The 72,089-nt window shown below is 37.7% G+C and overlaps 2 protein-coding genes and 2 non-coding genes across 12 annotated transcripts in view; 2 read left to right on the forward strand and 2 right to left on the reverse strand.

Annotated features, from left to right (window-relative positions):
- Nucleotides 1–9,485: 9,485 nt before the first annotated feature.
- Nucleotides 9,486–49,771, reverse strand: SEC23A (SEC23 homolog A, COPII component). The gene is made up of 20 exons (XM_026664474.2): nt 49,617–49,771; nt 42,146–42,382; nt 39,293–39,350; nt 37,417–37,503; nt 35,739–35,975; nt 34,348–34,427; nt 33,005–33,149; nt 32,528–32,686; nt 31,939–32,054; nt 24,999–25,122; nt 23,775–23,855; nt 20,746–20,835; nt 19,504–19,610; nt 18,124–18,277; nt 16,008–16,085; nt 15,088–15,249; nt 14,098–14,184; nt 12,430–12,585; nt 11,722–11,787; nt 9,486–10,460 (listed from the first exon to the last, which is right to left on the reverse strand). Exons 2-20 carry the CDS (start codon nt 42,364–42,366, stop codon nt 10,371–10,373), a joined length of 2,298 nt encoding a protein of 765 aa, XP_026520259.1. The 5' UTR covers nt 42,367–42,382; nt 49,617–49,771; the 3' UTR covers nt 9,486–10,370.
- A 3,772-nt stretch (nt 49,772–53,543) lies between these two features.
- LOC148133427 (U1 spliceosomal RNA) lies at nt 53,544–53,707 on the forward strand. The gene has a single exon (XR_015747012.1). It is a non-coding gene; the product is annotated as a U1 spliceosomal RNA (small nuclear RNA).
- A 3,787-nt stretch (nt 53,708–57,494) lies between these two features.
- LOC148133428 (U1 spliceosomal RNA) lies at nt 57,495–57,658 on the reverse strand. Its single transcript, XR_015746999.1, has one exon. It is a non-coding gene; the product is annotated as a U1 spliceosomal RNA (small nuclear RNA).
- A 2,102-nt stretch (nt 57,659–59,760) lies between these two features.
- Nucleotides 59,761–72,089, forward strand: part of PROSER1 (proline and serine rich 1) — an 18,956-nt gene continuing 6,627 nt past the window's right edge. Inside the window, exons 1-13 of one of the 9 annotated variants that reach the window (XM_087951855.1) lie at nt 59,827–59,899; nt 60,689–60,796; nt 62,070–62,135; nt 62,228–62,285; nt 63,452–63,520; nt 63,855–63,949; nt 64,652–64,745; nt 65,432–65,507; nt 65,980–66,090; nt 66,623–66,706; nt 67,527–67,605; nt 68,272–68,376; nt 70,107–70,151. In XM_087951855.1, the coding sequence (XP_087807981.1) occupies nt 64,663–64,745; nt 65,432–65,507; nt 65,980–66,090; nt 66,623–66,706; nt 67,527–67,605; nt 68,272–68,376; nt 70,107–70,151 (583 nt within the window). In that variant the 5' untranslated portion in view covers nt 59,827–59,899; nt 60,689–60,796; nt 62,070–62,135; ... (2 more) ...; nt 63,855–63,949; nt 64,652–64,662. Of the gene's footprint in view, nt 59,900–60,685; nt 60,797–62,069; nt 62,136–62,227; nt 62,286–63,451; nt 63,521–63,854; nt 63,950–64,651; nt 64,746–65,431; nt 65,508–65,979; nt 66,091–66,622; nt 66,707–67,526; nt 67,606–68,271; nt 68,377–70,106; nt 70,152–72,089 lie in introns of all 9 variants that reach the window. The other 8 variants (XM_087951856.1, XM_087951853.1, XM_087951854.1 and 5 more) reach the window with 8 other exon arrangements.

Here is a 72,089-nt window from a genome sequence, read left to right on the forward strand (position 1 = left end):
ATAAAATATCGAAGGAAAGGAGGATACAATGTATTTAAACATTTTTGGTGGATAGAATGTACCAAGCAGAACCAAATTGGGTATTTGTTATGCTGAATGTTAATTTTACTAACTTAGGGGAGGATAGAAAGGCATCATACTCTGATTAGTGATTTCAGGAGAAATTTTTTTATTATAAGAAGAGATAGAGGATAATTGAATGGGCAAAAGATACAAATTTAATGATTTAATTAAGATGGATTAAATAAGATAGAAATGTGAAGAGTGATATGTGCTATTATTTTAGCCCATGCAAAGAGAGGTAACTGGGGCCAAGGTACTTTACTAAAAGATTTTTTTATGTTTGTTTGTGTTTGTTTGTGTTTTATGAGAATATTGGGGAAATTATTGTAGAAAGACAGGGAAAGATTCAATATGTAATGATTTGTTTGTTGTTGAAACTTTTAATAAAACTTGTTTTAAAAAAAAAAAAAAAAATTTTTGTTCTTTATTCTGACATTTTTTCTCACAGGTTTTAAATTAAATTCCAAGAGGCTCAGGATGTTATGATAATTTAATTCAGAGGGCGGTAATGATAGTTGAAATAGGCTACTGAAGTAAAATAAAATGGGAATGAAATAAATAAAATAGAATAAAATTATCCTGTCAACTCCTCACCACCATTTTCCCTTCCTTTCTATTTCAGGCTATGTAAGATTCTTGTTATTAAACAAAAAAGACTCTTTTAAATTTCAATTATTACAAATCTGAAATTTTAAGCATTTATTATAGTCTATAAAGATTATGCTACCTCATAGAATATGAAAAATGCATCTAAGAATTTCCAGTGCCACATCTGGACCTAATAGAAGGCTTCAAAATTGATATAATATAGACGGGTGTTTTTCAAACTTGGCAAGTTTAAAATTTGTGCACGTCAAGTTCCAGAATTCCCTAGTCACTTGTTCTTTTTGAAATCAAAGGAAATACTAAGTTCTTTGCAACATGTATGTAAAAAGCTCTATTGGTAATGCCTAATAGAAGCAATCATTACCCTTGAAAGTGTAAGGCTATGGCTATGGCTATGACTATAGTTCATGACATTTCCAGAGAAGCTTCGAGGAAGAGTTGACAGTTTTATGATAAATATTATTTAAAAAGCTTAATTGGAACAACTCACTGCCTTATATTCTGATGAAGAGATGTTTTTGGAGGAGCTTTTCAAATGAAAGAACAAAAAGGCATCAATACTGATATTAGTAATGGCATGAGTACCAAAAATGATAATTGCTCAACCTTTATTGAAAAGGTAGACACAGCGATTAACTCCTTGGGTGTTCCCTGATTTTTCCTTCTACTGCTTAGGTTTGCAGCCTTCCAACTTCCACTTATAAAATCATTTGTTCCACCTCTTATCTCTGTAGCCTAGGCTCACTATCTAACAATCCACCTGGCCTTGAAGATTCAAGCCATCTTACTGAGCTCCTAGTGCCAGTGAGATTGGCAAACGTTGCTCTAGAAAGCTTACATAAGGTTTCTGCAGCTTTCCTATAGGAATGCCCATAGGTATATAACAAATTGCAACAGTCCTGCTTCATGCAAGGCCATCAGCATAGCAGGCCCTATAACAACACAAGAGCACACAATAGATACAAACTCAAGGTTAACCGCACCAAACTTGATTGCAGGAAATACAACTTCAGCAACAGAGTGGTCAATGTCTGGAATACTCTAACTGACTCTGTGGTTTATTCCCCAAACCCCAAAAACTTTAACCTTAGACTGTCTACTATTGACCTCACCCCTTTCCTAAGAGGTCTGTAGGGGGCATGCATAAGCGCACCAACGTGCCTACCATCCCTGTCCTATTGTTTCTTTTATTTTTCTTATATGTTCCCATTTCATGTATTCATAACTATGTATATACTTATACCTATTATCTTGTAAGCGATTGACAAATCAAATAAATAAATAAATAAACAAACAAACAAACAAATAAATAAATAAATAAATAAAGTGACTTTCATTTACATAGAGACAACACAAAGACTGGCCATCTGAGGAGCAAACTTGTTTTCTCAACTACAACAATTGCTAAAAGGAGTCTCTGAAGACATAAAGCAAAGTATTTGGGAGAACAATGAGGATGGGGGGGAACAACATTATGGTACCGTAGTTCAGAAGTGCTTGTGAAATCCCTAGCTTTTCATGTACTTTGTGGCAATAAAGCAGAGCTCTTAGAAGCTGTGGAACTAAATTATTGCACAAACACAGAATCTGATTACAGCAGCTGCAATGAGGGTATGAATGCTACAGAAGACATATTTTTTGAATTACTTTACTGATGCCATGTACTCAGTCATTCTTCCTTCAACTTTTTTGGCAGTGTAAATAAGCTTCCAGTCTGGTTCTAATTACCTTACCTCCAAGCAGACTTCTGTGTTGATTTCCTTGTGCTGTTGTGCTGAGGGTCTCATTTTCTTCAGCTTGTGATTTTATATCTTAATTTGTGGCCTTATTATCTGCATGTATGGTGCAGCTCTAATTAGTGGATACTTTGTGAATAATCTGCCTGGGAAATGAGATGTAAATTAAGGTTTAATGTAATTAGTTTTGCCTTAATCAGCTTTAACTTTTTTCAATTCATTGCAATATGTTTTGTTTATTCTAAATCATTACTTCAAACTACTACTACCATTATTAGAGTAGAACAAACATGGTACTGAATATACTCACACAATTATAGTTTTCATTCCCATAATGCATATTTTAACATGCAGGTTAGCTATAAAAAAATAAAAGCACAGCAAATTAACATGCAACATTTATTGTTGAAAATGAACAATATGGAAACAGAATAATAAAATAAAACAAAATCCAATTCACACATTATATTTTTTAATTCAAGCAACAGTTTACAAAATGGTTACTAAGTATTCAAGATTCCAAAAACTCTTCATCAGACAAGATGATTAAAAGTCCAGAAAAAAAGATCTACAATATCCATTTTGTGGTCCAAGAGGCTACCAGGAATGAAATGCAATTCAAAAGAATTTTTTTTCTTTTTATTGAATATTGCTAGAATGTATATATATTTCTAAAATGCATATCAGAGATTTGTAGAAAGACAGTAAGACATTAAAGTTGAGCTTTATTTCAACTTCATTCCTAGTAATCTACAGAATGATTACATAAAGTTTATATTTTATTTTTGTTTTATTAAATAAAATTTGATAATTTTCTCTTTAATAAGCTTTCCATCAACTTACCTAGAATGAATAAACAAAGTAACCCGATATTTCCTGAATCTCTCCTGAATATTAAGTTTGTGGTATATAAGCTACCAATGGTCTAATGAAAAAAAACCTAATCACAGTTATGTTGCATATTTTGCTACAAAATAAGTAATGAATAAATTCCATTCAAATGAATAGTGTTTGAGCATTATTTTTGTTTTATATTTTTTATTTTTGTTTTCTATTTTTTATTATGAATTACATTTGCAAACTTTTATTTCTTTATTTCTTCTTTATTTTGTTTCTATGAAGTCCCTTCCTGAAAATATCAACTTCCTTCTTGATTGTGTGTTTCTTTGTTTGGGTATCTCTATATACCCACTCAAATGGCTGCAGAATATTTCATCTAAAATATCAACATTAAACACAGGTCCTATCTACTACCACTTAACCTCCCAGGAAAATTAACCCAGCCAATTGCAGTATAAAAAGTGCAGCAAAACAAACTGAAATAACTGTCTGGTCTGGTCACCACTGGATTTTGTGTCAAATGCCCACTTAAAAAGATGCCTTCAGTTTTCAAAATGTCAGGAGCCAAAAACCATCCACAGTTCATTGGGCAGTGCATTTTACAGTAATGGGGCAACTGGTGAGAAGGCCCAATGCCTGATCTTCCCACCTGTCATGAGGAAGATCCTTAAGCAGACCTTTCCTACATGATCTTACTGAATGTACAGAATTATTTTGAATCAAGCAGTTTCTAATGCAACATCCCATAGGGGACTTTATAGGCAATGATGAGCACTTTGAATTTGACCTGAAAGTATCTTGAGTAGTGTATCGGTAGCAAGATCAATGCTATAATCTATCATTTACTGCCAAATCTGGCTGCTGAACTCTGCATCTGAGTTATCTTCAAAGCAGTTGAGATCTACAAAGAATATATTACATTTTAGAGATAGGAATCTGCATGACCAAAAAGAAGAGATAGGAATTTTGCAGACCAAAAAGAAACATTCCATCTCTTTGTGGTTTCTTTACTCTTCTTTAATTGTCCTTGAAATCATTTTTAAATCTACAGTCCAAATATCTTCCTGTTTCCTGTATCTGTTATCTTACCGTTAATATTAACTTCCGCAAAAATAATTTGCACCTGCTTTAAAAAAAATAATTTGCACCTGCTTTTTTTACTTGATCCATGTAAGTAGCCAAGTAGAATCAGAAGTATATTTACGCATTACAACACAGGGTGTGGCTGCTGTTGTGCATGAATTTCTGATGGTCACTAGGGGCCCTGCCCCAGACATCACCAAATATGAGATCCGCAACACATTAATGATAACCAGCTGTACATCTGTGCCCCTTGCTGGGCAAGTGATGTTGCTGTAGTGCTGGTGAAGTACCTTACCTGGAGTTGGTAAGGATCTGATGAGAACTCAGTTCCAGCTCAACCTGACAAAATGGAGTCTTCTGGATCTCTGATCTCTCCCCAGCCCACATGACATGTCATCTTTGATTCTGGATGGGATGGCACTCCCCCTGCCTGAGGGGGTCCTTGTAGACTCACAGGTCTGACTTGTGTAGCAATTGATCACTGTGGCTAGAGAAACTTTTGCACTAATTGTAACTTCATCCACAGATTATACTAAGCTACAATTGATGTATTGCAGGGGTGTCAAACTCGGCGTGGGGGCCGGATCCAGCAGGCAGGGTGCTTAGATCTGGCCCCTGGGGATTCCCTGGAAACAGTGCCCGCAGTGCCTCTGATAGCGAAAACAGAGCACGAGCAGCCCACCCGAGCTCGGTTTTCGTGTACTGAGGGCTGCAGGAGACTGTTGCAGCTGAAAACGGAGATTGGGAGCCTGTTTTCGCTGGCAGAGCACTCGGACCGCCACAGACGGCCCCAACATGAGAGACATCAAGCTGGCCATGCCCACCCTGGCCACCGAGGTCAAACACAACCCTGATGCGACCCTCGATGATATTGAGTTTGACACCCCTGATGTATTGGGTTAAGTATGTGGAATGTAAATAATGGTATACATTGTTATGTGAACCTAGTGTTTGTGGATTATTCAGTAAGCATGGTAAATAAACTGAGTTGTCAAATGATATAAGGTATACCAAAAAATTGGCTGTTGCTCGCTAATTCTTCCTGAATTAATGGGACAAAAAACTTAAATTTAAAAAACCCTTCTAAAAAACTGTCCTAGAATAGGAAGCAAAGAATCAGAATAAATGCATAGTGCAGTTGTGTAAAACATCCAAAAGAAATCCCTTGAAAAAACATGTTAATGTGGGGAAAGTATTCCTCCTCAAAATATAAAAAAAGCAGGGGCATGTTTTAGAAATCCTGGGAAGTTTTCAGAAGTCCCCAGTACTTTGTACTCTCTAGGTCTGTTACCCAATAAAACTTCTGGTAGGGCCACAAAATAAAGCACCTTTCAAATGTTTTGCACAACCCTAATAAACAGAAGGGATGTAAGCACTAGAACAACAACCCACAATTATGCACTTCATTTTGATTGGTCTTAATTTATTAGGACTCAAGGGAAGGAGTTTATCAAACTTTATTTAAATAATTTATTCACTGCCTCAATCACTGAAGAAACTCTAGGCAGCATAAAGCAATACAACTGTATTAAAATCCACACGCACAAAAATCCAGTTGGAAGGAGATAATGAACATCTGAAGTGGGAGAAACCAAAAAATGATATAGCACACAATTATCAACATTTAAATCACAAAATCCTGCTTCAGAACTAGGGTAAAAAGCCTGATTTTCAAGGGACCAAAGGACAACTGAGTTTGAACCATGCAGACTTCAGGAGACAGGAGCAACCATGTCTCTGGGGAATCGTAAAATGGCACTGCTTTGGCCATGGGACCTGGGAGTATGCTGACCCTGTGGGATCTTACCAGATGAGCAGAAACAAATAGAAAAAGATAGTCTCTTAGGTACGTACAGCCCAAGCTATGAAGGGCTTTATAAATAACAATCAACATCTTGAATTACCTCTAAAAGCCTATTAGTAACCAGTGCAGCTTGTAAAATAGAGATGTAGCAAAATGACACATTCCCGTTATTCATTGTACTGTTTCATTTTAGACCAGCTGTAGCTCCCAGATGATCATCAAGAATACATTAGTTCAAACAAAAGATGATTAAGGCATAAACGGACTTCCCAATCCAGAAGCTATAGTTGGAGCATCAAACATCACTGAGCAAAGGTCAGCTGCCATTTGATTACTAAGCAAGAGCAGAAAGTCCAGAACACCAAAATTATATACAAATTCTGCCCGAGATAGTAGAATCCCATCAATAATTATCTTTAGAAAATCCCTGGAAACAGAAGCTTATTAAATCCACAGACACTCAGTCTGAGTCCAAGTCTGTTCCTCCCCATCCAACGTCTACAAACCTCCAGGCACCAGGACAGAACATAGTTTCGTCAATCATGGATATACAGTTGCACATCCTTTGCTTATGGATAATACCTGACCCAGAATGCTAAATATTTCCAAGATGGGCTCTAAAGCAGTGGTCCCCAACCTTTTTTGTACCAGGGACCAGTTTCAAGCAGAAACACTTTTTCAAGGACCGGGGGGGGGGGGAGATTCTATTTTCCATTCCCAAAACTTTATGTTTACCCTACAACTAGCATTAAAGACACCTGACTGCAGTCTCTCTAGTTCTAGGTCTTGCCCAGCTGTGTAGCTACAAAATTTCATGCAAATATTTCTCTTATCTCTGTTTGGTGAAAACAGGAATTGAATGAGCATTTAGTCAGTGTGTTTTCCCTAAGAAGCTCCTGTAGTCCTTGTTTAGGGATCATTCAGAGCTACGATGGACCTCTAACATCCAGCCCAGGAAGAAACTGCTTCAAAGAAGCCGGGGGGTGGCTTTTCTTGTCGCCGCACCTCCTCCGAGCGCCGTTCACCCCCCCGCCCGCCCGCGTTCAATCCAGTGCTCCGTTTTGCCTGCCTGCCTGCCTGCCTTGGTTTCTGGTTGTTTGGGAGCAGCTTCGGCTGAGAATAACTATTCGCCTCTTTTATCAGCCGAAGCTTCTCCGAATCAACCAGAAACGAAGGCAGGCAGGCAGGCAGAACGGAACACTGGATTGAACCGCGCGTGGGCGGGCAGGGTGGGGGTGAACGGGCGCTTCGGAGGAGCTGCGGCGACAGGAAAAGCCACACCCCTCCGGCTTCTTTGAAGCAGTTTCTTCCTGGGCTGGTGGAGGAGCAAGAGAGCGACTGAGAGAGGAACGAGGCGGGAGGAAACCGAAGCCGCTGAGCCAGAGAGCAGGACAGGCTTTGGTTGCTTCCTCCCTCCCCTTCTTTCATTTGTGTCCTTGATCCCTGATCCCAGCAGCATTCACCGAAGGCGAAGAAAGCCGCCATTTTTTTTCTTTTTCTTTGCGGCCCGGTACAGAGTGCTCCACGGACCGGTACCGGTCCGCGGCCCGGTGGTTGGGAACCCCTGCTCTAAAGGACTCTGCACAGCATTAGGGTCGCTGCCGGTCGTGCACAGGAATTCAACTTGCTACCACCCAAGATCAGCACACCACAGCCTCTTCTGTAAACACTCTCAGTCCAGCTGTGAAGATTCACCATATCAATTAACAGAAGCCTTGCTAGTTAGGAGGTGGCTCCAAATTATTTAGAGTGGCTAAAATTGAAAGGGATAGTAAAGTACTGGAAAAGCGTGTGTGTAACATGAGAAGCGAGCACTGAAATAGCAGATACTGTACATTAAAAGGGAAACAAAATTAACACATTGGCTATATATGCAAATAACTTGGCACCAAAAGTTATTTCAAATATGCATTATTCAACAAACCAGAATTACCCTTCAATATCAGCAAAATGATTCTGATTTTAGCAAGCTTGCTATCAAACACTGTTACCACTAATGGCATCTCAAAGATCCTAACCTATGAAACACAAATTTGCATGCATGTTCAAAGTATTTTCTGTTCATCTAATAGATTTTTGCCTAAGTTTGGTGGATGAACTGTTTACTATACATGTCTATCAATTAGCAAGAGGTGTGTTGGGGATAGAAAACCAAAAATAGGAGCATTCTGGATTCAGACACAAGCCATAGTTAAAATGTGCCAATGTTCATAACCCAACTGCAAAAGTGTAGACTGTTTCCATAAAATAGATGGAATTTGTTCAAGCAAACTATCTAAAAAACAAAACTTACTTTAAGCTATGTGAAAACCAAACTAAAAAAAAGTAATATCACATCCTAGACTGGCATAAAGTGGTCAAGAAATCATCGTAGACAAATCAGTAAAAACATGTCTCCTTTTTTTGATATGGATTCACAGAAGTTGTTACTAAGATCCATGCATCAGAGGTGGTATTCAGCAGGTTCTGACCAGTTCTGGAGAACCGGTAGTGGAAATTTTGAGTAGTTCAGAGAACCAGCAGTAACCTTCCCCCAGGAGTGGGGTGGGAATGGAGATTTTACAGTATCCTTTCCCTGTCACGCCCACCAAGCCACACCCACCAAGCCGTGCCTACAGAACCGGTAGTAAAAAAAAATTGAATCCCACCACTGCCATGCATTCATGCTCAAGTTCTTACGGGCTTCACATAGATGGCATTTTAGGAAAAAGGAATGCTCAACCAGACAGATCTTTTTGGCTGACTTACCAAGACTCTTTCTACCCTCATTGAAGACTTGGCAATACATTAATTTGGGTATTGATATTCACTTACTAACTTCAATTTATAAAAATGAAGCACAGCTTACTTCATCCATTTGAAATATTTTAATCTGCTTTTCAACAGGGTAAAAAGCACAGCTTGGATCTGCACCTTTACATTGGGGGAGGGGGATTCATAGGTACTCGTCTCAAATAACAGTAAAGCATAGCTTGGACCTGCACCTTTACATTGGGGGAGGAGGGAGACCTCATAGGTACTCGTCTCAAATAAGAGTTCTGATAAGGACCAGCTAAAATGAGAAACCATCAAGCAAAGTTATTCTTTCCCAGTCAAGCTACAAATGCCCTCTTTCTTTCTGCTAGAGTCAAAATGAAGGATGCTTAAATCAAGGTTGCAAAGGATATTGTTTCTTGAAATGTACTGTCAAACTCCTCCTTAGACTCAATTTATATTCTTTTTGGGACCAAGGAGCTCATACATTATAATATATATAAAACGCAAGGCCACAGGATATGTCTTGATATCTATATTTAAGAATACTTTTGTACCTTTATCAAATATTGAGTATAGAAATAGCTTCAAGAAGACAATTTGTATTCAAACAGAAAAACTTTATTAAAGATATGTACATGTGTGTAAATATAGATTTTCTCAAAAAACAAAGCTAAATATTATCTGATTTGTAATCATCATGGCATGTAGTGTATAATACTGTTTTGAAAAGAATTGCTACCTGTATAATTTAATAGCAAAACAGAAAGAGAACATAGCACAAGACCACACAATTTTATACTATTATATAACAAAAAAAGTATATTTGGGAAACAGAGAACGTTTTTTTTATTTCTAGTATAATTTTTGTATTCTCCTGCAAAGACATTTGCAACAGGCACAGGATATTAATTTGCCTTTCTCGAACTCATTCAATTTTATAGAATTTGAATAATTGTAGCAAGATTGACACTAGAAGACTATCAAAATATAAGCTTTGGATAACAACTGGATAACAATTCTTTTTCAATCTCTGTATGCTTGTTCATATAGAAACAATTTATGTATCAAACAATGAAAAACAAAACTATTAAAACATCCATGTATAGCTAAACAGAGAAAATAAATATTTTCAGATATCACCAAGTTGGATTTGTAGTACTTTATCAATTTCTTCTGCTAGTGAAAAGGAATAAGCATGATTATGCCATATTTTTGCAGTGCAAACCAGAATGGTGCTTTCCACCATTAGAATGTTTTTTTAAAAGCTAGTTATCAATGGACTTTTCTCAATATTCCTATTTCATTTACTTCTCAAAATTATGTTTGTTCTTAGGCCTTTGATAATAAACATTCTCTCTTGAAAATTACATTGTTGTAAGATGTAGTTAGGCAGCTTGGGCATTCCATTTTATAATTACATACAAAGAATAATAAAGTGAAAATGTTTCAACTTGTCAGCATGTCTGAAATTCCACATTTTTTCAAGCAGCACTTGATACAGCTAGTTTCTTCAAATGATCCATGAAGACTTGCAGACTGACATCATCCGTAAGAATTGGTGCTCCAGATTCCTATTACAGAATGGAAGATTTTAGCAGCCTTATCTGTCAGGGTGCCTGCCTTGTGATACAGCCTCTCCCCAGAGATACAGACAATCCTGGCCTTGTTGGCCTTCAGAAAAGCAGTGCATTTCTGGCTTTGCCCCAGGCAGTGAAGCTAGGATGTTGACAGAGCTGGCATGGGATGGATGGATGTAAGTTTTACTGGGACCTTGACTGGTTCATTGTTTTAAACTGTGGTTTTTAATGTAATGTGTTATTTTGTTCACCACTCATTTTTCTTTTGATAGATGGGCAGCTATATACATTTTCTAATAAATAATAAAGACTTATAAATTTATAATAAAGACACATAAATTTATTACAAGGAAGCAAAAGAAGCTGTGAAAAATCAGTCTCTCCAGTTGGGTTGCCTATGTGCAACTACTCTTCCTTCAGACACGTGGCACTGTCAGGAATGCTGCCCCTTCTGGTCATTTTTTTTATAGATTTAAAACTATTGTGAGGTGAACATAGTGCATAAACAAACACTGATTTACAGCAACATCCTTCTTTCTAAGAATGCATCCTAGCCTCAGGGTTCTGTTCCTTTAAACTTAAAGCAGTTGAATGAATGGAATCTTTTGTGTTCTGTGATACAGACATCTGCTGTTGGAATGTCTGGTCTCATGCTTTACACCTTATATTTAGTTTCCCCATTAAAATAACTGTCTCAAAATGTAATAATTTTGCCTTTTCCAAAATATGTGTAAGAATAGAAAACTATTTAAAAACAGATGCTGTGTATCTTGGATTCAGACCTCACATTTGCTTTGCGGTTTAGTTCATGAGCACATTTTTCTTTCATTTAATGAATTTGCCTTCTAAAAAGAGTCATTTTTGACTGTCTGTATCTACTAGAATAGTTATCTATAATGCAATAAAACTATTAATGTATTTTTAGTACATATACACAGTATAAATATAATCCATATAGTTTTATCAAAGTCTTTAAATGATAGAATCAAAATCAGATTTTAAAAAAATTACACTTTTAAGAACTTTGAAGATTTGCCTTACTTAAAAAGTCTCAAAGAAAATTTTCTATCAAAAATGTTTGTCTAATTCTAGAAAAAACTAATACAATTATTTTCTTAATTTAATAAGTAGTTAATTTACCACTCCATCTTAGTACCTACCTTTAGTCCTTAATTTGAAGATGCTCAAAAATGTTAATACAGAAAATAATATTTTAATTACTCTATACAGGTTGCTTAATCATGCTAAAGCTTACCTGTCCCCAAGCATACATATTATTATGTGTTTGAGATGGATTTACTTTAGAAAGTAGAAAACGGGCCTTGAAAGAAACAAAGAAAAAGATTATTTTATTAAATAACAGTTAAAATGGTTTCAATCACAGCATGTACACCATTCCTATAACAAGGGCAATTCTCATAGCATTTGCATGAGACTTTGTGATAATCTGTGAGTCTTTATGATACATTGTGCCCTCATCTATGTTTCCTTATGCATCACAAGAACAAGATCAATGCATACTAGTTTTAATAGTTTTCTCTCTATTATGTATATAAATATACTACTCTTAAGTACTTAATGTATATCAAAAGAACCACACACCCTCAAATACTGATGTTCTTCTTTAACAACCAAAAAAAAAAAACCATCCTTAAGCAACAATGTGCTAGTTCAATACATTAGAGGTTTCACATCATTCCAATACTGCACTGGAGAAAGCATGACAGAAATTAAAGTATTTACAGGGTATTCTATAAGTGGTTCTCAACTGGGAATAAAGCCACTGTTCGTATGTTTTGATTATATGAAAGACTGCCTCTCCCAAGCCCAACACACAGGATAATACATATTCAATCATGCTCCCTTTAATTATATGAAATAAAGCTTACCAAAGAACTCTACCAAAACAATCTGCTTTTTATTTAACAGACAATTCCCCCAGGTAGAAATCAAAGTAACTTACTTGACTACCTCCATGTTCAGTATCAATATACCGTGGCATTGGAAATCTTGAATGAAGAATTTCCTGTGCATCATCAGTTGGGGCTTGAAGCAAATGACGAAAGTTTTCATATTCTGGCATATCCTGATAGCCTGATTTGCGCCACTGAGCTATAGTCTAGACAGCAATTCAACATTTATTGTTTAGTGAAAATTTAATATAAATCAGTTTTAATAGTAAGATTGCTAGATCAAGGTAAATCAATTAATATTATTACTTTTGCCATTATTATTATTCAATTATTCATATGCTGCCTCAATTACTAGGCAATTCTAAGGAGACTTGGATTAAATAGGATTAAACAAGTAAATGACAACAGGTCAAATACAAACACTGAAAGAGTACCTGAAGGATAATACTACAATGGACTATTGATTAATTTTAATACTGCAATCGTTTTTTATTAAGAGCAATTCAACAATTATGTCATTTCATTAAATCCTTAAAAACAAAAAAAAAACAATACATTCATATTTTCAAGAAATGTGGTTATGAGTATTTAATATTCATGTATCTAAAATATACTTATATCATAAATTGCCTACCTAGTTCCATGTATGCCATGTGATAATTCAAATTGATCAAAACTTTTAAAAAATGTATAACTTATTGGTAGTAGTAGATTTTTATTGACTATACTAGATAACACTTTTTTATCAGTTGTCAAAATCTCTTTTTAATATTTTATTAAATTTAAAAATGAATAAAAATTTATATTAACAGTAAACAAGTTAAAAAAAGAATCATAAATGTGCAAAGAAAGGAAAAAGTAATTGTTAGAAATATAAGTCACCTAACAGCTATTTGGGTTGAAAATATATAAACCAGAATAGACATTTTAATACTGTATCTTTAAGAGAATCCTAAAAGTGTAATTGGGTGTGGTTTCTCAAACGGCCATAAGATGGAGCCAGAAACCTGGGTTGTTTAGTCTTAGTCTCAGAAGAAGTCTCAGTGAGTCTTTTTTCCTTCTGTTGGAGAGCATTGCCATTTTTCCTAATTGACTGCTATTCTTGGATTTGATGTAAGTCTGATACTGAACTGTTTTTGACACTGGACTTTGTTATTGGATTATCCCTGGACTAAAAACTGACTGATTTTACCTGTGAATGACTTTGGACTGTGTTTGAACTTTGCTTAAACCTTTCTGGAAGTAAAAACCTACATTTTCTGTACAGTGTATCTGTGTGCTGTGTGTGTATTATTCAAACACTACTTTCAATACGTCTCCCTGTATGTGCTCATTCTCCTAGCAGGGAATTACCTCAACAGTAATGAAAAAAAAAAAGAATCTCGTATGTAACCATTTATAGGACATGTAACGATACTATATTGTACAGTATATGTATCAACCTGTCCCATCCATACTGGGCAAAGAAAAAGATAACAGAAGTTAATATATAGCAGGGAAAAGAAAGGAAAAAAACAATGATGATGAGAAAGAAGGTGTTCGTGCCCACTTCTGGCTCTGAATCTGCCCAATGCTGATTTCAGAGCTCCTTTCCCCCCCAGATTAAATGGTAAGTTTCCTCAGAGACTGAGTACCATTTCAAAAATAGCAAAATTAGTGTTGGCTGTAGTTTCTACTCAAAGACTTTTCTGAAGAAAACAAAAATTATTTCCTCTTACCTCTCCATGATAAATAAGAATTTGGAAAAAGGTGTCCATGAGAAGTATGCGATCGGGCAGAATACTGCTGCTGTCTAAAAGAACAGGCTAATATAAAGAGGAAACATGTTTCATTAAATATACTCGAAACCATCAAAAAAAGTTTAAAGACAGTTTTGTGCCAATTAGTTAGGAAATAAAGTAATATTTAAAATGTATTCTTATTTTGTTTAATTATAGCTTAAGCAAGCATCTTATAAGCATGTTTCAATAACAATAACAACAAAGTATATGATTCCATGTTTTGGGATCCCGATATCTTGATTCAGTAGGCAATACTTTTTACAGTAACATTAACCCTCACACATTCTGTTTAGCATTAAATAATTATACAGGTTTCTATACCTCTCATGTATATAAACACACATATAAAAGACCTTTATTTAAAAAATAATAATAACTGTGATTTAAATGTGTATGGAAAAAACAGTGAACTCTCATCCTGTAGCTTATTTATTTATTGTATTACATTTAAATGCCATTCCACTACAAAGAAACTACAACCAAGTTTTTGCCAATCAATACTACCTGGTGGAAAAAACAGAGCAGTATGCTCCTCTATGCATTTTGGGAACAGCATCCAAAAGCAATTCCAGGCCAGAGCAAGTATTAATAGCCACCTGATGGCATTTAGCACATGATTAAAAATCAATGTTCAATAAAGAATTTTTCCACTTTTGTGTTGCACAAAATTAAATTTTGGAAGAGGAAAATAGGAATTTACAAATCTCTATTCCAAACAAAAAGAATTCCATTTTCAATTGTTGTCAATCAATGTTGAATCTACCATTTTGTGACAAATTAAGACACATTCAATTGTTTTGATGCTAAACTTATTTTATCTGCTTAACGTATATTTCAATCTGAGCCCTTGTAGCAAAATAGTATACGCATAAAAAAATAGGATGAAGCAAAAACTATTCTCTTGGTTTTTCCCCCTATGTGCTATACCTCTGGTGGTCCATTAAAAGAGTAGGCATAAAGAATTGGTTGAATCATTATAAGTGACTGAGTCAGATCTTGACGCATGAAGTGATGGCGATAATAAGAACTTTCATCAGGACTGTTATTGAAAACTTGCAAGAAAGGAGATCTTCTTAAATGGAACATAAACTGCAAAAGAAAACAAGTCCAACATAAGTCTATTATAGCAAACGTTTAAACTCACTGTGCCTCAACTTCAGATCAGTACACTAACGTTATCTGAATGAGAAAAGTTTTTGATTCCCCTCTTGAAACAGCTAAGTATAGATTAATGCATATAATAGTGTCTTAGTATATAGATCTTATAATCAAACTTTTAAATATGATGAATCTTTTAGTTCATGATGAAATCAAGCAGTATTCACAAATAACACACAATCAATTTAATCTTGAAAAGTAGCAAGTAATATCCTTTAGGAGGAAAAAAAAACAGCTTTGCTTTTCTAGTCTGATTGGTAAGTCTCTGATTTCTATTATAACTGCAACCTCTCTGCAGAGGTTTAGATCCCATTACCCCCACTCCAAAAACAGTCCAATGGAGCTCACACACAAAACAAGCAGCATTCAGTTTTACTGAAATGTCTCAGAGTTCTAATCTACTGTTTTGCACCTTTTCAAGCAGCCTTTTCTAGAACTGCTCATGGTTGCCTCTATCAATTTTTTTCTAAATCCTTGTCTTTCTCATCTCTAACATTTTTACAAAGGACTGGAGACAGGCACTCCCACTTCCATTAACTGAGTTGCTTGCCTCAAAATCTCCCAGATGCAGATCACAATAATTTTCCACTGTATCTATTGTATTTCATTCCTAATTTGTCATAAGATGCACTACTTGGCACTAACAACATGTTTTTGTCAGACTTTAATCATGCTTTATTCTTACTTACCTGTGGGTAAAGGGAGAAAGTTTCTGAAAATCTGAAGGAATTTGGGTCATCCTTATGATATTCTCCAAATTTCTGGCACTGCGAGATTAAAAACAAAATCAATGAGTTCAGTATGGGATTTGAATATTGTTATATTATAAAATAATATGTACTATATCTTTTTCTAAAAGTCTGCAAACTAGATTTCAGAAAAGTATTAAGGCTTGAGTCATTCTGTATCTATAAATATTACATCAACTTTAAAAGTCAAGAATCTCTCTATATAATAGTTTCTCTATTTTGTATACTACTTTTTTGGTCTCAATTCACAACTATGATTTCCAGACAATAAAGTGTTACTCGAATAATACAGCAAATGATAAAAACCATGACAACTTAGAGAGAAACTCTGTTAATATAAAAAACTATACAAGTAGCAATCACCTTCAAATAAATATTTTATTTCTTATATTAACACTTTATTATACAAAATATATCAGATTAAAAACTAACTGTCAATTTTCCTAATATTTTTCATCACCCAGTGAGCAGGATTTTCAGGTTTTTATTGTTCCCAACTATGGTTTTAGTATTTTTAAAACATTGGGTTTGCATCAGACCTAGCAGTTCTAAAAGAAATTAGAACTGTTCAGTTCTAAAACAAATTAAAAAGCACAGCTTTAGGAAAGAGTGTCGCAGATGGCAATCAGCAGGGGTGGGATTCTACTGGTTCTGTCGGGCTCTGTAGAACCGGTAACTCTGAAGAGCAGCAGACATAGAACCGGTTCTATGTCTGCTGATGTTTTGGCCCACCCGCCTACCCGGGTTCTTACCTGACCTTTATTTCCTGCTTTTTCAACTTCAGATGCTGTGCAAGGCACAGCTGAGATTGAAAAAGCAGGAAAAGGGTGCTTTTTCAAACGCTGCTTCTCTGCACTCAGCGCTGCTCAGCTGTCCAGGCAGCAAGCTGATGATGATTTACAGGCGCACACGCAGCATGCAGGGAAGCACATCGTAAATCACCAAACCTCGTAAATCACTGAACCGGTAGTTAACCCTGTCGGATCCCACTCTTGGCAATCAGCATATTCCTTATAAATAAGTAACAGAGGTTAACAGAAGATCCAGTTCAGAACCTACTTCATAGTGAAAGAAAACTTGCACTGAAATGTGTGGGAACTTCCCTGCTGGCAAATAAGAAAAATAAGAGCCTCAGGTTGGCATGAACCAGATTAAAAATACCTACTTCTTTACTGGGATCATAATCCAGTGGACTCACAACAGCTATTTAAAGTCATTGTTAATGCAACTGCTATTTTATAAATAGCATACTAAGTTGGATTGCAGGTATGTGCAGAACCTACTTGTTCTTAACAAGATATTTTACTACTTAAGAACTATTTCATGCATGGATACAAATGAGGAAAGGATTAACAATAACAAAATACTGTTCTTTATACATCATTAAATGTTATTAGCATTATTACCATGCCTAATCTCAGTAGACTGGATTCAAAGAAACCATTTGGTTCATAGCCCAAGAAAAGTTCTAGGCAGAAATCTCTGATTCAACAGTCACAGCAAAGGAGGGAGGTGATTTTTGTTAATTCTCCATTAGTGTGCCAGAGTGTTCTAAAGAGGCTTTATGCCCTAAAATATATTATGGGTAAGAAAGGAATAATTAAAAAATTATCAATTTATTCAGGAGCAGGAATGCTGTTTGCAGCCAGCCTCTGCTTACCAATGATCTGGATCCAGCTCAAGATTTGCCTCTGAAAACCCCTATTATAGGAATTGTTTAATCAACTAAAAATGGGATAAAAATTTTATTATCCAGAAATATTCAAATAGGTTTTCCAAATTGTTACTCTGCCAAAAAAAAGTTCTATCAATTCTTCAATTTCTACAAAGATTTTTGAAGTAGTTAGCAATAATTAATCATACAAGATCACTGCCATGGTGCCTATATTTAAACACAGGATCTCAATTGTTCTTTTGTCTACAATAATGGAAACAAACGGTTGAGGAACAAATATAGAACAATAACTCCTCCTAAGTGTAACCTCTGCATAAACATCTCTGAAGAGATGTTCACCCTTGAAAGGAAACAGTTTCTAAAACATTTCGAATGCCTTACCAATCTGATAAGCTGTCTGTCCAACCACCTAAGCACATCAGGTCCTTCTTCGGTCTCAGCTCTATAGACTGCTAATCTTGCCATAAGAATGGCAGCTGCTTCCTGGTCAAAAGAAGCTGCGATGTTTTGAATCTGTGTTTGAGCATCTGCCCAGCTGCAAAATTAAAAAAAGCAACTATTTTATCACAAATTTAGCCAAATAGCAGCACAAACAGCCATTTATAATTTTGTCACTTGAACAAATCTGAACTTTTCTTCATATTCATTTTCAACACTATAGCAAAGCATTTTTGCAGAACAACCAGAAATTAATATTTTCCAGAAGAAAGTGGTATCAGATATGGATTATTGCATACTATACTAGCAACAAAATTCTTCCAGTCCCTGCAAAACTTGTGACTTTTATCCTAGTTTAAAGTTTATTTTTTGCACAAAACAAGTCATCAAATAGTTTGGTGATACAATCACATGTACATTCTAATTTGTATATCTCTATACAGAGAGTTATATGCCCCAATCTGTTTTGACCCAAGCCTCATTCCAAGAAAACAAAAACCAAACAGAGATAAAAGCAAAACCTTTTTAATGCTTCTCTGTGAATTCCGTTCATTCACAGTAAAAATGCTATTAAAACTAATTGTCCCAGATAAGAACAAGCCTTGCCAATGTTGTGCAAGGCTGCCAAGAACACTAGATTAAATTGCAAGGAAAAAACCAAAAGTCTCCAAACACAAACCAGGATAGTCCGAACTTCCATATGACTTGAAGTACAAGAACTTCTTTGCTTCCTGCAAAGAATCCCACCTTTGAGGGCTAGCTTTTATCCCTTAAGGGAGGGGCCATCACCTTGCAGCCTTACTCCCAAGTCGCCCGTGCTACTGTAAATGCTCTTTTCTTCAAGCAGCCCTGCACGCACACGGACTGAGCACAGGCTCCTCGGTGTCCACTGCATCACTGCTGCCAGCCTCCATAAGCTCCAAAGGCAGCACTTCACTCTCTGACAGTCCTGGCCCCATCCCTGCATCACACGCAAGCCCCTCATCCGAGTCCTCGCTGTCCGAGACCTGCTGCTGGCGAACCACAACACAATCTTGTAAATTTGACTTTTGCCACCCAATTTGTACTTCAACAGAATTGTGTACATGTCTCTGATTCAAAATGAATTCTGAACAATTGTTTTACAATGTGTTTTACAATTCTGTCTCTTTCTCCCCCTTCCCCCAACAAACTCTGTTCTACATAAAAAACTAACTTCTCAAGCATATAAATCTGGTTTAATATTGCAACCTAAGATGCAAGTCTATCAAAGCATGTCTATCAAAGCATCACTTCCCTATTGAATACTCTTAACTCATGTACATATCATTCAGATATGCTTACTTTCTGGCAATAGTGGTTACTCTGATACGTTTTTGTCCACTTGAATGCTGATATTGAGTCACAAACTGAATTGCACCCCGTCCACCTTGAGGAATTGGAGCATTGTGCTGTTTTGACAAGAAAAAAGGTAGATAGAATCACAAAGACATTGAGAAAGCAATTTAAGGAGGTAATTGTATTACCCAATCCATTCTAAAAATTACCTGCCAAAAGTGAGCTAAATTACCAAATCAGTAAATTTGTTCTTCATCTTTAGCTATATCTAAATATATCTAAAACTGGATCTTTGAAATACACATAGATTTCTCAAAACAAAAATGGTTCTTCATCAATATTGATAATACATCCTGTTCTGTATTAAATTGGACATGTTAACAATTCTTAACACAGAAAAATGTCCGCTCTATGTAGCATTGTAACTGTAACAGATTAAGATAAATAACAATTTTCCTCATGACTATTGTTGATTTATCTGCACACATTTATTGAGTTTATGGCACAGATAAGATAAAGCGGGACCTTCCTGTTTTCTATTCTTTATCAGAGGATTGTTTACAATGCTTATGTCTCATCAAATTGACACAATTCAAATGAAGCTCATAGAATTTGTTTTTCCTTATCTTTGATGATCAAACAAAACTATTTCATCCATGTTTTTTCCACACTCTTAATTTTATACTGTGATTCTGCTCTGATTAAAATAACTTTAATTTATTATTTCTAAAACATATTTTACAAACAGGAAAACTATAATTGATGGAAGCAGCAGAGAAGGATGAAGGTAGAGAACAGAAAAATAATTGTTGCTCTCCTTCTCTGGAAATAGTTATATAGTAATTGTCAGTTTGACCTGCCTTATTTGAATATACAAATATTAGGGAACTAAGTTTAGTTAGACATAAACCAGTCAGCATAATTACTCAGTTTTTCTATTGATGTGTTGATTCTTCTTTTAAAAACAATTTATCAATAAAGTAGGAATTTTTAAAAAGAAACACTGAAAGATGTTCTATAGAAAACTCAGCTTTTAGATTACTATATGCTTTCTTCTCTAAAATTTTGCTAGATTTCATTTCTATTAATATCCATATTTAAATAATATTCCCCAAAGCCAATTAAGGCAAGCCATTAGTCTATTTTCATAAAAGACAGTATCTTCGTTGGAACACTTAATATTACAGTAACTCCCTTTTTACAACCCTGTAATTCTCAATCAAGCATGTTCAGCTGTTTTTATCTTACCTGATTCACCACCTCAAAATACAAAGCTAAAGTTGTAGTAGGATTAAGTCCACAAATCTTCCATTGACAAGTACCTCCTGTTCCTATTTCCTATAAGGAGATTGCAAATGAATTTGTAGTAATAATACAATCTGCTACATACTAGTAAAACTTACTGGCTTTAAATGTATTCCATTAGAACACCTCTTCTTGGTTTATTTAGATGCAGCAACCTTATGAGACCTTTTTTCATGATACCTGAGATAACACAAATCAGCAACAACTACTAATAATTTAGCAAGAATAAAGTAAAAAGCAAATACAGACTAATTCTTTTAGAGTTTCTTCCCTACAGATTCTATATCTAGGGCTATGTTTCCTTTGAAGTAAAGTCCACATAATTTCTAGAACTCTAATAATGCCCTCTCCAAAAAGAATGAAAGTTTTCAAAGGCTTCTGAGAAGCTAAAGCCTACTTCAGATGCATGATGGAGTATCTAAAAATGGAAGCAACAAAATGCCACCTTATGGCCAAAAAGAAAACAACAGAGTATCTATGCTGATACTTAGCAAGGCGTTCCTTGCACAAATCCCAAAAAAATAATAAACAGGCATGATATTCCCCTCTGAAAAAAAATTGTGGCCGGCCAAAAGAGACCCCGCACCGCGCGCCAAGAAATCGCACGCACAACACCAACGCTACACACCCTTCCTTTCCAGCCGGTCAGATGTGGATCAGCCCGAGCTGGGCAGCCGCTTCCCTGGTGGCGGGGCCAAGGCTACTGCCCGGGAGCGCCCGCTGCTTTCCTCGCCAGGGCCGGGCGGTGGCGTGTTGCCCTGCGCCGCGTGGCCCCCACCTGGCAGCGCTCTCGGCACGAGGCAGCCGGGTTGCCCAAGGAGCCCGGCCGGCCAGGCAAGGGGAAGGCAGCGAGGGCCCTGCCGGGCTGGGGCGGAAAACCCGCTTGGCAAGGGGCCGGGAAGCCTGCGGGCGGAGGACCAAGCACGCTGGGAGGCAGAGATTTGGCCGAGGCCGTCAGACGGAGAGACGGCTGGTCTGTGGCTGCCCAGCTCCCTTTTCCTGCCGCTCAGCGGCCTCCGCCGCACCGCCCGGGCTCCACTCAGGTGTCCGGTTGGCTGTCAGGAGCAAGCAGCCGGGCGCAGCTCTTGCTGCCCCAGTCGCGCTGCCTCGGGAAGGGAAAGGCAAAATCAGGAGCCGCTGTGCCTGAGCCTCCGGTGCCGCTGCTGCCGTTGCAAAGCGGCGCCGCGGCTCTTCCTTTTTGCCTTTCCCTTCCCGAGGCAACGCAGGACTGGAGCCACGCAGAGCCGCGCCGGCGGTAGCAACTCCTGACTCAAGGGGCCTCCGAGGGGAGGGGAAGGAGGAGAAGAAGGGGGGGAAGGGTGAGGGGGGCTGATTCCCAAAAAAATCGGAATTCCGATTTTAATCGGAAGAATATCATGTCTGATAAACAAAATCCAAAGTTACATGGGCAGACCATTTGCTTTCTTCTTAACCATAGTTCCCTGGGTACCTCAGAATTTTCTCTAGAACATGGTTGTCAAACTCATGGCCCATGGGTGGGATGCATCACATGCTGGCCACGCCCCCGCTTAGTTTAGTGAAGGGGGGGAGTCCCAATATGTCAGGTGACACCACCATGATAACATTTAGACACCCCTGCTCTGGAAGATTGGAGTTTCCCACCATTTATGAACAGATTTTTGAGAATACAGAAGCTCTCACATGAAAAAGGAAAGCAAAAGGAAAATCAGTAGTATTTTATACAGACAATTAAGAGGCTATTCCAGAACATCTCATTGTACTCATTCAAAAATCCTAGATTAGGAAGTCACAGAACTTGGTGAAACAGATGGCAAAAGAGTGAAACAAGACTATGCACTTTATTATTGTTGTTATATTTTTATTCTGCAATTTTAATGTATACTGTATATGACAATGAACGTACCTAATATTCCTTCCTCCTATTTTCCCGCAACAGCAACCCTGTGAGGTGAATTGGGCTGAGAGAATGACTGGCCTAAAAGACACCGACTTGGCTTTCAGGACTAAGGGAGGCCTAAAATTCAGTGTTTCCTGATTTCTGGGCCAGCACCTTAACTACTTCCCTAAACTGTCATATTCTTCCTACATGTGGAATGTGTATTGGGGGAAGCTTGTTTAGAAGAAGATATTTGTGTTTTTAAAATTAAAAGAGGAAAATCAGTAGCCTGTGCTCTTCTAATGATACTACTCTGATAGTTGAAAGTGCAAATGATCTGGAAGCACTAGTAATGAAAGCACAGTGAAAAAAATGGGAGTAAGATTAAAGACCAAATTAATGGCAAAAGGTACAGCAACCAGCCTTAGAATTGACAGTGTAGAGATTGAAATGCTGAATAACTTCTACCTTTTAAGATCAATTAGCAACAATCAGCAATCAAGAAATATGTCACAAACCAGCACTTGCTAAAGTAGCAATGAAAGAAAGATATTCAGATACCATATTCTGTGACATTATAGAAGTGAACGCTGGGCTTTGAAGCAGCAGCATAGAAAGAATATTGATATTTTGAAACTTTGGTGTTGAAGATAACTTCTTTAGAATATCATGAATAGCCAAGAAAATGAAAAAAATGAATCATTAAACAAATAAACCCAGCATTTTTGCTCAAGATACAAATGCCAGTTCAAATTATCCTACTTCAGACACATTATGTGAAGACCAAGGTATCTCTGGAGAAATCTTTAATTTTGGGGAGGTGTAAAGAAAAGAGGACCAGTTGCAAGGTGCAGGGACTCAATTATTGTGACAATGAGTGCATCACTGGAAGAGATGAAGGACCAGATTGGGAACAGATCCTCCAGGAGAAAATCTATGTGGTCACTAAGAGTTGACACTGACTTGATGGCATATATTAATCAAACACGTAACTAAGTCACAAAAGAATTATTTAGGTTATTTTACAAAGAATAAAATGTCTATTGTATTTCATATGTTAAAAACAGCAATGATATAGATTGATGGTACCCGATTTTCATTTTATATAACTTACATTTTCTGATACACAAGGGCTCTTAGAATTGAGAGATATACAGGGTCCAATTGCTCCAGATATCTTTATTTCTCTTGAAGTCTACATAGATTTCAAAGTAAAAGACAATAATATACAAAAGGTGGTTAAAATTCACTTTAGTAATTTTACTGTAGCCTGTAAATGTGAAACTAAGTAGTTGTTCTATCTAGAATAAATTTGGAGCAGAATCAGTCAATCTTTGAAAAATAGTATCTATGATTTTGCTAAACAAATGGTTGTTTCTTCCTCAAGCCTATATATTTTGCATTAAAAGTTTTTGCACTACTTTCTCATATTATTAGACCAAATTACTCAGTTTTCTTTAAATTTAAAATATTTATCTTCCTTTAGAGGAGTAATAGGTTACAGATGTTGGGTGATCTCTAGGAGTAGGAATCTGTATTAGAATATTTCTATGGTCCTTTGAAGCCTTATTCAATTCAGCATTATATCAAATCATATTATGGATGTATAGAGACCATGATTATAGAATTCTCACAGGTACTGGCTTGCCAGGATGAGATGCTTTTAAACTGAGAATCCAGAACTTAGACTAAGCCCTCAGCATGAAAAATCTGCATTTACTATTAAAGCTATTGCATTTTCAATATTATTTTATTTCTCGAGCAGCATTTCATTACTCGAGCAAAGTATGGATAAACCATATATATATAAACCATTGTTTTCATATGCTGTTGCTCAAATGTTGAAATGGCAGACAGGGAAAAATGCTCACATTGACAAAGGTTTCTATTAAATATTCAGTACATCATGTGAACAGAATCTAAATATTCTACTTATGATTATACTCCCATGCACTAGAGAGTTTGCTGTAACTGCACAGGAACATAAAATGCATTCAGCCATTTATTTTGTGGGCTTGTAATATAATTTAGCCAAACAATGAGTGCAGAATCACAGCTGCAGAGTTAAAAATTTACTTTGCATCTTTAACCCAAGAACATCAGTCAGTGAAGGACATCAGTCAGTGTTTTATTTCATTGTGAAAAGAACCTGTTCAATTTAAAGTTTATTTTCACAGTGAAATAAAGTACTTTAATCCAAGGTTTAAAAATTTAAGCAGAATGTTGCTGCTAGCAATATCTTTTCCACAAAAGCTGTTTACCTCTGAGTGCACAGTAAGATTTTATGGGTTAAAAACACCAGAACCTTATTTTTTTTATAGTAAATGTCATTTCTTACCTTGATTTCTAAGGTCCCTCCAAATCCCATCTTGAATTGCCCTTGTGCATCTTTTGTAAACACCCGCTGAAATGTTTGTTTGAACAAAGATGTATTGAAAGAGTCTCCCATTACCATGTATCCTCTAAATGAAGACAAATAAAAATAAGACACAGATATGGACAGTCCTAAAGAACAGTTACATTGTCATTTATTGCTTTTGAAACTTGGTCTCCTACTACAAATGCACATATCTGCATCTGGAAAAACCTCTGTCCTTTTATACTTATTTACAAATTTTTCATATTTGTGAATGTAATGTTTAAAAGTGGCCATCAGAAGTAAACGTTGTGGCACTTGTCATTTTACTTTACATATACTGACTTTTTAATATATAATTTACTAAAAACATACATAATCTATATGCTATAAAAACTCTGATTCCCATAACCTTTGAAATGATGCATCATAGAGTAATTAATTTTGAGCAAGGTGTTTCAAATTACAGAATAGCTAAATTACAAAATGCATTCAAAATCCATGGCTCATGACTTCCATGAAATTGAAATTTGACAAATTTCATAAAACTGTTCATTATATAGAATTATCATAAAGCATTATGACATAATACAAAATGTCATAAAACATTTCCTATGGTGAACTCCTGATGTTTCTATACCAGGAGTGTAAAATTGGATTTCTTCGAGGGCCAGATCAACATTGTAGTTCTACGTGGGTGTTAGGTATAACATTGATACCAAATATGGTTTGGGTGAATAAATATATAAAACTTAGATATCATGGTTTAAGTGCTTATCACTTTAAGCACAATGCAGCAGGCAATTAGCCGAAGGGTGCGGCTAGAAGTTACAATATAAGGAAGCATTAGAAGCTGGAAAGCTTACTGTCTGTAACTGAGTGCTGCTGCGACTAACTGTGTCTTGCTGTGACTAACTGTGATTACTGACTGTGAGTGCCTGTGATTGAACTGTTATTGTTTGCTACTGTTTGCTGATTTACTGCGTAAGTCTACTGAATATCCAGCGTTTGTTTCTCTGGAGAGTGAAACCGAGGAGGAGAAGATATCTTTATTGGCTGATAAAGATATTGCAAGGACTCTTAACTTGGACTATACTAGTGAGTCTTACTGGATGGAAATACTGTGAATGATTTAATGGACTGAATGACAATGCTTAAACTCTAACTGATTAAAAACTATTTAAACTACAAACAGTGTTTGTGTTCAGTGTGTGTATACTCTGGGGCCCTTCCGCTCTCCTTTGGTTGCCTGGCTTGACTACTGCTGCAATACTCTTCTAGGGTTAATCCTCAAACCCTAACATTGGTTATGGGCCCAGCAGCATAGTCTAACTAACCAGGATATAGCAGAGAGAGTTGGTGTGAGTTGCACATTACTGTAAAAACAAACTGTTTTAATTAGTTTAAAATAGTCAAAATATCTGAAGAGTAATGGCACAAGTAAATTTGTCACAACTGTCCATGATATCCAGGCTGGATGGAACAAACTATGTTTCATGGTCAATGAAATGTAGTTTACTTCTACGCAGAGAAGGATTGTGGGACATTATAGCAAACCCACCAGATGTGAGTAGATGGGATCCTGCTGATGATGATGATAACGAAAAGTTACAAGACTTTAAACTGAAGAATGAGCAGGCTTTATGCATCATAGGACTGACTTCTCTGTGATCAGCAGCTTGTCCATATTCGTGGAGAAGAAAATGCTGCAAACTGCTGGGAGAACCTCAGGAAGATTTATGTTCGGGACAGTGTAGGAGCACATATAAATCTTACACGGAAGCTTTTTCGAACGCATCTTCAGAGGAATGGAGATATGTTAGTTCATTTAAACTGTATGAAGAGCATTTTTCAAGAATTGCAAGAAAAAGAGCTTATATTTAATGAACTGCAACAAGTCTACATAATATTATCTTCATTAGATCAAAGCTATGATGACTATGTGACTTCGTTGGAAGTATTGCCAAAAGAAAGTCTCTCATTAACCGAGATTACAGGCAGGCTACTAGAAGAAGCCAGAAGAAGGCGTGAGCGTGACGAGCTGAGAGAAGATAAGAAAGAAGAGAAATTATCTTCAAAGCTTGAAAGAAACCAGCAAAGCAAAGTAAAGCACCTGGAAGAAGAGAATTTATCTTCAACAGCATACACAATTAAAAAGTGTTTTAATTGTGGAGGCAGAGGACATTTGGCAAGATTCTGCAAAAAGAGAAAAAGCCAGAATGTAAAAAAGCCAAAGAAAGCATTTGAACTAGCCACGTTTAGCAACTCTGATGTGAAGAATAATTTATGGGTGGTTGACAGTGGTGCATCCCACTGCATCACAAGAGATAAGACAAAATTTATAAAAATGTCTACAAGTTCTCAACATATATCTCTTGCCAATGGCTGGAACCTGAAAGCGAAAGGTCAAGGTTTTGCACGTTGTCCGTACATAAACCAGGATATAAAAATGTTGTATGTACCGCAACTAAAGTTTAATTTGCTTTCAGTAAGGGTATTAGATAAATTAGGTTATGTAATTACTTTTAAGGATAATAATTGCATAATTGAAAAGATAACAAAAGGGTAACTGCAGCTTTAAATGGAACATTATATGTCTTAGATAATAGTAAGAAAGGGGAGGCTCAAACTGTATTTAATAATATAAAGCCTCATGATGAATGTATCCATTTATTGCATAGGCGTTTGGGGCATGTAAATTTTAAAATGCTAAAACGTACAGTTGAGTTATCTGAAGGAATAAGGTTAAAACCTTGTGATAAATATTTTTTGTAATGTTTGCTGTGAAGATAAGAGCAAAGTATTGCCTGCAAATAGGCTAAATGGTTTCAAAACAAAAGAACCTTTAGAAGTAGTATTTGCAGACATAATAGGTCCAAAGAAACCCAGTATGGGGGTGCTAGATATATACTCAGCATTATGGACCATTATTCTAGATATGGGTTTTGCTATTTAATGAAAAGCAAAACTGAAACATATCAACATTTTTTCAATTGGCTTAGGTTTGCTGAAAGAAAGTCTAAACGACAACTGATAACCCTGGTGACAGATAATGGCACGGAATTTATTAATAACAAATTCCAGAACAGACTTAAGGTAGCTGGAATAGAGCATAAGAAGTCTGCTCCATACAGGCCAGAACATAATGCTTTTATTGAAAGAAGAGGCCAAACACTACAGGCAATGGTTAGAACAATGTTAAATGATTCTGGGTTACCTGATTCTTTGTGGGGGAGGCTACAATGTGTGCTAATAACATATTGAACAACGTTGTTAATACAACAACAGGTGAAATACCATTTACCAGATGGCATGGCAGGAAACCTGACCTAAGTTACCTGCACACATTTGGTGCACCAGCATGGGTGCATATTCCTGCACAAATCAGAAAAAAGGGCAACATAGAGCTAAAAGATTTTTCTTCGTTGGTTATCAGTCAAACCATAGGGCATTTAGATTTTGGGAGAAAGGCACATCTAAAGTGTTATGTAGTGCTAGTGCCCAATTTCTAGAACATGAAGGATGGGAGAAATTAGAACAGGATGCCAATAAAGATGTAATTATTGAATCCTATAGAAATCCCATTAGTTATCCCTGTAACTTTAAAAATAAAGTAAAGAGACAAATACAGGATGAAATAGTGCCCATAAAGGAAGAAACAGATTCAATAGCTGAACAGGATGAGGAAGATGAACAGGTAGTAGTTCAACAAAGTCCTCCTGTAAGCCCTGTAATTCCCAGAAGAACTACACGTAGTATCTAGACCGCCTGATAGGTACCAGGCTAACACAGTGTGCCAGATTAATCAAGTTCCTAATTCTGTTGAAGAAATTAAAAAGTATCCTAATAAGGAAAAAGAAAATGGTATGCAGCAATGAATAAGGAACTGAATTCATTAAGAGATATGAAGGTGTATGAGAATGCCAAATTACCTGTAGGAAAGAAATCCATTAGCTGCAAATGGATATTTAAGGTAAAAATAGATAAAGATGGTAATTTAATCCATAAGGCAAGGTTAGTAGCCCAAGGTTTTAGGCAGAATGCTAATGACTATGATGAGGTGTTTGCACCTAGTCTTAAGGCAGCAACCTTGAGGGCAGCTTTAGTGTGGGCAGCTAGTAAAACTATATAGTTAACCATTTAGATGTGGAAACTGCTTACTTGCACGCCCATTAAAACATATTATTTATATGAAAAACCTGTTGGTATTAAAAGTGAAAATAAGGATAATAATGATTGTTGGTTGTTGAAGAAAAGTCTCTATGGTCTTAAACAATCAGGCTATGAATGGAACCAGTATATTGTAAAGGAACTAGACAATATAGGATTTAAAGCTGGTTTAGCCGATCCATGTCTGTTTAAAGGGAGACAAATGGGAAAGTATCATTATTATTACTATTCACAGATGATATTGCATTGATAACTGAAACTAATGATGAAGCAAATAAAATAATAACATCATTAGGAAAGAGAATAAAGATCAAGCAATTAGGGGAGATAAAGAAGTATCTCGGTTTGAATATAAAGAAAACACGAAAAGGTTTTAAGATATCTCAGGAAGATAAGATAAGCAAATTACTAAAAGATTACAAGATGGAGCTTTGTAAGCCGGCTAAGACTCCAATGAGTCAGGAGTTTAGCAACACTGATGTACAAAGCCCTGAGTTTGATAAGGTGATTTATCAATCTTTAATTGGTAGTTTGAGTTATATTAGTAATTGGTCTAGACCAGATATTTCGTATTGTGTGAATCAGTTGGCTAGATTCAATTCTGCACCATGTGAAAGACACTGGATTGCAGCTAAGAGGATATTAAGATATCTTAAAAAGACAATGAATTATTCATTGTATTTAGAACCAAAGGGTGATTTAATTCTAAGTGCATATGCAGATGCTAGCTTTGCATCAGAAAGAGACACTAGAAAGTCGACTTCAGGAACAGCCATAATGCTGGGTAAGACATTAATAGGCTGGAAGTCAATAAGACAACAGCATATAAGTTTGTCTACTATGGAGTCAGAATTCTCCTGTTTATCATTGTTATGTACAGAGTTAATAATGTATAAACAAATGTTAATTGATATAGGTATAACTGTAGATTATCCTATAATTATACATGAAGATAATCAGGCAGCAATACAAATGGCCACAAATATTGGAGTAAAAACAAGGAGCAAGCATACAGATCTAAGATATCTAAACGTGAGACAATCTGTAAGAAGTAAGATGATTCAGCTAGAGTACTGTATGTCGGAGGACAATTTAGCTGATAATTTTACTAAAGCCCAAGGTGCCAGTAAGCACCAGGAGAGTTGTGAAAAATATGGGATAAGATTGTAAAGGTATTATATATTTATTTCACCCAAAAGGGGAGTATGTTAGGTATAACATTGATACCAAATATGGTTTGGGTGAATAAATATATAAAACTTAGATATCATGGTTTAAGTGCTTATCACTTTAAGCACAATGCAGCAGGCAATTAGCCGATTAAGGGTGCGGCTAGAAGTTACAATATAAGGAAGCATTAGAAGCTGGAAAGCTTACTGTCTGTAACTGAGTGCTGCTGCGACTAACTGTGTCTTGCTGTGACTAACTGTGATTACTGACTGTGAGTGCCTGTGATTGAACTGTTATTGTTTGCTACTGTTTGCTGATTTACTGCGTAAGTCTACTGAATATCCAGCGTTTGTTTCTCTGGAGAGTGAAACCGGAGGAGGAGAAGATATCTTTATTGGCTGATAAAGATATTGCAAGGACTCTTAACTTGGACTATACTAGTGAGTCTTACTGGATGGAAATACTGTGAATGATTTAATGGACTGAATGACAATGCTTAAACTCTAACTGGATTAAAAACTATTTAAACTACAAACAGTGTTTGTGTTCAGTGTGTGTATACTCTGGGGCCCTTCCGCTCTCCTTTGGTTGCCTGGCTTGACTACTGCTGCAATACTCTTCTAGGGGTTAATCCTCAAACCCTAACAGTGGGCCAGCTGGGGGAGGGGGAGATGAGACGGACGCCTCCTGCAGCACCCTGCCGACCAAAACGGGGCTTGGGGGGACGGGCCTCCATGCCCCGTTTTGGCCGGCAGAGTGCTGCAAGTTGTCCAGGCTGAAAATGGGGCATGGGGGGAGGCGCATTTGGTCCCCCCATGCCCCATTTTGGCTGCCAGAGGCACCGCGGCTGGTCCTTTGCCACTTTCAGGCCGGCCCCATGGGCCGGTCTTGAGTTTGACACCCTATTTTATACTGTTCAACATGGTCTTTCAAGACAAATACACCTCTTAATACTGTACCTCCCTGAATTTTTAAGGATTTTTCAGAAATATTAGAAGTTCTGCTGTTGTTAAAGGCATTCTAATAGGGAAACATCTCTGAAACAATGGCCCAAGGGATCATGGGTTGTCTAGTGAAGAAATAAAATTCAGCAAGCAGGACTATTTGAAGAGCAGTGCAGATAGCACTGAATTTACAACCATTCATTCAGTGATCATTCAAAGCTACGAAGGAGCTGAACAAATGGATTTACAAACCATGCCTGAAGTTACTGTTGTTGCAGAGACTTTGTGGCCATGTGATCGACATGTAATGTCTGCCTGATACGTAGATTTAGGAGGAGAGAAGAATGGACAGTCCCAAATGAGATTGCATGACCCAAAGATCCTATTTAGCAATTTGAACACATTTTAACCTAATAGGGCTCCAGAATTAAATGATAGAACTTAACTTTGAGTAAATGGGGGGGGGGGATCATATTTATGAGGTCTATTCACAAACATCAAAAGTTTTGACTTGCATACTAACTACTTATGCTCATACATATACAAGTCCAGTTAGCACATACAGTGAATGGTTTTCTTTAACAGTTTATTGAAATAATATTTCGTCCGTAAATTATATACTGTCATATATTACATACCCTGTGTAATTAGGACAACATTTCATCTCCAAAAGTCCAGTCTGATCTAATGCGCAGGCATAGATGTCAATAACATGACCTGTTGTAGCAGCACGATTTGCAAGCGCCTCAAAATGCTATTCAAAAAATATAATTTTTCCCAATTACTTGAGTTTCTATAGCTATTCCTTAACACAAAGTATTCATCTCTCTGACAAAAGATGAAGATTCAATGCTTTACACCCTTTTAATCCTTCTCAGTATATTTTGATAGTAATGACTTGCTGCATTTCTTTTCATGATTACATAAGATAAACAAAAATGTCAACAAAATATTCAAAATTATATCTATTAAGCATGTTATACAAACACAACTCATGAAATGTATTTTGATTATAAATTGATATACTTTGCATCAGTATTAATTCAATTTTTTAATATAACATCTGAAGCCTATAATTGTAATAGTGTTTCAAGGAATATTTTGAGAAAGACTAAACATTTTAATTCTGGAAAACATATATAACCTAAGGTCCAGATCATTTTGGAATGTATGAAACACACTTCTTAGCTAACATAAATGAAAAGTAGCATTTACTGAATCTCTTACCTTAGTACCTTTTTTAACATATTTGGCATTATCTTTTTCAATGTCATGCCAAGATCTTATAGGGAGCTTAAGTTCATCTCCAACAACCATCCCAGGCCCCTGGGTAGCCGGTCCACCAATAAACATCATTATGCGAGCACCAGTATTAGGGAAAGTACACTGCAGGATAATAAATACAAGAAACAAATGAGCTTCCTGAAGGCATTCCATTTATATTTAGAACTGTTTATTCATGTTATAAGAAATTGCATTATCAATTATTTATTTATTTATTTATTAAATTTGCTGTCCATCTCGCTGTCCAAATTAGATATGTAAAGTTGAAAAAGTAATTATTGCTCAAATTTTAGTATATTTGATATTTATAAGAAAATGTTTCAGAAAATTATTTACCATCTTTAAAAACAGTTATCTTTCTAATTTAAATCAAACTCACATTAACTTAATTATTTTCCTATATCAGAGATAAGTTGTTACCTCTAGCAGTCCTACAGCTATGGAAAGAGCCACTCCAGAAGATCGCAAAGGTCTTTTCCCCTGGGGAACAGGCCAAGGATCTCGTTGCAGTTCACCCAAGAGATCTGTGAGATTCATGTCTATTTTCTGTACTGGTTGTAAGAATCTACAAAGAATAAACAGAGTTTTGCTGTCAGGGAAACTATTTAAAAATTTCTTTTTTCAACTGGGAGGTGAAATCCAGCCTCACACAAGGAGAAATCCATCCTATGAGTTCTTCCCATTTACCTACACCTGTCTCCACCCAAAATCTGTTCTAAATAATGTTTTAACAATGAGTAAGAGCATCAAAGAAAAAGAAAAGACTAATGCCAATGAGAGGAGTTCTAGCAAAAAAAAATGTTTTGGATTTCATTTTGGAAAATATGTACTATACTGTTCTACAATTTCAATTTCTCAAACATGATTTAACATTCATTCTGCAGTTATCAAGCTTGTAAAACTGTAATATACTGCACAATTGAACAAAATTATAATTCATAAATGGATGAAATTCTCATTCTGTATTTATTTTGTTTTTATTTAACATGCTAATCATTTGGAAGAAGATACCTACTGAAAGCTATTCAGTCAATCTACAGAAACAACACAGCCAAGGTCTACTCAAACATACTCACAATCTTACTAGCATATTCCTTTTAAAAGATTTTATATACATCCACCATAAGATTGTGGATGAAGCAGCTGACTTAACATGTATAACCAAGATCTGAATGGTTTGGGAGGGTGTCAAATTTGGCATCAGCCACAAGCCCAGGTGGGGTGCAATGTTGGAGTGACAATTGGTAATCCATGAGGCTTCAAAGACTTTCAGCTGTCCTGTTCCATATATTAACAGATGTGAGACATTCTGGTTGAAGCTGGGCTCTAGTAATTGGCTTGTTGCTGCTACACCCTGCTCCATAACAAAATTCCTATCTGAGTTGCTAATTTTTTTTCAGATTGGCAATAAAGTCTCCAAGGTTTATAGTTCTTGGAGACCACAATCTGCTCTCAGATGGCATGGAAACTGGGTCAGCTCAGGAGTTACCATGATAACAATGGATATAACCCAAGTTATATCCAACACAGACCAGACCAAAATAATACATTGTTTTGTTAGTGGCCTACCCTGATCGTTTTGGTTCTTAGCCTCAATAAGTAAGTAAGTAAGTAAGTAAGTAAGTAAGTAAGTAAATAAAGGATTGGTGCGGATTCATAAGGGTTCAGCACTGATAAAATAGAGTAATTATGGAGATACATGACAAAGCAGAACTTCATGTAAAGCAATTTAGAGTACACAATTTTAAAATAAAAATTGATACCTGTTAGATGGTGGTGGCTGTTGTACCTGAGGACCACGACCTACTTGTGATACATTGATTTTTGTAAGTCCTAGCATTTCCTGTGAACAGTGTATAAAAGAACAGCTATATATTTGGCAAATTACTCAAAATAACAACTATCCATATGAAATTGGCAGAAAGAATAACCTTGAGGAGAGGAAGAACCTTAATCAAGACATGGATCAGGTAAAAGAAATCTGAGTTTGGGGCAAAATATAATTTGAGACATGATCTTCCCTACTTCTCATGAAGGTCTCCAAGACAGACCAAACTTGGGGATCAAAGACATGCAAGCCAATACAGTACAAGGTTTTAGTACAAGGTTATAGTAACAAAATCTTGCAAGTCTGAATGTGCTTTCTCCTCCCTCCTTTTTTTCTTCATGTGAATTAGAGAGGATAATATCGGAGATGTTTTCTGAAATTACATTTCTGCCCCAGATTCAGATTTATTTTTTAATCTGACCATTGCCTTGGTTGCAATTCTTCTTGTTCCTCAAGTTTATTCCTTCTGTTCATTACATCAACAGAGCTTTTTTTTAAAAAAAAAAACCTACAAGCATTATTGACTAAGAGAGCTTCCATCCATAACCCAACTTGGAATAGCTTGAATTAAAAAAGAAAAATGTATTTTCCTAGCTCCCCATTAATCTAGTCTAGCCTTGTTTAAGGATAATACTTAGCTATCTGCCTAAGCAGTTCATTGCTATATGATAATACCTCTATTTTTCTACTTTGAAGTTTATTATAGATTAGTAAGATTAGCTTTTTATTTTCGTTTTCAAGTAGTTATCTGGCTTCCTTTTCTGAATCCTATTACGTCCCCTTATAATTAAGAATCAAGTTTGAGCATGAGTTTCTGCCATACCTGTCCAAGGCTTCTCTATCTGCTTACCCATCTGCTTATACAATTCACTCATTACTGAGCTTTCAAGTCTCAAGAAGAAAAAGGAGAAGGATTCCTGAGAAGAGGAAAGCCCGACTACATGAAGACTATGGGCCCAGCTTTCCTACTTGAGTATTAGGCTGCATGTATGTGTGTATAAAGTTATTGAATTTTTAATACATTTGTATTACATCTTTCCACTATTTTTAATAATCTTAAAAGTGGAAGATTATGGAAGATTATGGCAACTTTAAAGTTGAATATGGCACACTGACAGTACTGGACAGGTAATTCAAACTTCATAACCATTTCCCCTGAGATTTAAGAATGCAACTTAAACATTTTTAAAATCAAAAGTAGGTGAAAATCAGAAAATGCACTTTTAACTCCTGAACTACAATACTTTGTTCAGTAGACATTTTCTTCTATTTTCCAAGATACAACAATCACAGAATAAGTAATCAAATTAAATATCAGATATCTACCTGAAGTTGTTTTGCAGATAGATCCTTTGTCCCTCTAAACACATAACTTTTGGAAATTCCTTCACAGCCAAGCTCATGAACTTGCACCATTCTCCCAAAAGTAATAAGCCCTACCAAAGCAGTAGGAGGTAGGAGACTTAATGACATTTGCATGGATTCTTTCAAAGCTTGCAAATCTTCATCTTCCATACAAGTATCAACAACATAAAGAAATATCAAAGGCATCTGAGGTCCACGCTTTAAGTAAAATGAAAAACATTGTAATATTAATATTAATTCACAAAAGAACCACGACAAATTAGCATGTAATATAGATTATTGTCAATAATGTTATTAGACCAATAATGCCAAAACCAATTTTGGAGTGCTTGCTATCCCTTTCAAAACATTGAAGTGTTTGATACTGTACTACAAGTATTCCTCGACTTATGACCACAATTGAGCCCAAAATTTCTGTTGCTAAGTGAAACATTTGTTAAGTTAATTTTGCCCCATTTTACAATCTTTCAAGCCACAGTTGTTAAGTGAATCACTGAAGTTGTTAGTATTCTGGTTATTAAATGAAACTGGTTTCTCCATTGACTTTACTTGTCAGGGCATCTCAAAAGGTGATCACATGATTCTGGAACATAGCAAATAAATATGAACCAGTTGCTAAACATCTGGATTTTTGTCACATGACCATAGGGATGCTACAAAGATTGTAAGTGTGAAAATTGGTCTTAAGTCATTTTTTGCACTGCCATTGCAACTTTGATGAACTATTGCAAGTCGAGGACTATCTGTATAAATAATAAAATATATAATTCATTCTCTAAAAATTGTTTTAAATGTAATAATCAAGTCACATCATTTTCTCCTATCTGGTAAGAATACTACAAAGCCCAATAATTCTAGAAAATAATTTATAACCAAATAAAATAAAACAAATTCTGAACAGTGAATTCTCTTTCCCACCTATTTTTACATTAATTACCAAACCACAGATCCTCACAAAGTATATTAAAATGATTACAATTCTGTAATAATCTGTGTTTCCCATTGGAAATTATGTATAATCCAAATGGCAAATTAAGTCGAGTGGCAGTATGCATCAATGTTAAAATAAAAATGAATTGGATGAAAAACTATCCAATGAACTATCCAGTTTAATATGGAAAGTATTTCCAGATTATAATTCCACAAATAAATTTGTACTGTATTGAGTGTTGATTTCTTCTAACATTAAGCTTTTAGTACCTGAGTTTGTCAAGGACTTGCTAATTATGCTTCTTTCATGGTAACGGTTTTTTTTAAACAGTAAATAAATATTCACAAAATGTTGAGTTCTGCAAATGTAGAATTGGAGCATATTTCTGTGCAACTCAAGTTTATGTTGTTATACTGTTGAATGGTTTAAGAACAAATGTGATAACTAACATCTATAATGCTGAGCAAGAATCTATATGCTATCATAGGAGAAGTATTTATGCTGTTCTTACAAAATAAATCATACACTTCTATATCACATCAAATTATGCCAAACAGTGAAAAACATAATTTTGATTTATTCAATTATATTAACAAATGGTAATGCATATTGTTATAATATGCTGCCATACTGCTCATCATAATTTCTCCCTCTACTATTGTTCATTAGCTCCTTACTCGCCTCTAAATTTGTAATCATAATATTTACCTGTACAACATATTCAATACTAGAAAATTGTGGTAAAAGTTCTGCAGGCTGGTTCATCTCAGATATGCCAGCATATGTAGGAGGAAACTGAAAAATGACAGAAATGTTCATAAAAACCTAACACATCACACTCTGAATGTTATTACTATCCTTATTTCTATCTGTGCATCTTAATATCAATACCATATCATTCTACCTGAAATCTTTCAAACTTACCATTCGTCATTTTAGCCTGAGGTGCACATCAAAATAAGAAAAGTCAGTCCTCAATTTATTTTTGGATTTATTTTGATATTAATTAAACTGGCCAAGGATTGGACATAACTGAATGGCTGACAACAAAAACAAATTGCTATTTGTGTTCTTTGGTTTGTTCAGTGACCATTCAAATTTAGAGTGTCATTAAACAATGGTACTTACAACCAACCCTCCTTGGAGTTCTGGCCAATGCAGCACCCACACAGTCATATGATCAATATTTGGGTTCTACCGTTTTCATCACCTGCTCTTTGCCACATACTCCCGCTACACCCACCACCCGCACTGCCACTGCCCCCAGTCGACCTTCGTAGTCTTCTTCCTCCTCCTACAGGACCAGGATGCAGGAACTGGGCAAGAGTGCAGCCCTGGGATATACACAGCAAGTGTAGCCAGATGGCAGAGCCTTGTCAGCTGAAGGGAGCTTGTCAGGTCCTACTGGGGAAGAGGCAGCAGGATGGCAAAGGGAGGAACTCTCCATTGTTAGGCAATGTAGGAGAGGCGGTGGCTCCCCAGATGAAGGTGGAGACTGTGCAGGAAGTGCTGCTCAGGGTCACAGCAAGAAGGAAGTAGAGGAAGTGGAGGGACAACAGCTGCAAGGCACATGTCAGAAGTGCCCTGGGAGAACAGGTCTGTGGGCTTCAGTGCATTGAAAACTGCTAATCTTTTGCAAGGCTTTGCAGAAGGAAGGCTACGCCAAGATAAAACAGAGGGACTGTGCCTAGGTTATGTTGACAGTAGGCTTGCCTCCACTTCTTGCTGAAACCTGTCAGACCAGGTTTCCAGGAGTGCCTTCACACACTGCACCTCCAGGAAGTCCCTAGCCTTTAGCTTCCTCCAATATTGCTGTCATCTTGAACAGCACTTCCCTCGTTGCCTCCACCTTCACTGTAGCTTGTCCTGCCTCACCTCAACCATGCCTTGGGTTCCCATCAGACAAGCTCAGCAAGCTCCCTTCAGCAGGCAAGGCTCTGTTGCAGGGCATTACCCTTGCCCAGTGCCTGGATCCCAAGCCAGCAGCAGAAGGAACAAGATAATGAAAACCAACTGGAGAATAGGAATAAGACCAGAAAATGCAGGGTGGCCAAAACGACAGTGATGGAGATAAGAACAGATGGGGAGAGTTGAAGCGGATGTGAGCATGGTAGGCAAGAGATCCTTGCCAAATGATGGCATTGTCCTGGCCTAACAACCACGGTTGGGACTATAGGAACTGCCATCGCTAAAGGGTGGTTACATGGTGCTTGGCCTAGTTATCATTTTACTTAATGATGGAAATTCTATTCCAATTACGGTCATTAAGTAAAATTACCCATATACATCATCAGAAAGATTAATTTACATTTGACATATAAAAAATTACTACTAATACAATATTGCTTGTCAAAAATGTAATCCTTTTTCAACGAAGAAGAAAATAACACATCTTTTCTAGGATTTACAATTTACTTACCCAACATTTGCTCTACTATTTCAGATTTAATACCGATTCATTTCTACATAACATCAAAATGATTTTTGCATCTTTTTATTTTTACCATGCTATCACTATAATATCTGTGTGTTTAATAAATAAATAAAATATTAGAATAGCTGGGACAAATAAATGTTGACTTACCTGATTTCTCTGATAACAAAAATTGCAAGCCCATAGTTTTGCTCGATAATCAACCTGGCTACAAACATAATATTAAATGTTTCAATAAATTACAAATGTGATAATGCAGTTTCAAGCTCAAATCTGAATATAAATTACATACTTTCATCTCTAGGTTTTATTTAACAAAACTTATTAAGTTTGACTCCTTGGATGCTCTATTTCAGCTCCTCTCTAATTAGTTTTTGCTGGGCTGTCTAAATTCACTGTAGAATCAGTTCTCATATCCTGTAGCATGTTTATGCAATACTAATTCACTCATATACAGTTGATAAGAGAACAATGTTTACATAGCATGATTTACACATATTTTTTCCAAAATTTCAATATGGCACCAATCAGAAATGGCAAATGAACATAGCAAGCTATAACCACTTGAATAGTTTGCTGCTTTATTCACTGTCTACTCAAATCAGTTACCACTTATTCGGTACTTTGTTAGTGTCTGTTGCAGCTCTCTCCTCAGTTTTGGGGTATTATTACAGCTCAACTGTGCTTTTCACTCTTCCAAATGAGTACACTAGTTGAAAATATATATCAAAGAAACATGCTGGTGATAAAAATTTCAGGCTGAGAAAGAAACAGAAAAGATTTAGCATCACAGAAGAACTTTGAAATGTTCAAACTTTTTTGAAATAAATATGTGTCATTGTGTGTGCTACTAGCTATACTAGGGACAATTGGAAGAAATGCTGAGAGGATAACAGGAAGTTTTTTGCTGAAGGTATTTTCTGCAATAATAAAAATAATAATATAATACAAAGACTATACATTATTCAGATATTGTTTTGATACAATTGGTTTTCATTGGGAAAAAAAGTCATCACACCCTGGTATCTCAGGGAAGGAAGCATAAGCTCTAGAATTCAAGAATAAATTGACTATAATGATTAAACCAGCAACCTGAAACTGAAGCCTGTTACTTTTTATCATGCAGCCAATTACAAAGCCTCAAAATGGATCTATCATTGGTGTCCATATCAGACTCAGGAACAGGGGGTAGTAGAGCAGACCTTAATTAAACTTCTACTCAACACATCTGAGGATATCTTACGCTGAAGAAAACAAAATCGTATAAAAGCAAAAATGTGGATTTTATTAATCTAATTGTTTTGGACAATGCAAGTAGTCCTCGACTTATGATCACAATTGAGCCCAAACTTTCTGTTACTAAGCAAGACACTTAAGTGAATTTTGACCCATTTTACAACTTTTCTTTCCACAGTTGTTACGTGAATCTCTGCAGTTAAGTTAGTAACACAGTTGTGAAGTAAATCTGGTTTCCCCATCGACCTTGCTTGACCCCCAGGACACTGCAACCATCATAAATGTGAATTAGTTGTAAAGTGTTTGATCATTTGACCATGGGGATACAGCAATGGTCCTAAGTGTGAAAAATGGTCAGGTTACTTTTTGCAGTACCTTTGTAACGTTGTGGAACAGTCAACTAAACAAATAGTTGTAAGTGAAGGACTACCTTGTATACCAAATCATCCTTTGGACATTACTGAGCTCTCACCAAAAATTAAAATCCTATTTTTATTCCCTAATGCAACAATACTCTTCCAGCCCCTCAATCAAAGAATTACTGCTATCAATAGAAGAGAATATATTGCTCAGGGCTGAACTGTGGAGTCCTTGAGGGTCTGAGTTTGGTTGTTTCTTGCAGTATGTTTCATTACCCAACTATGTAACATAATCAGTGTTAGTGAAGGGAGAGGCTACCACCTGTGCATCTACTATAGTTTGCTCTGCCAGTGTTGGCAGGGGTGAAGTGAAATAGAAAATAATACTCCAATCAAGGAGCTACCAAAGAGAGCATCAAGAATGCCACAGTTTTTTTATTGACTCTATACATTGTTATATAAGATGTCAAACACAGTTACTGAGGATAAAAATGCACAGTTCCTCAATTTTGCAGCAATTCAACATAAAGAATGCAATTTGTATTACTCTTTAAGCTCAAAGTGAGGTTAAAGCAGACTATTGTCATAGTGCTTGGTGGCCCTTCTGGTTTTATGTATGATTTGAAAGGCATTGACCACATAAAAGAATTTTCCAAATAAAAGCAAACTGTATTGCTCTCACTCAGTAGGCTGGGTTTGACAAAGTGGAGGAAGAGGAGCTGTTTCAATCTCATGCAAAGTAATTTTCAACCAAGATCTGCAACAGCTTATTGATGAGGGTCAAGTAAAGTCATTGTTCAGCAAGCCACCATAAAAAAGCATTCTGCTTCAGTTCTAATTGCATTTGGGAAGAACATGCAATGGTTAGAAGACAACAATCAGTGCAGAAAAAAGCAGAATAGCAGTCCATGCAATTTAATCTTATTTAAAGCCATATAAGCAGCTATTTTCAAGAAAAGCATGTGATGTGACCATACTCGTCTAAATCCTGCACCTGTTCTTCTGCTAGTCTTTATCATCCTTTTCTTCCATTGTCTTCATAACTCTTCAGCTTCAACTCCTCTTCATGGTTTATCCCTCAAGCTGTTTTCACTTATTTTCAAAATGAGTCTAAATTTGCATTACTTATGAATTTAATGTTTTTCAACTACGTAAGTACTTTAATAGGATTATTGTGTTTAGTGATATTTGGGTTGCGAATGTGTTGGCATTCTTGAATGATCTGCCCCAACCCCATTTTTTTTCTATAAACTGTTCTTCATATTGCATAACAGTGCATAGCACCTGGGTTTCTAGGAAACAGCTATAAAGACTTATTGCTCATAATTGGTAAAATTGGGACAAAGCAATCTTTCAATCAGAAGACTAATAACATGTCAGCAAAAACCACAATATTTATTGGAATTACCATAACGGATTTAGAACAGCACGGCAGGTAGTGCGACTGCAGAGAACTGGCTCATACTGAATGGGAGGCAAATCAGGACGCTCTTTTAGTGGTGTGAACAGAGAAGCAACTGGAACCACCATTCTTGTGGCTTCAAGACGACTGGAAGGCCACACGTTCCAGCTGAATCTAACACCATCTCTATCTTCATTTTGCTGAATGAACTCCAAGAAGGTTGTCATTATGAAGCTCTTGTATCTGTAGCAAAAATATGTATTGAATTTAACCATTCATGTTCTTGAGGATAAATTAAAAGCAATGCAATACTTTTAGGGCAAGGTCCTCATGCCCCAGGCTGTGGCCCACTACTGGGGCCTGGCCTATTGAGAATTGGGCCGCGTAAGGTGCTGGCCAGAACACGTACATATATTCACAGTTTAACTTGTGCTAGTAGTGGGCCAGCAGGCACACGTGTGCAGGCCTGCTGCTCATGCATCGCTTCACAAGGGCTGCATACGTGCTGGCCCACTGCTCCCACAGCCCAGTTCCCCTCTTCTCCCCCCCGCAGTCGAGCTGTCAAGCCACAATTGTTGGAGACCTCTATGTTTAGGGAATTCATGTACTTTCATTACCAGTAATCTGGAAACCATGAAAATTCCTGTCTATCCATAAAACTATAGAAGGAAAATGAATAACAATTAGGAGTCTGTTCTCTTTAGTAACTATTTCACTGCTTAACAAAATGCTAATTTGGAAGTTTCCAAATACAGAAGCACATGTACCTTAAACAACAGTTTCATTCCTAAACATTATAGCAATTCTGAAAGGTGCACCCTCCAATGTAGCTTCATTTTGAAAAATCTTATTTTGACAAATTATCATGGTTATCATTCATTTGAAATCAGCCTAAAAGAACTGCTGCATTTAAACTAACAAATTCAGCCTAGTTTACTATGCACAATGTATAATTATATGATGTATAATCGTACATTCTTATGTGCTAACCGAGGACAATTGTCATACTACACAAAACTTGGAAACTATTTAATGCAAGCTGAGCAGCAGTATGCAATAGATGCAGAAACCAGAGCCCACCTCTTCTATTGGACAGAATGAATGAAACAAAAGTAACTACCGTATTTACGCGTATAACACGCCGGCGTACACGCATCTTCTTTTAAGGGAGAAAATTTAAAAAAAATTCTGCCTGCCTTTGTTTCTGGTTGTTTAAGCTTGGTGAGAAATACTATTCCCCCCTTTTCACGCCGAAGCTGTTCCGATTCAACCAAGAAGCAGGCGGCGGCAGAACCCGGAGGCCCCCCCCGACAAGCCCCCGCCTTTGAAGCAGCCCTGTGCTGGTGGGGAGCGAGCCTGGGAGCTGACCCAGGACGGCTCGGTTCTTGTCCCCCGTCCAGCAGCTTCCCGAAGGCTTGAAAGAGGTAACACGTCTCTTGCCCCTATGGGGTGCGCCGGATCTAACTACAATAGTACTATGTACTACATTAAGATAAAATAAATAAGAATTTCTTAATCACATAGTATAAATCAGTTGAAGTACAAATTAGGAAAAGGCAGGATAAAATGCTAGTAATATTTAAGAGTTACTGAGCTTCATGATAGTTGGTTGCATCTAAAATTCCCTAGAAGCAAGTAGGTAACGATTTTACATCTTATGGCTGCTCTCTGAGAAACTACTAAAGGAAAAATAAATCATGTACTGATGACTGCTATCATGATACAGTTATTGTTTCAGTTTCTTAGATTTTTTTTTAGCAAAATAGTTGTGCTATAGCTATCAGAAGTTTAACATGGCTATTTTTTTTACTTTTAAGCAGAAAATAGTGCTACCACACTACAGTATATTACCCATCAAATTTCAAGGGATCTCTGGATCCAGTGATTTATCATCATTAACTCATTAACTCTGCATTGGGATGCACAGACTGATTCAGTGCACAACTTGCACAACTCACAATTTCTGCCCATAAAGCAGGTGGCAGTCGTGGGTAGGATGGCCTTTGTGCAACTTCACATTGTGCACCAGGTGCACCCTTACCTGGATGCTGAGGCCCTATGCATGGTTACTCAAGCCCTAATCATATCTCGGCTGGATTATTGCAATGTGCTCTACAAAGGGTTACCTTTTGACAGTATTCAGAAGCTGCACCTGATGCAGAATGCAGTAGCATGCACGCTCCTGGAAGCTCCTAGGGCCATACATATAATACCGTTATTGCACAAAATGCATTGGTTGCCAGTTTGCTTCTGGATCCAATTCAAGCTGTTGATCATTACCTTTAAGCCCTACATGGCAGGGATGTCAAACTCAATCCCATCGCGGGCTGCATCACAATTTTGTTTGCCCTTGGGGGGGTGTGGCCTGGTTGTTGTGGCTGACTGGGTGGGCATGGGTCGGCATGTCCACGGGCCAACTCCATGGCCTATCATGGACTGGATCTGGCCCGCTGACTGTGTGTTTGATACCCCTGGTCTAGGGTATCTGAGAAGCTGTCTCTCTCCCATTTGTGCCAGTGGCAGAGGCCTGCTATGGATCCCATCTGCTAAGGAATCAAGGATGCCATCTGCAGGCAGATCAAGGAGAGCCTTTTTCTGCTGGGGCCCCAATATTCTCCTACTGGAGGTGAGAACTCTTTTGACCTTCCGGAAAGGTATCAAAACTTGGCTTTGCTAGTTGGGCCCATATGAGGATGCTCACTGCTGGAGGTGGCGAAGGGAAAAGAAAATTTCATCCCCATCCCTATCCCATTCATTTCTTGGCTCTTGTAGGCATGGTTTTAGCACAGTTTTTAACTAATATTTTAACGTCAGTTCATTTTAATTTTTTTTCACTTGTTACTATAATTGGTAAGCCACTCAGAGTCATCTTGTAGGGGAGCTGGATGGAATAGAAATTTAATAAATAAAAAATAAACCACTACATCAACCTGGTTCTCTTTCATGGACTTACTTCTTTCTAAACATATTTATCAGCTATATGTCTATTTATTACTGTAGTCAATTAAACAATTAGTTCAAAGTCCAGAAAACAACCTTCTCACATATTCAGCTATCCCTTTAGGGAATTTTTTTTTAATTCTATTTCAATATGCCTAGTCAAGCTGGAAAACAGATGACTACAAGTTAGTCCCTTGAGGTATAACTTGTTTTTTCTGAAAATCCCCATGGAATACATTACACAGTTAATATTAATGTATTTCAACCCCTTTAGTAAACTGCATAAGATCTTAATTTATCAGATTTTAAATTATGATACTGTGTTTTATCAAAAAAAATCACAGATATTGCATAACTTGTTTCTTGCCTTTTTTCATTCTTTAAAAACGTAAGTTTAAGATACATGTAAATAGAAGGGAAAAAGAAATGACACTGTATAGATGTGTATTACAAGTCATACAGCCAAGCAGAGGAAATAGATGAACTTTTTAAATAAACCAGTTAGCCGAATTATTCAGGAAACACAGCACTGTAGGAAAGAGGAATTTTAACTACCCTGACAGGTTCTGAGATGCATAGCTGACAATTTTATCACCCAAAAGATGGCTGGGGTACTAAGGAGTCAACTATAATAGATAATTACTAATAGGAATGAAGTGGTTGAGAAAGTGGAAACTGTAGGAACTTTGGAAGAGAGTGACTATGTCATAAGAGGATTCACCATACTGCATGCAAAGGTAACTGAAGAAGGACTAGTGTTCCAGATTTTAAGAGAGCTAACTTCAACGAACTAAGACAAAGAATAAGAAGGATTCCATGGATGTAAACTCTAGCTGGTAAAACAGTTCAGGATGCATAGAAAACTCTGAAAAATGAGATAATAAAGACCCAAAACAAAATCACACAGAAAGTAAAACAAGAGATACTTGATGAGACCAGCACGGTTGCACAAAGAACTGTATGATAAGCTGAGGGACAAAGAGGACAAGTATAAAGAATAGAGAGAAGGTCTTGTAATCTGAGCAGATTACTAGAAAATAGCACAATTTTGCAAGGAAGGAGTCAGGACAGCTAGGGTTCAAGAGTGAGCTATTTTTTGTTCAAGAGTGAGCTATTTACATATTGAATGTTGTTGTTATTTTTGGTATTTGTTGCAACAAATACCAAAAATAACAACAAAATTCAATATGTAAAGAGCTACAGGAAAGTCAAGGAAATGGTTGGTTCACTAGGAGAAAATAACAAAAAGGTCACAGTAGGGAGAAGACAGAACTGCTTGATCCCCTTTTTGCATCTGTCTTTTTGCAAAAGTTAAAAAAAATAGTCCAACCTATCAAAAACAGCACCCTGGGAGACAAAAGAGAAATGCAGGTCAAAATATTTAAGAAATTGGTTAGAAACTAGTTGCTCTGAATGAGTTAAAGTCTCTGGACTGGATATTTACATCACAGGGTACTGAAGAAGCTGACAGACGTAATCTCAGAATCATTGAAGGAAATTTCTGAGAGCTCCTGGAGTCAGGACTGGAAAAAACTGGTGTGGTTCCAAACTTTTTTTTTTTAAAGAGGGGACTATCCAAGGAACCACAGACCCACCAGCTTGACATGAATACCTGGGGAAATCCTGGAAAAGACAATCAAGCAGCTAGTTTATGAATACCTAGAAATGAACAAGCCAGCATGGGTTTGTTAAGAAAAGACTGTGCCAAACGATTTTTACTGCCTTCTTTGATTAAGTGACTAAATTAATGAACCAAGGAAATACTTAGATTTCAGTAAAGCATTTTGTAAAATAGACCACAGCCTATTTCTCAATATAATAGTACAATGTAGGACAGACCACTACCAAAAACACTCAGCTTGTGGTCCTTAATGGAACTACATCTATATGGAAGGAAGTACGCAATGAGCTTCCTCAAGGTTTTATCTAGGGACCACTGCTCTTCAACATCTTCATAAATAACCTAGATGAGGGGATTGAAGAGGCACTTATCAAATTTGTTCCACCATAAAGCTGGTGGGAACTGCTAACACTTCAGAAGACAGTCATGATTCAGATCTTGAATGTTGACTTGAGCATTGGGGCCTAACCAACAAGATGAAGTTCAATGGCAAGAAAAGTAATAACCTGCACTTAGGCAGGAAAAACTAGATACACAGATACAGGATAGGCAGTATTTGCCTCAACATAAGGGGGATCTAGATGTCCTGGTGGACCACTGCTGAAGTATGAGTTATCAGTGTGCTGCAGCTGTTAAAATAACCAACACAATCCTGGGCTGGGCTGTATCAACTGAAAGATAGTATCAAGATAAGAGATATCCTCTACACCAGTGATCCCCAACCTTTCTTATGCCGCGCCCGGTATCCCCAACCTTTTTATGGCGCGCCCGGTACCGACATCAGCTGGCGCCGCCATCTTGTTTGATGAAAAAGTGCTTCCGGTGAGCTCACTGGAAGCACTTTTTCATCAAAACAAGATGGCGTTTAGTGCTTTCGTGAGCTTTTCCGGTAGAAATGGCTTTCACCCAGAAAAGCTCATCGAAAGCATGAGCCGCTATCTTTTTTGATGAAAAAGTGCTCCCGTGAGCTTTCTACCCAGAAAAGCTCACCGAAGCACTTTTTCATCAAAACAAGATGGCGGCGCCCAGCAAGCCAGCGGCCCAGTAGGACTTGTTCCACGGATCGGGACCGGTCCGCGGACCGGTGGTTGGGGACCCTGCTCTACACTGCAATGGTAAGGTCACATTTGGAATACTGTGTTCAGTTCTGACACCACACACACAAAAAATACCGAGGCCCTAGAAAGAGTACAGAAAAGGAAACAAAGTTAAGAGACCTGGAAGCTAAATCCTTTCTATGGCTTCTTTAGAATGGCTGAAAAAACTAGTTATGTTTAACTTAACAAAGAGAAGGCAGACATTATAACAATACTTGAACACGAAGGGAAGATGTGTCAATTTATTTTCCATAGCACCTGAAGTTAGGATAAGAAGCAACCTGGAAATAAGGAGGAATTTCTTGACACCGAGAACTATAATCAATAGAACAACCTGCCTGCCAGAGTTGTGGGTGCTCCATCACTGAAGGTTTTCAAGGAAAGCTAAGATAACCATTTGTCCAAGATGGTAGGATGACTCCTATCTTGGCAGAAAGTTGAACTATAAGATCTCCAAGGCCCCTTCAAATCCTATGATTCTATGAAGTTCCCCTTCATAACATCTTGGCTCACAAAAGCTGAAGCCATATTTGCTATTCTCTGATTCAGAATTATCTTGTTTTTGAGGAACACATCGTACATGTATTATTTTGTACAACTGGCAGTATTTGCCACTAGCCCCAGAGTGAAAAGACGCATTTCAATTTATAAAAAGTTAGCATTCAAGTTTACAAAAATCTACTAATCTTCTCCTCCCTCCCCCAAAAAACCTCTAATCTACTCTTGTCCTTTCTTCTCTTTCCCACTTAACGTTTTCATTTTAAGAACCTTTACATTATTCTACTCCCTTTTTTACTGACACTTTTTTCACAGCCTATTTCCATTTTAAAAAAGGTCACTGATCTCTCTCTCCCTTTCTGCTTTAGAAATAGGCTTAATAGGCTTAATATACAGGTAGTCCTCAACTTGCAATAGTTTGAAGTTACAATGGCACTAAAAAGAAGTTACTTATGACCACTTTTCACACTTATGACTGTTACAGCATCTCCATGGTCACGTGATTTACATTTGGATGCTTGACAACCGACTCACGTTTATGACAGTTGCAGTGTCCCAGAGTCCTTTTGCAACCTTCTGACAAGCAAAGTCAATGGGGAAATCGGATTCTCTTAACAACTGTGTTACTTATTTAAGAAGTGCACTCCTTCACTTAACAAAAGTGGCAAGCAAAGTCGTAAAATTCACTTAACAAATTTCTCACTCAGCAACATACATTTTGGGCTCCATTGTGGCTCTACGTTGAGGACTACCTGTACACAATGTTACCTTGGGATGATGTCAGAGGTTAGATTGCAGAGATACAACTCACTGCAACTAGGAAGATCAGACTTTAGACCCCCTTCCAGAGAAAGAGAGAGAGAGAGAGAGAGAGAGAGATGCACACACTAATCTGACAAACTCACACCCACAATGCCTTCGAAGGAGAAGGAAGAAGGAGAAAAAGGAGAAGAAGGAGAAGGGGAGGAAGGAGAAGGGAGAAGAATGGATAAAGGCGGGCAGGACAGAGGATACTGAAGACGAAACCTCCACCAACACCAGGTTAAACGATTTCAAAGGAAGGGAAGCCCCTCCGGCCACGAGGAACATCTTAGGATACTGGGCAACGCAGCGGGAAAGGCACCCCCACCCTCCGGTAAACACCAAGAGAGTCGACGGGCTCGGAAGAAGTCGGAAGAACCCCCTCTTCCTTTCCCGCTTCCTACACCGGACCGGTGGGTGTGTCCCCAACGGTGCCCCCCTCAGCTTCCCCGGCCCAGACGTCGAGGAACCGAGGCTCCACGGCGTCCCCTCCATCCCTCCTTCCGTTCGCGCCACTCACCTCGGCTCCGCGAGCCTCCAACCGCCTCTCTCACTTCGCTCTCGCGCACCCTGAACCCAGCAAGCTGAGCGCCGCCGACGTAACAATCATGGCTGAGGAAGAGGCGGGGGAGAAACCGGTGCCACGTCAAAGGGCACAGAGCGCGCGAGACGGGCGGGGCCGAGAGGGAGGGAGAGGTCTGGAGCCGATTAGCCCGGCCATGAGCTGCGGGAGGGGGGAAAAAAAAAAAAAGCAGAGGGAAGCCGGCGGAGGGGCGTGGCTTGGTTGCGAAGGTCCAAGTCAAGAGAAGCTCTTGTCATTACGTAAACTCGAAGGGGAGGATGTTTTCGCTTGCTGCACTGTTCCGGGGCTCCACCTCCTTCAGCTTCAGGCCGCCGCAGTCTTATGAGACGCCGGGAAGTCTTCTTCCTCGCCTTGCTTTAAATGCTCCGTAACTCATAGAACCAACACCAGCAGCCTTTTTCTTCACTGCATCTCCTAGCTGGCCGTTCATATAAATCAGGGGCTGGGAACTTATGGCCTCTTTATGACTCGTGGACTTCAATTCCCAGAATTCCTGAGCCAACCATGGTTGGCTCAGGAATTCTGGGAATTGAAGTCCACGAGTCATGAAGGGACCATAGTCCTCTCACTTCTGATATAAACTGTTGAAATTCTGACCGCAGAATTCAAAGACAATGTAAAGTTGCATTTAGAGTACTGGTTTTCAAACTTGGTGACTTTATGATGTGTGGACTTCAACTCCCCGAAACCACACATAATAGTGGCCAAATTTGAAAAACGAGTTACAGAGCTGCTGTGGTGATCAGATGGATCCACATTCAGTACCCTTGTGTGGAGGAATTGTCAGACTCAATGCTGGCTGCCTTCTGCAGGAAGTCCTCACAACTAAGATCACAACTAGGACATGATTTTTTGTTGCTAAGAAAGGCAGTTAAATGAGTTGCACCCAATTTTACTTTTTTTGCCGCAATTGTTAAGTGACTTATACAATCGTTCACTAAATCTGGCTTCCTTCATTGACTTTGCTTTTTGGAAGCCTGCTGAAAAAGTCACAAGGGGCTATCACATCAACCTGGGAAGCAGCAACCATTATAAATATACAGTATATTATAAGCACTCAAATTTTGATCACATAACCATGAGAGATCCTGCAGGAGTTATGAAAGTTGCAAGTCATTTTTTTTCAATATCATTGTAGCTTTGAACAGTTGCTAAATAAATGGTTGTAAGTCAAAGATTACCTGTAAATGTTTTCTTCAATGAGGCCTTTCCCACTGGTACAAACACCCAATGTCATCATCCTGATATTTGTTCCTGCATGCTATGTTGTCTTCGCCTTATACCCCTGCCTGTGAGAAAGTTGGGCTTAATGCATTCTTTAGTTGTACAGTTGTCCTCATAACTTTACATACCCTGGCAGAATTTATGATTTCTTGGCCATTTTTCAGAGAATATGTATGATAACACAGAAACTTTTCTTTCACTCATGGTTAGTGATTGGCTGAAGCCATTTATTGTCAATTGTGTTTACTCTTTTTAAATCATAATGACAACAGAAACTACCCAAATGACCCTTATCAAAAGTTGACATACCCCAGTTCTTAATTATTGCCCCCTTTAACATCAATGACAGCTTGAAGTCTTTTGTGATATATATATATATATAGATGAGGCTCTTTATCTTCTCAGATAGTAAAGCTGCCCATTCTTCCTGACAAAAAGTCTCCAGTTCGTGGGCTGTCTTGTATGAACTGCACGTTTGAGATCTCCCCAGAGTGGCTCAATGATATTGAGGTCAGGAAACTGAGATTGCCACTCCAGAACCTTCACTTTATTCTGCTGTAGGCAATGACAGGTTGACTTGGCCTTCTGTTTAAGATCATTGTCATGTTGGAATGTACAAGTACGTCCCATGCACAGCTTCCGGACTGATGAATGCAAATTTTCCTCCAGTATCTTTTGATAACATACTGCATTCATCTTGCCATCAATTCTGACCAAATTTCCTGTGCCTTTGTGGCTCATACATCCCCAAAACATCAGCGATCCACCTCCGTGTTTCACAGTAAGAATGGTGTACTTTTCATTATAGGCCTTGTTGACTTCTCTCCAAATGTAGCATTTATGGTTTTGGCCAAAAAGCTCAATTTTGGTCTCATCACTCCAAATGACTTTGTGCCAGAAAGTTTGAGGCTTGTCTGTGCTGTTTGGGGTATTGTAAGCGGGATACTTTGTCGTATTTGCGTAGTAATGGCTTTCTTCTGGCAACTCAACCATGCAGCCCATCTTTCTTCCACTGCCTCCTTATTGTGCATCTTGAAACAGTCATACCACATTGTCAGAGTCTTGTATTTCACTTGAAGTTATTTGTGGGTTTTTCTTTGCATCCCAAACAATTTTCCTAGCAGTTGTGGCTGAAATCCTATTCTACCACTTCTTACATTAGACAACACAGTATCAACAATAGGGAACCTCTCCTGTATAGTGCAGTGTTGGTGCGGTGTTGGGGGTTTTCGGTTCAATGTGTGGAGTGTGAAGGATGTGTGCTTGTGTTTATTTTCATGGTCATGATGTGCACTGAAGATGGTGTTTGATTTTGTTGTATGAGGTGCAATGACAATAAACTAAACTAAATTAAACTAAACTAAATTACACTTCAAGTTTCTGGATTCTATAATTTCCCAGGACTTGAAATGGACACCTAACATTAGAACCATCATTAAAAAAGCACAACAAAGAATATTCTTCCTGCATCAATTCAGAAAGTTCAGACTGCCCCGGGAGTTGTTGGTGCATTTCTACAAATTGTTGAGTCTGTCATTTGTACTTCTATAACTGTATGGTGCGATACAGGAACCAAACAGACTCCAACAGATAGCTAAGTATGCAGAAAAAACTGTAACCAGTCCGCTCTCCATAGAAGACCTGTATATTGTGCAGGTCAGGAGGGTTGAGAAAATAGGGCATCTACAGACCCCTCACATTCTACACAGTTTCAACTTTTCCCCTCGGGATGCTGCTCTAGGCCATTGCACGCCAAAAGAAATAGACAAAGAGGTCATTTATTCCCTCGGGCCATCGCTCTACTGAACACATAATTCTCACAGCACTAAGTCTACATAATTTACCCATGTTATATGGTTGTAGCATTATCCTTATCTTGTTTATCTCTTATTGGGATGATGAAGGTGATGATGATTGTTGCTTTATATGTACAACTGAGGCTTTCTGCACCAGAGATAAACTCCTTGTGTGCCTAATCACACTTCATTCCTATTCTATTCCATTCCATTCTTCTTTAAATTATATGAAACTTAACTTTAGAAAAAAAAAGTTAACTCTCTCAAAATCTCCAGCCAAGAGGCCAGGGGAACAGAATATTTCCTTCTGCGAGTCCCGAGTCTGTCTGCATGCAGCTTGGGTACACTTGGATCTCCAGCGTTAACGCCGTGCCAGAGAAAAGCTTCTCCGGAGCTGCAGCCTAGCGCGTCTGTCTTCACTCTCCTCTCCTCCTTCCCAGCCGAAGAGCCCAAGTCGCGTTGTTCCTTCTTGGGAAGGGAGCTGCCTCACCCGAACCGCCATCTCGTCGGGCGTCCGAAGAAGAGATGCTGTCTCGGAGTTGCGGAACGCAAAGAGAACTCGTCGGCGGCCTCCCTCCTCCTCCTCCTCCTCCCGAGAGCCAATGGCCAAGCAAGAGGCGGTTTCCCGGTATATGCAAATAAGCATCCCCGCAGAGCATTGTGGGAAGAGCGCGAACCGGAGCTCGCCTCCGTTGGCGACGCGGCGGAACCTCCGGGAATCTGATCCCCCGCAGGAGCAAGCCTTTGCAAGCGTGCGGGTAAAGGTCCGGCGTCGTGGTGCGGACCACCGTGATATGAAGTGAGTGTAGCGGTGGTGGGAAGGGGTCCCGGCGCGAAGCAAAGCATACTTACCTGGCAGGGGAGATACCTTGATCACGAAGGAGGTTTTCCCAGGGTGAGGCTCATCCATTGCACTCCGGGTGTGCTGACCCCTGCGATTTCCCCAAATGCGGGAAACTCGACTGCATAATTTGTGGTAGTGGGGGACTGCGTTCGCGCTTTCCCCTGATTTCTCTGGTTAAAGAAAAGTGGAAGTTTTTTATTTTGAGTTCATGTCAAAGAAAAATTTGGAGTTGCAGTGCATTCATCATATAGAACAATTTGTAGACGTATGTACTCGTGTGGGACCGATTTATTGTGTAACTTTGTGATACGAAAACAGGAAAATCATTTATACAATATTGTATGATACAAAGTCACTACATTTACATAAGGTCCTTTCTGAAAATTGAATTTTTGGTCTTATTCTTTTTATGAAGGTAGGCAGCGAAAGCTGGCTATTCCACTCAGCATACCTGAAGCATCTTTCCATGGCAAATAACTGTCTGCAGTTTTTGTGTCACCCTCACTAATTCTTCTGCTTCATCAATTGCTTCCAGCACTTTTCTGATGGGAAATTTGTTTCTGGCTCAGGGTTGGAGTTGGTGTTTTGCTTCTGCATAGGTTTGCATTTTAGCAATGACCCACTGCCAAAGCTGAGCTAGATGTTAAATTTTTGATTTAGTGTTTGGAGGCAAAAATGTCATTTTCACATTTGTAAGATGATTCACTTGGGAATGGTTCAAGTTCAAGTTCAAACCTTTATTGTCAATGCACATGTGTACAATGAAATAGAATGAGCTTCCCTTGGTGCAACCCACCCAAGAACATGGAATATATCTCAATAAATCAATAAATTAAAAAGAAACCCCTAACCCCAAATAAGTGATAAACTAGCACACATTTCCATAATGGCCCATGGATAAAAGTTATTTTTCATCCTATTTGTCCGGCTGGCTTTGCTTCTACAGTATATATCCTGTTCGATGGTAGGAGAATAAAGAAATGCCGTCCAGGGTGGGAGTTGTCCCTTAGGATTTTCCTCACTGTTGAGACAGTGGGATCTGGCAATTTCAACCAGTGGGGTTAGGGGAAAGCCCATGATTTTTTTTTTGTACTGTGCTCATCACCCTCTGTAGTGCCTTCCTGTCCGTGGCTGTTAAGCCAGCATACCATACCATGACACAATATGTGAGGACACTTTCTATCATGAACTGGTAGAAGGAAGTCATCAGCCGTTGTTCCACCTGGTTTTTCTACAGACCCTAAGGAAATAAGAGTCTTTGCTGGGCCTTTCTAACCACCTGGGACATGTTATTTTTCCAGGTGAGATCTTGGCTAAGGTGCACTCCCACTTCGGCTAGGACAAAAGAGAATGGATCATTTCTTCATTTCTCAATCAATACCTCTTAGCCACTCATCAAATAGGACACCAAGTCATCCATACAGATTTGTTAGATTTCCGGGTGAGGGGAAGGTCTTTCGAATGCAGCTTCTTGAATGAGTGTGGCTTTGCCAATTTACCAATCACCAAAGGTTTTAGCTTCTCTCCAGTTAAGATAGCACACAGCAGAACTGTGAAACTTTCTTTAGAAAGTTTTCCACTCTTACATTTGTCACCCCTCATAAGGAAGCTCCTGTCAGGCATTGCCTTGAAAAAGAGTCCCCACACTCATCAGTGTTAAAGATACTTTATTGTCAAATAAAAGTCAAAAATATTATATTCTTTGACATTCTTTTTAAATTCATTGCTACTAACTCTGCATTTCACTTTTCTTGCCTTTGGTGCAGACTGGACTCAAGTGGTCAGGTTATAGAGAGTAAATTAATGCTGTGTCAAAGTTCAGGTAGTCAAGTTACAACTTACAGAGGTGGTCAATATAGAGAGGTTGGCTTTCTATTGTGTATATTGTATAGTGTATGTCCAATCTATGAAAATTAGGTCATCTTAAGGAGATGATCAACTATGGAGGTTTTACTGTATTTGAGTTGGTTACATGTTTTTTTTTTGGCTTTAGTAAGAGATCCCCTACGGTTTAGAATGACAGCAAATGCATAAAAATTATGGTATTGATGTTATTATAAAATTTTTATTATAGGGCAAAATCTGATTGGGTATTAGATATTATTTTAAAGATTAATTTTACTCTGATTAATGATTTCAGGAGAAACTGATTTTTTTTTTCCATAAGGGATGAGACAAAGGGATGATAAAAATGGACAAAAGATACAAGTATAATGATTTAAACTAAGATGATTAATTAAGGTAGAATTAAGAAGTGTGAAATATGTGGAAGTTAATATAGAAGGTTTAGAATGGTAAATAAAATAAGTAATGATATGTAAGATGAGCATGAATATAATTGAAGTCCATGAAGAGAGAATACTGGGCCCAAGTTACTTTCCAAAAGATTTTTTTTTATGTTTTGTGTGTTGTGTGTATATGTCTTTTTGGGGGAGAATTGGTCTTGTAGAAATATAGAATGAGAATAATGGTAACTAAGTCAGAAAGAATCAGATGAAATAATAATAATGATATTGAATAAGAGTAAAGAGAAGTAAAGAGAAATTGAATAAGAGGTTTTGGTATATTATATGGAAATGGTTTTAAAACAGAATCATAATTTATCTGACTTGTTAAATTTACAATGGAAAAAGGTTTAAACATGTAATGAATAATGATAATTTGTGTGTTTTAAAAATTAATAAAACTTGTTTTTAAAAAAAAAAAAAAAAAAAAAAACCTACTCGACTAGTTATGCAAAAGTGTAAAATATTTTATGGAATTTTATTCTTTTTAAGCAGTCTGGTATTCTTTTTTTCATGTTTATTTTATTTTTAAAAACAAAATTACAAATTCCTATTTACATTAACAGCATTGTGTCATTAGTAATACATATATTTGCTTTTATTCCTATACATCAATTCTTATTTCTATATTCTACCCATTTATACCACCTATCACAAACCGCATAATAGTCCAATTCATCCTTGCCTTTTAATTCTGCTGTGAATTTATCCATTTCTGCACAGTCCATTATTTTTTGAATCCGGTCCTCTTCAGATGGTATCTTTTCTTTTTTCCAGCCCTGTGCAAAAGCTATCCTTGCTGCTGTTATATGTATAATGATGGGATAGACTTGCTAAATTTTCCCTTAATTATTCCTAATAAAAATTAAGTTCTAATTGGTGTTCTGTAATTTCTAATATCCATCTTTGTATCCTCATCCAATATTTTTTAACTTCTGCCACCACATATGAAAAAATGTTCCTTCTTCCTCCCCTCAAATATACTTTTGCTGTATCCCATAGTGTCTGTAAGGATGTTTGTTGAATTGTATTTTCCATAAAGAATAGTTCCATTTCTTTTTCAATTTTTGACACATAATCTTTTTCTTTTACAATTTAGGAGTTCAATGTCCATCTCCTTGTTTTTTTTCTTCCTTTCCAAATCATCTTTAGGGGGTTGTGGTCTGCCCATACATTTGTCAATCTCTTATTAATTCTAGCTCATTTCCTATTTCTACATTCATCCATGCCATATCTAATCAGGACCATGACTTATGTGGATTCAAATAGAAAGTATATTCTTTTTCCAGATTTAATCATTGCTCCAACAAATTTTATTCCTGTATCGTACATATCAACGAAGGACGCAGAGTTTTCCTTATCTTTCGTACTGCTAATATAATCTATGGATATGTATAGAGAGAGAGAGCAGTCTGCTATTCTATTGTGAACTAAATTAGCAACAGAAAAATTGTAGGAGAGTTGTTTTTCATAGCGGAAGAGGCGCAACTGTTCCTTCAGCAACTTTGACTGCATTCCGTCGAATTCACCTATCAAAGCGTCTTTCCCACCCTCTCAAACAAAACCTGGATTTGAAAATTGACTAGACCTTTAAACAAGACACCCTTATAAGCATAGAATTCAAATAAAAGGAGTTTTCATTTTTCTGTTCTTTAACCAGAGAAATCAGGGGAAAGCGCGAACGCAGTCCCCCACTACCACAAATTATGCAGTCGAGTTTCCCGCATTTGGGGAAATCGCAGGGGTCAGCACACCCGGAGTGCAATGGATGAGCCTCACCCTGGGAAAACCTCCTTCGTGATCAAGGTACCTCCCCTGCCAGGTAAGTATGCTTTGTTTCGCGCCGGGACCCCTTCCCACCACCGCTACACTCACTTCATATCACGGTGGTCCGCACCACGACGCCGGACCTTTACCCGCACGCTTGCAAAGGCTTGCTCCTGCGGGGGATCAGATTCCCGGAGGTTCCGCCGCGTCGCCAACGGAGGCGAGCTCCGGTTCGCGCTCTTCCCACAATGCTCTGCGGGGATGCTTATTTGCATATACCGGGAAACAGCCTCTTGCTTGGCCATTGGCTCTCGGGAGGAGAAGGAGGAGGAGGAGGAAGGCCGCCGACGAGTTCTCTTTGCGTTCCGCAACTCCGAGACAGCGTCTCTTCTTCGGACGCCCGACGAGACGGCGGTTCGGGTGAGGCAGTTCCCTTCCCAAGAAGGAACAACGCGACTTGGGCTCTTCGGCTGGGAAGGAGGAGAGGAGAGTGAAGACAGACGCGCTAGGCTGCAGCTCCGGAGAAGCTTTTCTCTGGCACGGCGTTCACGCTGGAGATCCAAGTGTACCCAAGCTACATGCAGACAGACTCGGGACTCGCAGAAGGAAATATTTATATATCTTAAGTATAAATAAATACACCATATAGTTAAACTATGGCATCTGTAGCCCAGAGATGCTCACGGCAAACAAACAGGAGTCTTGACACAGTGGGTTGTGCATCAATGGCTACTAATATTGGCGACTGTTCATTACCTTCCTTGAGACACCATGCTGTAAACCTTGCTGGGATACAAGCATACAAAGCAGTTCAGATTTGTCAGTTTTTAAATGCATTTAGATGCCCAGTATGTCAAGGTTGCACTAAATGCACATATGGTTTGATCCAAATGTACTTTTTCAGACTCCTTAGTTGCGAATAAAGAGTAATGGCAGTGAATGTGTACAGTAAATGATTTTCGCTTGTCTAATGCAGCTTGAGACTATCCAGATAAATTATTAATCCATTATTCCAAAATTTGGATCAATATTCCAATATGCTGATCCATATAAATCTGGCCAACTGTAACATAATTAGGAATGTGAAAGAGAAGCATATTCATAATTGATCTTCAATAAATGTTAAAATTCCAACACATTTCTAGCTCCTGTCCCAGTACACCTACACATATTACTTTTAAAACTTCAGTAGTGCCACAAGATTGTTACTGAATTTTAAAGCTATTATCACTGAAAAAGAACGAATGAATGATAAAATACCCTTGTGCAAAATGTACTGTTATCAATGAGTAAATAATCAACTTCAATATCTTAAATGTTCATTTTTTTAAGGTGCAAGTATCTCAAAGCACAAAAAAAGTTTCTTGTATTCGCATTTTGTGTGAATCCAGCCAATGTAGTCTGAAATGGTGTACAGCTTAAATGTGATGTGTGATACCAGGAATTACAACTTAAGTGTTCTGTGAACCCTGCAATAAATACTATTAGCTAAGCTGGATTGACCAGTTTAGCTAATAGCTTGTTTCTCAACCAGTTTGATCTAGTTTAGTGAGTGTCTCACTAGAAAACAAAAGACTATAACTCTAGTCCCATTTTAGGCATGAACATAATTGGGTGACTCTGGGCCAACTGTCCCCCCTCAATTCTTGCCAAGAAAATTGCAGAGACTATCTCAGCTATCTCCCAGGAGTCAACACTGACTATTTAAAAAAAAAAAAAAAAAGGTGGGCTAATATAAGATTCTGTGCCAAAGCACAACTTTGCACTCTGGCTCAATAACTGGCATTTTATCCCTAAGAAGGTGGACAGGAAGGCAGCCTCATCAGGATTCTCCAAGTCGGTGCCCTCCATACAAAGCTTCAATTCCTGTCATTTCTAGGCAGTAGATGGGGATGGTGAAGCCAGCTTGTTCTACAGGAGGGCAGACCTGGGAAGTCTGGCACAGCTCTGAAAATGCGCGCTCGCTGAATACAGTCAATTCTCAAGTTATCCTTGCTTCCAACCGCTAGTTGCCACCGGGAGTAGTAAATCCCGCTCGTGGGCGTCTTTTTTTTTTTCCATGAGGAGGCCCGCACTTAGCTCAGTACGGGGTTACAGCACCGGAGCAACTTTCCCGGCATCCCCTGTGAAACGAAGGACGGGCGAGCAAGATCCTCATTGGAGGCGCCTTGTCTGATGACGTCACCTAAGCGCGCCGAGAAGCGAAGTTTCGTGCGAGTGGAGGGGGCCTCGGGGAGTCGCGCGGGCGGTTCAGTCGCCGGCCAGCGGCTCTTTTTCCTCCTGCTTCCTGGTCCGCTTCTGATGGTAAGTGGAGCCGAGCGCGGGCTTGGAGAACCGGCAACGGAGCTTCGAGTCTTGCCCTTCTTCCGAGCAGGGTTTGAGGCCGGCCTGCCTCGCTCATTTCGAGGTTGCCACCTGAAGCGGTTGCATTTCCGAGCAGTGCAAGGTTTATTGGAGATCGCTTTCCGACCTGATGCCGTTCCTTAAAGCCAAACTCACCCAAGGAAGGCTTGACCGAAGAGTAAACTGTTCAGTCTCGGGGTCTTAACTTCCTAGTATCATGCCGAGCCTATCGCTGTAGGAATTCAGCCTGGAATAGGCGCCCCGCTCAGGTACTATAAAAAAAGAAAATGTCCATGACGTTCACGTGTCACGTTTGGCCATGATTTCGGTATGTCGTGTATTGAATAAACAAGTGATCGAGTCTATATTAGTGTGCTAAAACGAGGCTTACAAGAACAGAGGTTGGGTCCATAAAGACCAAACCGATCACGTTATGAGTTAGCATTTACCAGTTCGGTTCAGTTTTACTACAAGGTGAATTCTGTTGTATTCAAAGAATCTACCCATCTAAACGCATTGAATTGCATTATAAATCTAAGGCATCTTTCACAAGACAATTGCAAGAGGTTTATCTTGTTATCTCTGCTTAAGACGGTAATGTACAAGAATTGTATCAGACTGGATATGAGTGTGTGTTTGTCTTGAGAAGCTTTTGTTATTCTAACAGAGACAACTGTATTGTTTGACAGTCCTGTGAATGGATCCTCCTGAAAATTTTTCCCACCAACAGCCTTTCTATTCTTTCAGTAGGAGACAACAGTTCTGCAGTAAAAGGTGACTGGAACAGACAAAAGGCTGACTGAAGAAACCAAGATGGATAAAAAGGCATTTGAGACAGTTCTTGATGAAATTAGAAAGGTAATCAATGTTTGTATAATAAAGATATACAGAAGGTGAGAGCTTCACTGAATTTAGGAGACAGGTTGGAATGATTATACTGATACTTTTGGCCCAATTATTTAAGGAATTTATAGTTAGTCCTCAATTTACAATCAAAATTGAGCCCAAAATTTCTGTTGATAGCAAGACATTTGTTAAGTGAATTTTGCCTCGTTTTATGACCTTTCTTGCCATGGTTAAGTATGATGACCCAGAGTGTAACACAAACGTAACAAAATCCAAAACATAAATAAATGTCCATTAATGCCTCCAACTTGGCCCCACTGTTCAATAATTATCAGTTGGAGATAAAACGTACTCAAAAATAGTCTTTAAAAAAAAGAAATACAGTCCGAATTTAATGAGCAGATAGAGGTGAAAATAAAAACCAAACAAACTACAATGATGAAATTTCTACAATGGAACAGGAAAAGTATTTACTACATTCAAGGCGATAACAAGGCACAGTCTGTTGGAAGGACACCAACCAGGATAACCTCAAACCAAAATAAAACACACTTTGTCTCCAGCGTTTGCTAGAACGCAGGTCCAAACTCTTATGCAGTTCTCACACCTGCAGCCCATGAAGAGGATCCTCTCCTCCCAAGTAGACCACCTCTCTCCCTTACCCTTTCCTCCCTGTGTGCCCTAGAATGGAGAGGGGATGGGCCTGGTTCCTCCTCTGACTGCTCAGCCGGCCTCTGCCCCTCCCCAGCCTCCACAAGCTCTGGAGCCACACTTCCATTCCCTCCTCTCCCTTAGAGTCAGTCTCCACCAGGGGCATGACATTAAGTGAATCAATCACTGTTGTTAAGTTAGTAACATGGTTGTTAAGTAAATCTGGCTTCCCGTTGCTTTTGTTTGTCAGAAGGTCACAAAAGGTGGTCATATGACCCCAGGATATTGTAACCATCATAAATATGAGCAAATTGCGAAGTGGCTGAATTTTGATTTCATGAACATGGGATACCGCAATGGTCATAAATGTGAAAAACAGTCATAAGTCACTTTTTTCAAAGCCCTTGTAATTTTGAAGCTCAGTAAATGAACTTTTGTAAGTTGAGGACTATCTGTATACCCTCCCTTTTTACCAAATAATTGTACTTGAGATAGCTAACAATGAAGAGAAAATAAATTACAAAACGTATAGAATGTTCATTTCTGATACATATTCTGTCCACCCAACAGACTTGTCAGAACCCTTCCATTTTAATTCCTGTAAGACTGACAAATGCTATTTCTGTGTTTATAGGCTGTTTTGATGGATTACAAATTAAAAGCAATTGAATATGTACACGGATACTTTTCTAGTGAACAGGTAAGGAAGATGAACTGTTTTATAAACCATTACAACTAAGGGACGTTTACTGCATGAAAAGGGCACTTAAAGGTATTTTGTTTTCCTTTCAGCATTTGACAGTGGATTGTGCAAAGAGCTCATGAGATTAACCTTCATTAATCCAACATTGTAAGAAGTGTACTGTATGAAAGAACAATACAAGATGTTTATACTTTGTATATGCTGATTTATGCTGTACTGAATGTGGGAACTGATATAGATTTAACAATGAATGCTCACCATCAATGTCAGGTAGTCCTCAAACAAACATTCATTCAGCAACGGATTGAAATTACAGTGGCACTGAAAAAGGGGACTTTTGATTGGTTCTCAAAATTCCAGCCATTTCAGTGCTTCTGCAGTTTCTTGAACAAAATTTAAGTGCTTGGCAACTAGTGTACACTTAGCAACAGTTGCAGCAACCTACGCTCATAATCTCTAACTGCTGACCTTCTCTGCCAGCTTCCCACAAGCAAAGTCAATGGGGAAGCTAGCAGGGAACATCACAAGTTGTTTGAACAAGTGTCTTCCCCACCCCTGGGCTTTCTTCACTTGAAGCACTGTGTTCTCCTTCTTCCTTCATTCACTTGCACCCACCAGCACTCTCTTTCCTTGGGTTTACCAGCATTCTCATGTGCACATCCTGTATCTTCTTTCGCTGCAATTACACACATGCATGCATCCCAGGACCTCTTTCCCCAGCCTCCCCTCGTGTACACATGCACACACACACACACACTGAATCCTCTTTCCCCTCCATCCTTCAGCTTTTCCCACCCTGCAATATTACCCTAATTTGCATTGGCCTATAGCAGGCTTCACCCCCTCCTTCTTTGCAACCCTGCATTTCTTCCATCTGCTTTCCACTTAATGGCCCGCTTGTCTTGGGGTTACAACAACAACTGGGAGTGCCTGGACTGCTGTCACTAAGAGATGCAATCACATGATGTCACACTTTACAACTTCATAGCTTCACGATGGCAATCCCACTCCCAAAGTGCAGTCAAAATTCAAAGACTACCTGTAACACCAACGTTCAAATTTCAAGTTATAGAAATAAATTATTTACTTACCAATTAAATGTGAGGAAAATTTTACATGCTAATTATTCAAAATGTTTATAACATGAAGATCGTGAATGCTCATGTCATATTGAATTTGTTGTTGCCTATTAAAAATTAATTTGTAAGCCTTGAAGATGAGAGAAAATGCTTTTACTTCAAGAGAAGACAGTAGTTTCGAATAAATTCTCTTGCATAAGTACATGGTGTATGATAGAATGGCTTCTGTTGCAGATTGTTGAGCTGCTGAGGTACTTCTCTTGGGCTGAACCTCAATTAAAAGCGATGAAGGCATTACAGCATGTAAGTTTCTGAAGAATCAATGACTTCTTATAATTACCATAATAACTTTTATCCAGCTACAGTTTTTTTTATTTGCCTTTTCTGCATTCATTTAGTTTATAACTTAGTCTCTTTCGTGAGGACAGCATGTTTCCATACTTAATGTATCATTAATATATTATCTGATCCAATTTTTTATTGCCAGAAATTGAAATATTTTATTTTTTATTAAATGTATTGACCGCCCATCTTACTACAAGATAACTCTGGATGGTTTACAATATTAAAATGCTTATACTTTGAGCCTAAAACCAGAATGTAACATGGACTGAGGCCGCTTTTCTTCTATTTCTAGAAAATGGTAGCTGTTTCTGCAGCAAAAGTGGTTAATATCCTCAACTGCTTCACTTTTAGTAAAGACAAGCTTATTGCACTTGAATTGTTGGCTTCGTAAGTATTTATGATGCATACTCTCATTAATAGTGGTAGTCCTTGACTTACGACCACAATTGAGCCTAAAATTTCTGTTAAATGAGACATTTGGTGAGTTTTGCCCCATTTTACGACCTTTCTTGTCTCAGTTGTTAAGTGAATCACTGCAGTTGATATGTTAGTCACCCGGTTGTTAAGTGAACCCGGCTTCCCCATTTGACTTTGCTTGCCAGAAGGTCACAAAAGGGAATCACATGACCCGGGGACATAACAACGATCATAAATATAAACCATTTGCCAACTGCCTGAATTTTGATCACATGATCATGCGGCTGCTGCAAAGGCCATAACTCTGAAAAACGGTCATAAGTTACATTTTTGGGTGCCATTGTAACTTTGAACAGTCACTAATCAAACTGTTGTAAGTCGACTACCTGTACTAGCTTAAGTCTAATTGATATTTAGCTGGATAAAAACCTGGTTGATTAAGGCATTTTTTTCTAAAAGACTGGTCCTATTTTGTATCATCTTGCTCTGTACAACTGGCTTTTGTACACGAACAATAAATATTTAAATAAAAATACAGCACTTTGCTCTCTATTCAGATTAGCTTTTTGTTTATTATTTCCTTTTTGAAAAATGTAGTGAAGCAAGATTAAATTATAAAATGGATTGTGGCTATAAGGATTATAAAGAGTTTTTAAAACTGTTTGTTTGTAGCAATATAATTGATGCTCAGAATTATCGTCTCATTGAAGACCTCTTCAGAGTTAATATGTCTGAGAAGAAGAGATGCAGAAGAATCCTCGAGCAGGTATTAAGACAAGGAACGTGTATGATTTAGAGTTTTTATAAAACTAGTCAAAGAAAAAGATCGATGAGCATATATGGCCAAAAGAAATTGGGAGGTGGCTGCTAGAGATTAAAGTTAAGAAGAGGCGTTTTGAAAGATTGCTGAGGGATACAATTGTCTTGAGTTAATTCTTAAAACACCAAAATGCGTGAGGCAGTTTCACTCAGTAAATAGGAAGTGTCCTATTTAAAGTGTAAAAGAAAAATGATCAGTTGGGAGGTTCCATAATAGAGCATCATTTAAAAACGAAATCTCTTGAAAGTGAAGTTGACAGAGAGAACCCAGAAGCATCTTACTGCTCACCCAGATAGTCCGGCTGAGCACACACTCAGAGACTGAAGCAATTGTTTCAAATGTTTGAGAGTTCAGTTCGTGCTTGTAAGATGTGAAGGTTATTTTTCACACAGTGGATGAAAAATAAATGGTAGCAAATCTGATTATGCAAAACAAGGGATAGAAAAAACAGGCCATCCCACAGATGCGGGGGGGGGCAGGCAGCCTGTTTCATAAGTTGGAAAGAAAAAGCACAATTTTTTTAAAAAAAAATCAGTTTCTACATGTAGAATTATTACAACTATTACACAGTAGTCACTGAAGTACCTTCACCATTGTTTCCTTATTTTTCTTCAACAACGATTATTTATTAGAAGATCTTTCTTGGGAACTTGCCTAATTGATATTGACACTGCTTTGCCCTGCCACAAATTTCAGAACTACTTTCAGGTAGGACCAAAAAAAATCAGTTAGTATCAACAGGTGCTAAGATGCAGCTAGGAAATATTATTCCCAGAGAGGATGTTTATGCAAAATGTAAACTTGCCTAGGATCCTAAAACGGTATTCCTAGTCTCTGGATTAAAGAAAAGAAAAGCCTTCCTGGCCTTTGCCCACCGCTGTCCTCTTTGCCCACCGCAAAGTACCTCTGCAGTGTAAATTGAACGCTTTTGAAAAAAAGGAGGAGGATGTAAAAACAAGATACGCCTGGCCCTGCCATAAAGGGCATGCTTGTCTTAATCTTGCTGCAGTCAGCATAACTCATCTGGAATCTGGGAATAGGGATATTATGTTAATATTCCCTTCCATGTGTTTTATAGAACATGCTGGGTTGTTTCACAGTAGTGAAATACTCATTCTGACTTCCTCTGTGTGTGTGTGTGTGGTTTTGCTTTGCTTTGCTTTGCTTCTTTATTCTTTAGGCTTCCAAAGCAGGATGCAAAGCACCTCATGCGATGATATCTTCGTGTGGCATGATTCCTGGGAACCCTTATCCAAAAGGGAAGCCTAGCCGTATCAATGGAACTTTTCCTGTACGTATGGTCTTGACCTTTCCATTTGTCTGAATTTTCTATTGTACAGTATGTCTTTTAACATATCAATCGTGTTTTGTGGAACACTGTATCCTCTCTCTGTGAAGGTTTATTCTGCTCAGGTTATCTCAAAGAAGGCATGTTATTTAACTTACCTAGCTTATCTCACAGAATTACATCCATGTTGATTAAATGTAAAGGAAGCTGTCTGTCATGCCCTTTGTAATATATATTTATAATGGATATATATATATATATATATCCATTAATACTTCCTTCGTACTGTGGTTTCATTCACTTATTGTACCAAGTCTTCAGTGTTTAGTTTAGTGTTTAGCTTAGTGTGTGGTGTGAACTTAAACATTATGGTTTGTAAACCTATTTTTATGATTTATCCATTAATTAGTTAATTTGTTTCATAAGCCATGATTAAGAAAATCATGACATTGTATAGTACTCCTTGAATGAGATCTGTCTTTTTGCTTCTAACATAGCATTATATTTTCACTAATGAAAAATCTTTATTTTATAGGGTTCCCCTGTTAAAAAGGAAAATGAGGACTATTCTAGTGAAGGCAAGGGAATAGCAGCTCGCATTCTTGGACCCTCAAAACCAGTAAGTCACATTAATGCCATGATAAAAAGATACCATTGACTTTGCTGTTGAAAACGAGATAAATTTAGTAGGAGAAAGAATTAACTAAGAATACAAATGTGACAAATACAACCCCTGTTTGTTATAAATAGCAGCTGATGTATAGATCTAAGATTTTGTTCTTTAAAAAACCTTGTTCAGATGTCTATAAAATTAGCTATTAAGAAAGAACGACTTTCATAAAAGGAATTAAAAGAAAGTATTTCAAGTACATTCTGAATGCAAGAAAGCAAAAGTTTGATTATTAAGAACAGACTTTCCCAACTTGGTATCTTCCAGTTATTTAGGATTATAATTTTGCATGCAGAATGTGGGAATTGCAGTCCAATTACAACTGTAAGTTAGGGAAGTCTGCTTAGGCCGGCAGTGGCTATTGTTAGACTTTGTTCAGCATAGTGAACTGTAGAGTCATCCTAGGGTTACATGACATGTTTCCTCAGTGCATAGATGGTTTTGGGCAAGAGGTACAGCCCTACTTTCTCTCTCCATGCAGTTACTAAAGTTATTGAGGTCCAAAGGGGCAGGGATGAAAAGAGAAGCAGAAGTAAGCCACAATGTAGATTAGCTGATCACAGAGGTGGAATCTAGACAGAAAAGAAAAGGAAACCTTTAGGAGGATGAACCAAATAATGAACAGATTTTCCACCCAAAGAATACCAGTGAAAGGGGGACAGGAAAGAAGAATCTTTGTCAAAGCCAAATGTATCATTGTTGCACAGTGTCTTGGGTAGCTTATTTTCAGGATAGCTTTGCATATATAATCTTCTACCTTTTTTTTAAGGCTCCAGCAACATACAATCCTCACAAGCCTGTTCCTTACCCGATTCCTCCTTGTCGACCACATGCAACAATTGCACCAAGTAAGCTGGTTCTAATGTGACCTAATTAGTACATCTCATAGATAGCTGATAGCCTCATATGCATTATTTATATATGAATACATTTGTTTTCTCTGAGGTTGCTTGCTTCCTGTATATTTCTTTTATATTCACCTCTAATCTTTTCTGATAAGTTACTAGCCTGTAATAATGGGTGGTGCTCAGAGCTGAAAACTTTTCTCCCTAGAGAGGTTTATTGACATTAAGCAAAATAACTGTTATTTGCTAGGAATTGATGCTACCACATTTTCTGTTCCTTCCATAAATAGCAATAAAAAGAATAAAAGGAAGGAGAGCCAACAATGTGATAATTCTTGCCCAGCATCTTTTTCCATTTATTGGATACCAGATGAACATTTCATTTTTCTTCCAGGCCAAATCAACAATATTGTTTAATGTATTATATACCCAGTATAATACAAATTAAGCTAGTTTTATTTATTTTTTCAGACAGGATACGAGTAATATATAACATTGTTGAATAGTTTTACCTAAGTAAATAATGTTAAAATATTTTTAAAGCCTTGTGGAGAAGCTGTGATTTTCACATGTGCTATTTAAGATCAGACAATGAACAAAGCAACCCAGTAGGAATGTACGCTAGCTTATTATTTCTCCACCTTTCTGTGTCTTCTATTTCCTTACCAGGTGCTTACAACAATGCAGGTCTTGTTCCACTGGCTAATGTCATAGCTCCTGGTTTGCCAACTACACCATCATATACTTCTAGTACTGTAGGAACAGGTAAAGCAGGTATCCTTGGAAAATCCAGGTGACTGGTTTATGTTTCAACCAAGCCAAGAAGGGAGAAAAAACATATAAATGATAAATAACGTGAGACAGGGCCAGTTTGGTCTACTGGTTAAGTTAAGGCATCAGGCTAAAGCCAGCTATGTGACCTTGGGCCAGTCACATTTCTCAGCCCAACCGACCTCACAGGGTTGTTGTGGGGAAAACGGAAAGAAAGTATATGGGACATGTTTGCAAACGGGTTAATTGTAAAAATAATAAAGGGGAATGAATGATTGAATGAGATAGGAAGGAAGGGAGGAAGCAGCTATCCTGCTCTTGGCTCCAGCAAGCCACTGCCACGGCCCCTCAGCCCATCCTGGCTACAGCTGTCCTGAAAGGGAAATGTCAAATGAGATATATCTATCAGGTTTTTTTCCCACCACTTCGCCAAGAAATGTTTCTGTTTGGGAAAAATCACAGTGGGCAGAATTAGCACCTTAGAGCTTTAGTAAGGGAAAAGGTTGAGCCAGGACAATGGCCTTTTTAAAAAAACTAGATGGAGCCTAGAAGTTATTTGGACCAATTACTGAAATTATAGCAGAAGTAAATTGTTATTCCTCCTAACGTTATCCCAAAGGTGCTTTTTCAGGGAGCAACTGGACTTTCTTGTTTTTTCTCTGAAGCTGTTTTGCTACTCATCTAAGAAGCTTCTTCAGCTCTGACTGAACGGTGAGGAATGGAAGGATTTATATTCCTTGCAGGCAGCTGGTTGTTTGCATTCTTTTAGAGAGTTGTTGAGGCCACTTGGAGGTTTATCTGTGTTGTCAGGGTCACCTGAGTAGTGCAAATGGGTGTGGAACGTCTTGTCTGCAGAATGTTTTCTGCCCTGTGTCCCTTCACTAAGGCCACAGATAAACCTCCAAGTGGTCTCAACGATTTTCTAAAAGAATGCAAATGCCTGCAAGGAATATAAATCCTTCTATTCCCCATAATCCAGTCAGGGCTAAAGAAGATTATTGAATGAGAAGCGAAACATCTTCAAAGAAAAAAGAAGAAAGTTCAGTTGCTTCCTGAAAACGCACTTTTGGGACAACCCTGACCTGGATGACTGAGAATCTCCACAGACTCCCCCTAAGATTGTTGAACCCAGATTTTACTGGCAAGACAGGTAGTCCTCAATTTATAACCATTCATTTAGTGATTGTTCAAAGTTACAACAGCACTGAAAAAAGTGACATGACTGTTTTTCACACTTACGATCATTGCAGCATCTCCACAGACATGTGATCAAAATTCGACTGCTTGGTAACTGGCTTGTATTTATGACGGTTGCAGTGTCCCAGGGACATGTGAGACCTTCTGACAAGCAAAGTCAATGGGGAAACCAGATTGACTTAACAACCTTGTTACCAACTTAACATCTGCAGTGATTCAGTTAACAAATGGAGTGAGAAAAGCTGTAAAATGGGGACAAAACTCACTGAAATGTCATAAAATCATAAAATGTCATAAAAGTGAATCACATAATTCACTTAACAAATGTCTTGCTTAGCAACAGGGATTTTAGGCTCAATTGTGGTTGTAAGTCAAAGAACTACTTGTACTAGTCTTCAGCAAAAATGTCTTAGTTCTTCTTTCAGATTATTTAGTAATCAAAGCAACATAAAGGAAGTCTTAGATTTTTGTTTGCATTTGATAAGTCATCTGTTTAGTATCCGCTTCTTCCTTAATTCATTATACTCTTTATATAGAAAATGAAGAACTTTCCAATCAAGCAAAATCATCCCAAAGTCAAGGTAAACTATCTATTTACAAAGACAAGCTACTGTAATTTCAAATTACAGTAAAGTACAATAAAGTACATAAAGTATACAATAAAGTATAAATGTGCCAAATTTACTAATTGATTAGAGGATTTTTTTCTGATAGTCAATCTCATAAGTATATGCATACTCCATCCTGGATATATATCATATTGAGAATTATTGTGAGAAATTCATTGTGTTTGTTTCTAGGTTTGGTTAGATAATGATTTGCATGGACTATGAAGCTAAGTACAGTTAGTGCTGAGTTTTTTTTCTGCAGTGAGATGACGACGTTATTATTTGAAACCTTTTGTTTAGCACAAGTGGGTAAAAACTGTATTTGCTCTCATCAATAGGTAGCTGAATTTCTCCTTAAAACAAGATGCAAGTTCTCTTTTAAATTATTTAAAAAATAGTTGTGCTTTGAAAGTAAGCCCCATTGAGCTTATGTCTGGGTAAACATGCACGGGATTGTACTTTTTAAAAAATCCTTTCTTTAGCAATTTACAATACAGTGAATATACCGTAGTATTCATAGTATTTTTTATTAAAATATCCAAGAACAAATTAAAGTATCAGTTGAACAATAATTAAGCTTTTGTTTAATGATTTTAAGATTAAACTGTTAAAATAAAGTTGGGGTGAATTAGGAATAAATTAGGAAAATGAACATGTATAAAAACCATTCTGCCTTTCACATGCTTTTCAATACTGTTTTCTGCAGTATGTTTCAAATGTGAACAGTAGGGTATTGTATTATTTTAGCACCGAGTCACAGATGAGAGTGAAATTATTTCCTATTGCTGCTGGAAAAGTGAATGGCTGTCCTTTTCTTTGATAGAACAAAGTGTCTTGCTCAAAGTGCTTTGTGCATCATTAACTTTTTAAAATCTCCATTGATAGACTTTCTATGAGACAATACAATTTCTAATTCTATCCAGCAATAATGGGTTTCATGGATAATTGCAATTTTGTCCCCTTTTTATTCATTTACCTTTCCCAGAGTGAAAAGTATTGAATATACTTGTCATTTGATAATTCCTAACACCGCCTCACAAGAAAATTAGTCATGGATCCAATTACTATACTTAAAAAGATTGCTTTAAAATCAGAAAGGTTTCTTTTCCCCCCCTCCTGTTTAGCAGAATTAGTCAGAGGTATGTTCTGTAATGGGGTTGCTTGATAACGACAGTATTATTTTTATCTCAAATTAATGGTTCACCAGTTTTGCTGTACAACTCCTTCCCATTATATTTTCTGGAATAATGCTGCTTTTCTCTATACTTTCTAAACTATAAAAACTCCAGAGTTTCTAAAGTATTATGAGTTCATCATGCCGATTTAACATAATTGAGTTCCTTTTACTTTCAGTGGTATGTATCGATTTATGCTTGTATACTACCAGATCAGACTGACTCACAAAGGTGTACAGACAAAATAAAAATGACATTAGTAAAGTAGAGCCCTAAAATAATCTATATACTACTAAAACTCTCTTGTATATCTATTTGTAACCTTCAGTTGGGCAAAATGATGCATTCTAAGACAATAGTTTTTGAATCAATGGGCTGACTTAAAAAATGCATGGAAAAGCTGGGACCCATTACTCTTTTGGGATTAAAATTTGGCGAAGTTGTAGCCTCTTCAATGAACTATGGTGCCACAGTTAGCCGCAGACATGTGTTCATTATTTCCAACACTCCCTGCCAGTTTCTCACAAGGGAAAAGTCAGTAGGGAACTTGACACAAAGTTGCTTCTATTTTCACTGCTTTTTTGTCTGCACATGGTCATTCTGTTTCTCTGCTCAAGTAAGAAAATATATCTGAAATAATAACCCAATGGGCCACAGATTGTCTAGCAGCCAATAATCATAGGTATTACCTCAGATGTACATAACAGTCCTGTAAGAAAGTTCCATTTTGGTGAAC

The sequence above is a fragment of the Notechis scutatus genome, chromosome 1 (genome assembly GCF_049901735.1).
Source record: "Notechis scutatus isolate UNSWTSFEM ecotype Mainland chromosome 1, rNotScu1.2, whole genome shotgun sequence".
In the NCBI taxonomy this organism is placed as follows: Eukaryota; Metazoa; Chordata; class Lepidosauria; order Squamata; family Elapidae; genus Notechis; species Notechis scutatus.

Bases quoted from the DNA above. Each gene is read 5' to 3' on its own strand.
- SEC23A (XM_026664474.2), bottom strand. From the start codon at position 42,366: ATGACAACCTTCTTGGAGTTCATTCAGCAAAATGAAGATAGAGATGGT. The intron at 35,976-37,416 runs GTAAATATTATG...TTTTACTTAAAG, and splicing joins GTATTGAATATGTTGTACAG to CGTGGACCTCAGATGCCTTT. The intron at 18,278-19,503 runs GTAAGCATATCT...TTAATTTTGCAG, and splicing joins GTAACCACTATTGCCAGAAA to CTGGGCAGATGCTCAAACAC.